At 51.4% G+C, this 57,911-nt stretch overlaps 5 protein-coding genes and 1 long non-coding RNA gene across 12 annotated transcripts; 2 read left to right on the forward strand and 4 right to left on the reverse strand.

Annotated features, from left to right (window-relative positions):
• Window positions 1-1,339: 1,339 nt before the first annotated feature.
• On the forward strand, window positions 1,340-3,853 carry LOC142477081 (uncharacterized). Its single transcript, XR_012792168.1, has 2 exons — window positions 1,340-1,411; window positions 2,314-3,853. It is a non-coding gene; the product is annotated as an uncharacterized LOC142477081 (long non-coding RNA).
• Window positions 3,854-5,820: 1,967 nt separating this feature from the next.
• SNPH (syntaphilin) lies at window positions 5,821-17,993 on the reverse strand. The gene is made up of 5 exons (XM_075582133.1): window positions 17,830-17,993; window positions 12,691-12,781; window positions 12,292-12,393; window positions 8,941-9,090; window positions 5,821-8,618 (listed from the first exon to the last, which is right to left on the reverse strand). Exons 1-5 carry the CDS (start codon window positions 17,930-17,932, stop codon window positions 7,655-7,657), a joined length of 1,410 nt encoding a protein of 469 aa, XP_075438248.1. The 5' UTR covers window positions 17,933-17,993; the 3' UTR covers window positions 5,821-7,654.
• Window positions 17,994-21,013: 3,020 nt separating this feature from the next.
• On the reverse strand, window positions 21,014-37,916 carry RAD21L1 (RAD21 cohesin complex component like 1). 5 transcript variants are annotated; one of them, XM_075582137.1, is made up of 14 exons: window positions 37,775-37,916; window positions 35,617-35,813; window positions 35,257-35,386; window positions 35,033-35,132; window positions 34,684-34,784; window positions 34,351-34,521; window positions 33,681-33,788; window positions 32,480-32,596; window positions 26,866-27,095; window positions 26,209-26,308; window positions 25,835-25,944; window positions 24,059-24,127; window positions 23,765-23,824; window positions 21,014-22,392 (listed from the first exon to the last, which is right to left on the reverse strand). In XM_075582137.1, exons 2-14 carry the CDS (start codon window positions 35,758-35,760, stop codon window positions 22,204-22,206), a joined length of 1,629 nt encoding a protein of 542 aa, XP_075438252.1. In that variant the 5' UTR covers window positions 35,761-35,813; window positions 37,775-37,916; the 3' UTR covers window positions 21,014-22,203. The 5 variants fall into 5 exon arrangements, with proteins under 5 accessions (XP_075438252.1, XP_075438249.1, XP_075438250.1 ...); XM_075582134.1 differs by having other exon boundaries at window positions 32,480-32,599; XM_075582135.1 differs by having other exon boundaries at window positions 32,480-32,599; window positions 35,617-35,793; window positions 37,775-37,889.
• A 2,484-nt stretch (window positions 37,917-40,400) lies between these two features.
• CUNH20orf202 (chromosome unknown C20orf202 homolog) lies at window positions 40,401-44,968 on the reverse strand. The gene is made up of 2 exons (XM_075582143.1): window positions 44,755-44,968; window positions 40,401-43,114 (listed from the first exon to the last, which is right to left on the reverse strand). The coding sequence occupies exons 1-2, from the start codon at window positions 44,794-44,796 to the stop codon at window positions 42,884-42,886; spliced, it is 273 nt and encodes a 90-aa protein (XP_075438258.1). The 5' UTR covers window positions 44,797-44,968; the 3' UTR covers window positions 40,401-42,883.
• Window positions 44,969-45,013: 45 nt separating this feature from the next.
• On the forward strand, window positions 45,014-52,578 carry TMEM74B (transmembrane protein 74B). Of its 3 annotated transcripts, none has more exons than XR_012792169.1 (3): window positions 45,014-45,625; window positions 49,035-49,828; window positions 51,116-52,578. XR_012792169.1 is itself a non-coding variant. In XM_075582140.1 (3 exons), the coding sequence occupies exon 3, from the start codon at window positions 49,091-49,093 to the stop codon at window positions 49,754-49,756; it is 666 nt and encodes a 221-aa protein (XP_075438255.1). In that variant the 5' UTR covers window positions 45,014-45,424; window positions 45,590-45,625; window positions 49,035-49,090; the 3' UTR covers window positions 49,757-51,017. The 3 variants fall into 3 exon arrangements, 2 of the variants coding, with proteins under 2 accessions (XP_075438255.1, XP_075438256.1); XM_075582140.1 differs by lacking the exon at window positions 51,116-52,578 and having other exon boundaries at window positions 45,014-45,424; window positions 45,590-45,625; window positions 49,035-51,017; XM_075582141.1 differs by lacking the exon at window positions 51,116-52,578 and having other exon boundaries at window positions 45,014-45,424; window positions 49,035-51,017.
• PSMF1 (proteasome inhibitor subunit 1) lies at window positions 51,810-56,995 on the reverse strand. Its single transcript, XM_075582142.1, is given in 11 exon segments — window positions 51,810-52,964; window positions 52,967-52,980; window positions 53,163-53,194; window positions 53,196-53,294; window positions 53,296-53,308; window positions 53,712-53,765; window positions 53,861-53,891; window positions 53,894-54,030; window positions 54,304-54,386; window positions 55,785-55,954; window positions 56,778-56,995. Coding segments are annotated over 11 exon segments (795 nt in total). The 5' UTR covers window positions 56,905-56,995; the 3' UTR covers window positions 51,810-52,929.
• Window positions 56,996-57,911: the final 916 nt, after the last annotated feature.

The following is a 57,911-nucleotide window of genomic DNA, read 5'->3' on the forward strand; positions in this document are numbered from 1 at the left end:
GGATGGGGGAGAGAGAGATGGATGGGGGAGGGAGAGAGATGGATGGGGGGAGGGGGAGAGAGATGGATGGGGGAGAGAGAGAGATGGGAAGTGGGGGAGAGGAGAGAGATGGATGGGAGAGAGAGAGAGAGATGGATGGGGAGAGAAAGAGAGAGAGAGGATGGGGGATGGGAGAGAGAGAGAGAGAGAGAGAGAGAGAGATGGATGGGAGAGAGAGAGAGAGAGAGATGGATGGGAGAGAGAGAGAGAGTGGATGGGAGAGAGAGATGGAAGGAGGGAGAGATGATGGAGAGAGAGAGATGGATGGGAGAGAGAGAGAGATGGGAGGGGAGAGAGATGGGAGAGAGAGAGATGGGGGGAGAGAGAGTGAGATGGGGGGAGAGAGAGAGATGGGGGGAGAGAGAGAGGATGGGGGGGAGAGAGAGAGATGGGGGGGAGAGAGAGAGAGATGGGGGGGAGAGGAGAGATGGGGGGGGAGAGAGAGGGAGAGGATGGGGGGAGAGAGAGATGGGGGGGAAGAGAGAGATGGGGGGGAGAGAGAGAGATGGGGGGGAGAGAGAGAGATGGAGTGGGGAGAGAGGAGATGGGGGGGAGAGTGAGAGATGGGGGGGAAGAGAGAGAGATGGGGGGGAAGAGAGAGAGAGAGATGGGGGGGAGAGAGAGAGAGAGATGGGGAGGAAGAGAGAGAGTGATGGGGGGGGAGAGAGAGAGAGAGAGATGGGGGGGAGAGAGGGAGAGAGAGAGATGGGGGGAAGAGAGAGAGATGGGGGGGAGAGAGAGAGATGGGGGGTGAGAGGAGAGATGGGGGGGAGGAGAGATGGGGAGAGAGGGATGGGGGGGGAGAGAGAGTGGGGGGGAGAAAGTGAGATGGGGGGGGAGAGAGAGAGATGGGGGGGGAGAGAGAGAGATGGGGAGAGAGAGAAATAGATGGGGAGAGAGGTTGTGTGTGCAAGGAGTAAGTGTGTAGAATGATTGTGTGTGCACAAGGGAGTGCACGTGTGCAAAAATGGTTGTGTTAGTGTTCAAGAATGTGTGTGTGTGTGTGTGCATGTGCGTGCGTAAGTGTACATGAGTATCCCTATGAGAGCACTGTGTGTGTAAATGTGAGAGATGCTGTATGTAGAGGGAGAAAAGAGTGTTAGGTGTGTGTGGACAGGGAATGTGCACTGTAGAGTATAATGCGTTTGCCTCACAATGTGTGTGTGGTGTGTGTGTGTGTGGTCACACACTGTGTATAGTGAGGGGCGGGCCTGTACAGTCCCCGGGTCTCTCCTCATTAGCTCTGCTTGTTAATCTCTGCTGCGTCTGTCACAGGATCGGCAGCTTGGGGACATTCTGGGCGGGCGGGGCGGGGACGCACGGTCACGGTGACGGTCATTCCCTGTATCATCTACGAGCACATCATGAAACGGTGACGACCCCCTCCCCCATAAACAGAACCATGCCCCCCCCCCCCCCCCCACCGCAAGTCACCAGGACAGCGCCGAGTCTGTGACCTGCGGGTCAAACGCTTAGAACTCAAATCTACAGTGATTCCATCTCCCCGGATCTAACCGCCAAGTATCAAGTATCTTCGTTACACTGTAGTGCGGACCCCCGGTGAGATCACTCACGGGGGGCCGTGCTACAATTTAACGAAGATTATCGCATGTGCTGGGCGCATATTGTAATTATTTGTCACTGTGCCTGTAATCCAATTTGTGAGAATTTCTTCATGAGTAACTTGATAGGTTTTATTATTGCGTGTTATTGTGTTTTATTACTGCGTGTTATTGTGTTTTATTACTGCGTGTTATTGTGTTTTATTACTGCGTGTTATTGTGTTTTATTACTGCGTGTTATTGTGTTTTATTACTGCGTGTTATTGTGTTTTATTACTGCGTGTTATTGTGTTTTATTATTGCGCGTTATTGTGTTTTATTACTGCGCGTTATTGTGTTTTATTATTGCGCGTTATTGTGTTTTATTATTGCGCGTTATTGTGTTTTATTACTGCGCGTTATTGTGTTTTATTATTGCGCGTTATTGTGTTTTATTATTGCGTGTTATTGTGTTTTATTACTGCGTGTTATTGTGTTTTATTACTGCGCGTTATTGTGTTTTATTATTGCGTTATTGTGTTTTATTATTGCGTTATTGTGTTTTATTATTGCGTGTTATTGTGTTTTATTGCGTTACGTCGATGTTATACGGCACTTTATTTGCTGGAGGTTACAACTTCAAATACAGGAATCAACGTGTAAGCGGCGCCCGCGCACAGCGTCACTCATAATGATGCGAACTTACTAATTGGCTTTATTTCCTCGTTCTCAGGATGTCCTCGGGGCTGCTGAAATCCTCCATGGACCACTCCATCCCCGGAGGTGTGACACCCCGTGGAGCTGCCGTCTGCAATGTGTTTGGGGGGAGCGAGTTCTCTACAATTAGGTCTGCCCAGAGCTCACCCACTGCCCTCACTCAGCACCTTACAGCTTTCTGTTCCTGTCCTGTTGGTTATACGGAGCGCCCTGAATCTCCTGCACTGAATAGAGACGTGAAGACAGACAGCCGATTTGGAGCAGTTTAAGAAATTGGTAGCACTGGTCACCTCCCCACAGAACAGTGTCCTTTACGAGCGAGCTCTGTCCTTCCAACCGTGTCCCCTACCAGCGAGCTCTGTCCTTCCAACCGTGTCCCCTACCAGCGAGCTCTGTCCTTCCAACCGTGTCCCCTACCAGCGAGCTCTGTCCTTCCAACCGTGTCCCCTACCAGCGAGCTCTGTCCTTCCAACTGTGTCCCCTACCAGCAAGCTCTGTCCCTTCTAACCGTGACCCCTACCAGCGAGCTCTGTCCTTCTAACCGTGTCCCCAATGAGCGAGCTCTGTCCTAACCGTGTCCCCAACGAGCGAGCTCTGTCCTAACCGTGTCCCCTACCAGCGAGCTCTGTCCTTCTAACCGTGTCCCCAATGAGCGAACTCTGTCCTAACCGTGTCCCCAATGAGCGAGCACTCTGTTCTAACCGTGTCCCCTACGAGCGAGCTGTCCTAACCGTGTCCCTACGAGCGAGCTCTATCCTAACCGTGTCCCCAACGAGCGAGCTCTGTCCTAACCGTGTCCCCTACGAGCGAGCTCTGTCCTAACCGTGTCCCCAATGAGCGAACTTTGTCCTAACCGTGTCCCCAATGAGCGAGCACTCTGTTCTAACCATGTCCCCTACGAGCGAGCTGTCCTAACCGTGTCCCCCTACGAGCGAGCTCTATCCTAACCGTGTCCCAACGAGCGAGCTCTGTCCTAACCGTGTCCCCTACGAGCGAGCTCTGTCCTAACCGTGTCCCCTACGAGCGAGCATTCTGTCCTAACCGTGTCCCCTATGTGCGAGCTCTGTCCTAACCGTGTCCCCTACGAGCGAGCTCTGTCCTAACCGTGTCCCCTACGAGCGAGCATTCTGTCCTAACCGTGTCCCCTACGAGCGAGCATTCTGTCCTAACCGTGTCCCCTACGAGCGAGCATTCTGTCCTAACCGTGTCCCCTACGTGCGAGCTCTGTCCTAACCGTGTCCCCTACGTGCGAGCTCTGTCCTAACCGTGTCCCCAACGAGCGAGCTCTGTCCTAACCGTGTCCCCTACGAGCGAGCATTCTGTCCTAACCGTGTCCCCTACGTGCGAGCTCTGTCCTAACCTTGTCCCCAACGTGCGAGCTCTGTCCTAACCGTGTCCCCTACGAGCGGGCTCTGTCCTAACCGTGTCCCCTACGAGCGAGCTCTGTCCTAACCGTGTCCCCAACGAGCGAGCTCTGTCCTAACCGGTGTCCCCTACGAGCGAGCTCTGTCCTAACCGTGTCCCCTACGAGCGGGCTCTGTCCTAACCGTGTCCCCTACGAGCGGGCTCTGTCCTTCTAACCGTGTCCCCAACGAGCGGGCTCTGTCCTTCTATCTGTGTGTCCCCAACGAGCGGGCTCTCCTAACCGTGGTCCCCAACGAGCGAGCTCTGTCCTAACCGTTGTCCCCCAACGAGCGGGCTCTCGTTCTCGCTACCCTCACCCCCCCAGTGAACCCTGCGCTGCCCCTCACCTCCTCCATTGAGGAATCGGGGAACCTCTTTCAGCCAGCACCTTACTAACCTACCTCCCCCGAGGCCCCGTGTGTTCTCTCTCTGCTCCCCCAGGCCCTGTGTGTTCTCTCTCTGCTCCCCCAGACCCTGCGGGGTGTGATGGTTTTGTTTTTGTTTTGTGTCTCTCTCTCCCCCCCCTCCCCTGTCTCTCTCTCTCCCCGCCTCCCCGGTCTCTCTCTCTCACCCCCCTCCCCGGTCTCTCTCTCCCCCCCCCTCCCCGGTCTCTCTCTCCCCCCCCCCTCCCCGGTTCTCTCTCTCTCCCCCCCTCCCCGGTCTCTCTCTCTCCCCCCCCCCTCCCGGTCTCTCTCTCCCCCCCCCCCCCTCCCCGGTCTCTCTCTCTCCCCCCCCCTCCCCGGTCTCTCTTTCTCCCCCCCCTCCCCTGGTCTCTCTCCCTCCCCCTCCCCCGGTCTCTCTCTCCCCCCCCCCTCCCCCGGGTCTCTCTCTCTCCCCCCCTCACCCGGTCTCTCTCTCTCCCCCCCCTCCCCGGGTCTCTCTCTCTCCCCCCCTCCCCGCTCACCGGTCTCTCTCTCTCCCCCCCTCCCCGGTCTCTCTCTCTCCCCCCCCCTCCCCCCGGTCTCTCTCTCTCCCCCCCCCTCCCCGGTCTCTCTCTCTCCCCCCCTCCCCCGGTCTCTCTCTCTCCCCCCCCCTCCCCGGTCTCTCTCTCTCCCCCCCCTCCCCGGTCTCTCTCTCTCTCCCCCCCCTCCCCGGTCTCTCTCTCTCTCTCCCCCCCCCTCCCCGGTCTCTCTCTCTGCTCCTCGCGTGTGAATATTTTTCTGTATACTGGAAACTCTGTATTTTTATTAAAGAAAAGTCTAAACCAGTCATTCTCTCATACTCTTGATGTTAACCCCTCGGTGTCAGACACCCTGCAAGGCGCTGAAGAGAGAGTCGGACAGCGGGACGTGGCTCAGGCCGGTTTAATACATTCAGCAGGACAGACAGCGGAAGCAGCAACATCAAAAATATATATTCTCTCTATACAGATTTTATTATAATTTATTTAATTCTATTATCGTATACATTTATCTGTAGTGCAGGGCTGCCAACTCCACTCCTCAAGGGCCACCAACAGGCTGGGTTTTCAGGATACCCCTGCTATAGCACAGGTGGCTTAATCATTCTGCCTGCACCACCTGTGCTGAAGCAGGGATATCCTGAAAACCTGGCCTGTTGGCAGCCCTTGAGGACTGGAGTTGGCCACTCCTGCTATAGGCGACACTGTCACTGCATCACATGTCCTTGTGACAGGGACAAGGAGTGACAGGCACTAAAGTGACCCCTCGAGCCGATGATTCATGTCACAAACTTGTATTATATTGAACACATGAGAAGTGCTAAGTAATGTCCCCTCCTCCCCCCTTACATAGAAGTGCTATGAATGTGACAACTTGGTGACATGAGCAGACCCGGCAGTTCGTCACTCCCCCTCCCCCCAAATAAATACACCCACAAATTGCATCACCACTCTTTTAACCCTTTCACTGCTGAGGCGGAACACTGCCCCCCCTGCGCCCACCTCCCCCCATATAGCATTGGGGTCTCCTCTGAGGCAGTCTGCATCAGTACAGTTTGGGTGGAAGCTCTGTCCCCGAGAACACGTGACAAACATGCCCCCCCCCCCTAAAATAAAAAGGCCATGAGGGCACCCCCCCCTCCCCCCCCCCCCCCCCCAGGCTGGAGGATTCCTGCAGCGAGTGACATTTTCCAGGAATATCCCCCCCCCATCCCCTCCCTGTACCAGAGCGGACTGCAGTGCATTGCAAAGCAAGGTATACCTGTACCATGCCACGCAATGCTCCACAGGCACCCAGGGGGTTAGACAACCCAGGATGTATCACTGCCATAAAAAATCACAATTCTGTTCCCCCGTGTCACAAACGAGTCTGCGCAGTGACATTAATCCGGGGGAGGGGGGGGGTCCCAGTGTGATACAGGCAGGGCCATGTCCCACCATTCAACTGTATACCGGGGCCCAACAGCAGCATGACCCCCAGAACCTGCCCCCTCAACAGTATTAGTGACCCGCGGACTGTGGAACAGGCAGGGAGCGGACGTGCGGGCTGCGCACAAACGTAGAACATACACCGCGTGCATAAGGCGGCCAACTCCTGTCCTCACGGGCCACCAACAGGACAGGTAATGGGGATATCCCTGCTTCAGCACAGGTGGCTCCAATCGGTCAGTGGCTCAGTTGACCTGTGCTGAAGCAGGGATATCCCCAAGACCTGGCGGCGGCCCTTGAGGACTGGAGTTGGCCGCTCTATGCACTAAGTGCAAACATACAGACACAGCGAGGCGGCATCCTGCCTGCGTATACAGTATACAGCTCACACTGTGTATAACACACACACACCCACACCCCTTACATACTGGTGTCATTAACTAGAACAAGGTCACGGGGAGCAGAGAACAAACAGCATCCTATGGATCAATGTCACCTTGTTCTGCAGCAAAACGTCACCTTTTTCCCGACGATCCGGGGGAATGTCCGACCCTCACTGCCTCAGCCTAACAGTAACCAGCACGAGATGTGTTCCGGCCGCCTGGGTACTGTCTTATACACACGGACACACCAGGAACATGGCATCAACATGTATGTATAGTGTTATGTTCCATATGTACATGGCGTGTTTCTGGCTATTCTTTTTCACACGCACACACGTATAGAGAGCAGATGTACCTACATGTAATATATGTGGCAGACACGCACAGCCTCCGTGCACATGTGTGGGTCATGCTGTTCACCCCACGGTAGAGACGCATTAAATGATGCATACGGTGCAGACACACACAGCTTCAAATACCACACAAGTACATGACTGGATCCTTCACGCGTGTGAGCAGACAGGTAACACATGATCTGTTGTACTGAGACACACAAAATACACATGGGACAGAATGATCTTGCCTGTGCACGTAGAGAGCAGCCGTGTATGTATACACACACACACACGTGTCCCATCATAAAATGACATGGCTGATTAAATACAACACGCACCCTACATCGATCTCTATATACACTATATTCTAGATGTGTTAACCTCTTCATGGCTGTACTTCCCAGCAGTGAGGGGGTTCATTCTTACAGGACACAGAGGCGGCTCTCTCCAATTGGTCTACAGGAGCCTCAAAACCAGTCCCGTGCTTACCACACGCCTAACATCCACACTCACATCCATGTGACTCCCAGCCTGTGGCCCGCGTCACTGCCAGAGTGAGGGAGGCTGGTAACAGAGTGCGTGGGGAGGCATGCAGTGCACACGGACACGCAGTGCACACGGACACGCAGTGCACACGGACACGCAGTGCACGCCGTGTTCTTACTGACCCGGCGCTCTCCAGTGTATGCCCCAGAGTTCTCACTCCATGATCTGAGTGACCATAACACCACCCCCCTCCGCACAGACAATTGCCCCCTGGGGGCAGATACTCAGCTGGACACTGGGTGCAGCACCCCACATAGTGCAGATCCGTGGGAAGAGGTAGTCTCAGAGACGGGCGTGGGAACGCCTGGCCCAGGAGGGAGCGTGCACAGTGCAGTGTGAAGAGCCCCCCTTCTGTAGGGGTCAGGGCTGGCCGGACGGGGCGCTGACCGGACGGCAGCTGATCCGGCGGATGGAGTGCAGAGCGACGGAGCAGCATCCTCGCATCAGGGAGCTAATGTTGTAGACGGGTTGCCCCGGCTGCCTCTGCGCGCGGCACAACCAGGCCACGGTGGGGACCACGGGGATCAAAACGGCCAGCAGGTCCACCACAAAGTACCGGCTCCAGTAGCTCAGGGGCGCGTCGGGCTCCTCCGTCCCGGCTTCCCCCCCCGGGCCGCCTTCTGCCACCAGCACCACGCAGCTGGGGTCAGGGGACGCGGGGAGGGGGCCCGGCTGCTCGGGATCCCACGGGGAACAGGAGGGGCTGCCACCCACGTGCGACTGAAGCACTTTCTCCAAGATGGCGTCAGGGTCGGGCGTCCCTGGGGCCGCGTCCGTCTGCACCCCGCAGTCGGTCACGCTGCTGGCCTGCACCGCCACCTCTGCGCACAGCGGAGGGGGGCGCGCTCCCAAGCATGGCGGCCCTTCCCCGAGGCAGCACTCTGTGCCGGAGGACACCGCGCTGCTGTGATCCAGGGGGTCGGAGCGGCTCAGGCTGTCGTCCGGAGCGGTGTATCCGCTGTCCCCAGTGTCCTCCGCGGGCCGCTCGCTCAGCTTGGTGTAGGTGGAGCTGCGGGTCAAGGAGCGGGCGGGCGAGCCCCCCGCGGAGCCTCCACCCTCCGCCCCGTCCTGCGCCAGCTCCACGCTCTGGAGCAGCGTCTCCAACTTGCGGTTCTGCTGGTTGATGTCGGCGAAGTACTTCTGGACCCCGGTGTCGGTGTCGCTCAGGCGGCTCTGCACGTTCTCCATGACCCCGCGCAGCTGCTGGATCTCGTGCTGGGCCGCCTTCAGCGCCAGCTGGGCCTCCACCCGGTGACACTCCTCCTCTATCCAGTCCTCCTGCATGCGGCTCAGGTGGGACCTCAGCTCGTCCACCTCAGAGTCTCTGCACGGGGGAGAGAGGAAGAAAGGGGGAGAGCTCGAGATGGAGAGGGGGCGGGGGGGACAGCGAGAGAAGGAAAGAAGAAGGAGAGCGAGAGAGATGGAAAGAGGAAGCCAGGGAGACGAGGAGGATGTGAGGTCACAGAAGGTCGGCGGACCTTCCCACAGAGAAAAGACGGTTGTCACCGGGCCCTCAGGTCTCCAGTTGACCAGTGTCACCAAGTTTTGCTCTGTCACACCAAACACCGCTCCATCACACGTCTCCTGCAGAGCATGCGGAACCTCCCATGTCTGCTGAACCTCTCCTCCCCTGCAGAGCGTCTCACCTCTCGTGCATAGCGTCGTGCATGTCCTTGAGCCGGGACCTCAGGTGCCGGATGCAGACCTCCTTCTGCTGCAGCGGGGTGAGGTACTGCTCCGGGGTGGGGGGTTTGATGCCGTGGTTGTCACTGCAGAGAGTATATTTGGCGGAGCGCCTGTGGAGGGGGGAGACCGCGCGAGAGATTATGCTGGTGCAAGGGAGCGGAGTTACCTGGAGGGTGGGGGGGGGGGGGGCTGCATTGGGAAGAGGTTACATAAGGGGGGTGGGGAGGGGAGGCTGCATTGGGAGGAGGTTACATAAGGGGGGTGGGGAGGGAAGGAGGCTGCATTGAGAGGAGGTTACATAAGGGGGGTGGTGGGAGGCAGCATTGGGAGGTTACATAAGGGGGGTGGGGGGGGAAGAGGCTGCATTGGGAGGAGGTTACATAAGGGGGGTGGGGGGGGCTGCATTGGGAGGAGGTTACATAAGGGGGGTGGGGGAAGAGGCTGCATTGGGGGGAGGTTACATAAGGGGGGTGGGGGGGGAAGAGGCTGCATTGGGGGGAGGTTACATAAGGGGGGTGGGGGGGAAGGAGGCAGCATTGGGGGGGGGTTATGTAGATAGATTTTTTGTGGTTCAAAGGTCAGCTTGAAGAGGCCATTTAAAAAGGTTAATTTTATTTTGCATTCTCTGTGAAAATGCAGAGACAAGGATTCACACAGTGCAAAATTAAACATAGCCAGGGCCCGGGACACAGACAGCAGATATACGACCGTAATACTGAATATAAGCCTTGTGCTTTGTCTCTTCATACTAACAAGCCTAAAATTAAAAAGGTTCATTTATAGTTAGAAAAGGCCAAGCTTGAGGAAAATGAGCTCAGAGCAGAAAGAAACAGCTACCCAAATACACTGCTCTCCGCCTATAACCCATAACGTCTTATTCCTGCACTAACTAAAGGTCGGTATTGTAAGATGTCCCGGGAATAAATATATTGGAACTGCAGGGAAACCGGTGCCAGGATCTGTGGTTTTCACACAACACGGATTCTATGCGAACCTGTTACTAAAATTTCACAAGTTCGCCGAACCGGTGCCTCCATTTTCTTACCTGTGGTGGCGGGCAGCGTCTACCAGCATCTTACCCCTGCATACCTTCTCAACATGGCGTTGCGTTACCATGCCAACGGGAATGCCACGTGATGTAACCACATTGCTCCTACTATAACCCCTACGCTCACACACATTTTTTTAACGCTTCCCTCTACTCTGGTACCTTTCCCTCCTCCTTCAAACATGCAACAGTTAAACCATTACTCAAAAACAGCAAGCTTGGCCCTACCTGTCTTTCTAACTATCGACCCGTCTCCCTCCTGCCTTTTGCCTCCAAACTCCTTGAACGTCTTGTATTCTCTCATTTGCTCCATTTTCTCAACATTTTCTCCATTTTCTCTCCTAGACCCTCTACAATCTGGCTTCCGCACTGCTCACTCCACTGAAACAGCCCTCACAAAAATAACTAATGACCTCCATGCTGCCAAAGACAGAGATCATTACACTCTGCTCATATTACTCGACCTCTCTGCAGCATTTTGCACCGTGGACCACCCTCTTCTCCTTCACATTCTCCATGCGCTTGGTATTCGTAACAAAACTCTATCCTGAATCTCCTCCTACCTCTCCCATCGTACTTTCAGTGTCTCTTTTGCTAACACCTCCTCCTCCTCTATCGACCTCTCTGTGGGGGTACCCCAGGGCTCTGTCCTGGGACCTCTTCTCTTTTCTCTGTACACATTTTCTCTTGGTGACCTAATCAAATCTCTTGGGCTTAAATATCACCTCTATGCTGACAACACACAAATTTACCTTTCAACCCCTGACCTTACACCTGCTGTACAGACCAAAGTTTCTGAATGTCTCTCTGCTATATCATCCTGGATGGCCCTCATCCGACTTAACTTAACATGGCAAAAACAGAGCTCCTCATACTTCCTCCAAAACCTGGCCCTATTTCCTCCTTCCACAGTGTTGGAAGTACTATCATTCACCCAGTAGCCCAAGCACACTGCCTAGGGGTCACACTAGACTGCTCTCACATTCTCCCCTCACATTCAAAGCGTATCGAAAACCTGTCGCTTTTTCCTCCGCAATATTACTAAGACACGTCCTTTCCTCTGTTACTCGACTTTGACTCAGGCCCTCATTCTCTCCCGTCTTGATAACTGTAACCTCCTGCTGTCTGGCCTTCCTGCCTGTCACCCGTCTCCCCTACAATCTATCCTAAACGTTGCTTCCAGAATCACTCTACTCTTTCTTAAATCTGTCTCGGCGTCTCCCCTTATGAAATGCCTCTCCTGGCTTCCTATCAAATCCTGTATCACACACTCAGTTCTCTTCCTCACTTTAAAGCTTTACACTCTTCTGCTCCTCCTTACATCTCAGCCCTAATTTCTCACTATTTACCATCCCGACTCTTGCGTTCTGCTCCAGGAGGTCTTCTCTCTACCCCCTTTGTATCTAAAGCCCTCTCCCGCCTTAAACCTTTCTCACTGACTGCCCCACACCTCTGGAATGCCCTTCCCCTCAATACCCGACTAGCACCCTCTCTATCCACCTTTACGACCCACCTTAAGATACACCTGCTTAAAGAAGCATATGAATAGCACTGTGGCGAATACTATACACACGATACATAAAGCTTGGCCCCCTGCCGATGCCCTTACCAGAACGCCCTCCTACTGTCTCTGTACGTTCCCCCCTACCAATTAGATTGTAAGCTCTTCGGAGCAGGGACTCCTATTCCACAATGTTCCTTTTATGGCTGAAGCACTTATTCCCATGACCTGTTATTTATATGATTGTCACGTGTATTACGGCTGTGAAGCGCTATGTACATTAATGGCGCTATGTAAATAACGACATACATACATAACGTGACTTTCGTTGCTATGGCAATCAGACGCTACATGACGTCACGAAGTTACATGGCGTCGCGTTGTCATGTGACACCGCGCGGCCATTTTGAGAAGATATGTAGGGAAAAGATGCTGGTAGACGCCGCCCACCGCTCCGAAGGTAAGAACCGGTCATTAAAATGGGGGGGGGGGGGTGGGGGGTTGGGGGTTGGGAGGTGGAGGGGGGGTTACTTGGGGGTGGGAGGTGGAGGGGGGGGGGTGGGAGGTGGTGGGGGGCTGGGAGGTGGAGGGGGGGTTACTTGGGGGTGGGAAGTGGAGGGGGTGGGAGGTGGAGGCGGGGGGGTGGGAAGTGGAGGGGGGGGTGGGAAGTGGAGCGGGGGGAGATGGAGGCAGGGGTGGGAGGTGGGAGGTGGAGGCGGGGGTGGGAGGTGGAGGGGGGGGGTGGGAGGTGGAGAGGGTTACCTGGGGGTGGGGCTTCCGTCGCTTCCTTTGCAAGATCCTGAACTGCTGCTGACAGATGATGTTCCGTACGTGTCCCTCATGGTGACCGGGGGGGAGGTGCGTCTGGGGGAAAGGGGGGGGGGGATATCAGAGTCAGGAGACCTGCACATCAGGCCCCACATTATCAGTAACATCCCATTAACCAGCAGGAGAGAGGAGGGAGCAGGAGATGGGGAGAGGAGGGAGCAGGAGATGGGGAAAGGGGGAGCAGGAGATGGGGAAAGGGGGGAGCAGGAGATGGGGAGAGGAGGGAGCAGGAGATGGGGAAAGGGGGAGCAGGAGATGGGAAAAGGGGGGAGCAGGAGATGGGGAAAGGGAGAGCAGGAGAGAGGTATATGGGATGGGGGGGGAAACAGTCACCTCCGGGAGCCGGACGAGGATCTCCTGACTCCGGTCATAGACATCGGTACACTGCAACACGGCGCCGACACGGGGCGGCACAGAGCGCCCCCTGCAGGGGGCAGAAAGAGGAAATGAACAATGGAAACTGTCATCAATTCCCATAACATTCTGCAATGTGAGCTTTGATGGTCAGCTCACTGGGTTAGTGATCCGCTGCAATAGTTTGTGTCCCTTCCACAAAGCCACATCCACTGCCTGTGAGACACACAGACACACAGACACACACACAGGCACACACACACGCAGACACGCAGACACACACACAGACACACACACACACACATAGACACACAGACACACAGACACACAGACACACAGACACACACAGACACACAGACACACACAGACACACAGACACGCAGACACACACAGACACGCAGACACACACACAGACACACACAGACACACACAGACACACAGACACGCAGACACACACAGACACGCAGACACACACACAGACACACACACAGACACACACACAGACACACACACAGACACGCAGACACGCAGACACACACAGACACGCAGACACGCAGACACGCAGACACGCAGACACGCAGACACGCACAGACTACCCTCCCCCAGCAGACCTGTTAGTCTCACTGATTTTTATTAGCCGCGTTTCTCGGGCTTTAGCGGAGTCTCACTGATTTTTATTAGCCGCGTTTCTCGGGCTTTAGCGGAGTCTCACTGATTTTTATTAGCCGCGTTTCTCGGGCTTTAGCGGAGTCTCACTGATTTTTATTATCCACGTGTCTCGGGCTTTAGCGGAGTCTCACTGATTTTTATTAGCCGCGTTTCTCGGGCTTTAGCGGAGTCTCACTGATTTTTATTAGCCGCGTTTCTCGGGCTTTAGCGGAGTCTCACTGATTTTTATTATCCACGTGTCTCGGGCTTTAGTGGAGTCTCACTGATTTTTATTATCCACGTGTCTCGGGCTTTAGTGGAGTCTCACTGATTTTTATTATCCACGTGTCTCGGGCTTTAGTGGAGTCTCACTGATTTTTATTATCCACGTGTCTCGGGCTTTAGCGGAGTCTCACTGATTTTTATTAGCCACGTGTCTCGGGCTTTAGCGGAGTCTCACTGATTTTTATTAGCCACGTGTCTCGGGCTTTAGTGGAGTCTCACTGATTTTTATTATCCACGTGTCTCGGGCTTTAGCGGAGTCTCACTGATTTTTATTAGCCGCATTTCTCGGGCTTTAGCGGAGTCTCACGGATTTTTATTATCCACGTGTCTCGGGCTTTAGCGGAGTCTCACTGATTTTTATTAGCCGCTTTTCTCGGGCTTTAGTGGAGTCTCACTGATTTTTATTATCCACGTGTCTCGGGCTTTAGCGGAGTCTCGCTGATTTTTATTATCCACGTGTCTCGGGCTTTAGCGGAGTCTCACGGATTTTTATTATCCACGTGTCTCGGGCTTTAGCGGAGTCTCACTGATTTTTATTATCCACGTGTCTCGGGCTTTAGTGGAGTCTCACTGATTTTTATTAGCCGCGTTTCTCGGGCTTTAGCGGAGTCTCACTGATTTTTATTATCCACGTGTCTCGGGCTTTAGTGGAGTCTCACTGATTTTTATTAGCCGCGTTTCTCGGGCTTTAGCGGAGTCTCACTGATTTTTATTAGCCGCGTTTCTCGGGCTTTAGCGGAGTCTCACTGATTTTTATTATCCACGTGTCTCGGGCTTTAGTGGAGTCTCACTGATTTTTATTAGCCGCGTTTCTCGGGCTTTAGTGGAGTCTCACTGATTTTTATTATCCACGTGTCTCGGGCTTTAGTGGAGTCTCACTGATTTTTATTAGCCGCGTTTCTCGGGCTTTAGTGGAGTCTCACTGATTTTTATTATCCACGTGTCTCGGGCTTTAGTGGAGTCTCACTGATTTTTATTATCCACGTGTCTCGGGCTTTAGTGGAGTCTCACTGATTTTTATTAGCCGCGTTTCTCGGGCTTTAGCGGAGTCTCACTGATTTTTATTATCCACGTGTCTCGGGCTTTAGTGGAGTCTCACTGATTTTTATTAGCCGCGTTTCTCGGGCTTTAGTGGAGTCTCACTGATTTTTATTATCCACGTGTCTCGGGCTTTAGTGGAGTCTCACTGATTTTTATTAGCCGCGTTTCTCGGGCTTTAGTGGAGTCTCACTGATTTTTATTATCCACGTGTCTCGGGCTTTAGTGGAGTCTCACTGATTTTTATTAGCCGCGTTTCTCGGGCTTTAGCGGAGTCTCACTGATTTTTATTAGCCGCGTGTCTCGGGCTTTAGTGGAGTCTCACTGATTTTTATTAGCCGCGTTTCTCTGGCTTTAGTGGAGTCTCCCTGATTTTTATTATCCACGTGTCTCGGGCTTTAGTGGAGTCTCACTGATTTCTATTAGCCGCGTTTCTCGGGCTTTAGTGGAGTCTCACTGATTTTTATTAGCCGCGTTTCTCGGGCTTTAGTGGAGTCTCACTGATTTTTATTATCCACGTGTCTCGGGCTTTAGTGGAGTCTCACTGATTTTTATTAGCCGCGTTTCTCGGGCTTTAGTGGAGTCTCACTGATTTTTATTAGCCGCGTGTCTCGGGCTTTAGTGGAGTCTCACTGATTTTTATTAGCCGCGTTTCTCGGGCTTTAGCGGAGTCTCACTGATTTTTATTAGCCGCGTGTCTCGGGCTTTAGCGGAGTCTCACTGATTTTTATTATCCACGTGTCTCGGGCTTTAGCGGAGTCTCACTGATTTTTATTAGCCGCGTTTCTCGGGCTTTAGCGGAGTCTCACGGATTTTTATTATCCACGTGTCTCGGGCTTTAGTGGAGTCTCACTGATTTTTATTAGCCGCGTTTCTCGGGCTTTAGCGGAGTCTCACTGATACAAATCAGAACTTTTCCATTTAAAAAAAAAAGACATTTTTTCATCTCGCCCGTTTCAATCCTCGGGGTGACATTTCTGCATTGCTACCCTGACAATGTCCACGGCCTCGTTCACACCCCGCAGGAAATGTCTGTGTGAGCGCAGCACACAAGGAGTTAATAAGGACCAGGCTCCTCCCCGTGCAAGGATAACCTTCCTCCCCACACGAGCCGCCGGGGCACAAGTGACGCAATCCCCCAGCCTGTGTGACTTAGAGAGGGACGGTGACAGGAGGCTTCACAACCAGACCCCAAAACCGGGAACTGGAAACCCACCAGGCGAGACCCCCCCAATTACTCCCCCGTCTCACCACACTGCGGGAGGGATCGGTGCTCCAGTGACACACACAGCACTGGGCGTCCTGCCCATCACTCATCCCCCAGGGGTTGTCATGGTAACGGGGATGATGCTGAATTAGGTGATGGAGCTACATACAGACACCTCCCCTCCTCCTCCTCCCAGAGGGGACCAGCGCAGATCCCCAGGAAATCAGCATGATACATTGTACAACTGGAATAATAATCTGCGCTCATTAGATTGCAAGCTCTGCAGAGCAGGGCTGCACCATGTTTGCACTTCATACTATCTACACACACACACACACACACACACACACACACACACGAGAAGTGTGCGTGATCATCCTCAAGATCACTATATTGTTTAATCATTTTACAGGGGACTTTGAACATGACGACTCACTGATCCCCAATCTATTAATGTCCCTCCGAAGCGACAGGACAGGGGGTGTCCATGCACGCTGGGGTGTATAATCCCAGCGCTAATGAACGCCACTGGAAACCAGGCCCCCGGTCTACAGACAGGAGCTGCTTGTGCTGAGGTGCGGAGACCTCCGACTCAGACACTTGTATTGTTTGGTGGACCCCAAAATTCACCCCCAAGGCGCCCACACCATCGTGCGCACCCCCGGCTGCGGAGACCCCCACATATTCACTAAACAGGATTCCCCATCCTTGTGACCCTCCTGCAAAGTTGACTGTATAAGAGGGGCCCCACACAGACCACCAACAATGGTGGCCCTTTGTGCCCCCCCCCCCGCTACATGTAACAGACATAACAGGACTGCAAAAAGAGGGATCCACAGATCACCACCCCCTCCCCCGAGAGGATCCCACAAATGGCATGGGGACGCTGGCAAATGTGACTGCAGCGCTGTGACCTTCAGAATAACAGCACACAGCAAACACCATAGCGGAGACCCAGAACCAATCACTTATTCATCAGGAACAGCTGATGAAAACCAGGGGGAGGTGGGTGCATATACCTGCATGGGGGGCGGGGTGCATATACCTGCAAGGGTGGGGGGAGATGGGGGTGGGGGTGTTACCCTGCGCTGGAAGACCCTGCAGAATGGTGTTGGGTGCAGGCTGCATGTTTGTAGGGTGGGGGTGTTACCCTGCGCTGGAAGACCCTGCAGAATGATGGTGTTGTGTGGGAGGTTGGGTGCAGGTTACATGTTTGTAGGGTGGGGGTGTTACCCTGCGCTGGGATACCCTGCAGAATGATGGTGTTGTGTGGGAGGTTGGGTGCAGGTTACATGTTTGTAGGGTGGGGGCGTTACCCTGCGCTGGGAGACCCTGCAGAATGATGGTGTTGTGTGGGAGGTTGGGTGCAGGTTACATGTTTGTAGGGTGGGGGTGTTACCCTGCGCTGGGAGACCCTGCAGAATGATGGTGTTGTGTGGGAGGTTGGGTGCAGGTTACATGTTTGTAGGGTGGGGGCGTTACCCTGCGCTGGGAGACCCTGCAGAATGATGGTGTTGTGTGGGAGGTTGGGTGCAGGTTACATGTTTGTAGGGTGGGGGTGTTACCCTGCGCTGGGAGACCCTGCAGAATGATGGTGTTGTGTGGGAGGTTGGGTGCAGGTTACATGTTTGTAGGGTGGGGGTGTTACCCTGCGCTGGGAGACCCTGCAGAATGATGGTGTTGGGTGCAGGTTGCATGTTTGTAGTGTGCGCAGTGGGAGGTGTGTGACACTTGTGGGTGTGTTTGTGTATCTGTTTTGGGGGGGGAGGGGGAGCAGTCTCTGTAAGCTGCGTGGGACAGCGGCCCCTTACCAGTGTATGTCCTCACACCCCACTGTACTGCAACGCAGATCTTCCACCCCCAACCCCCATACCCCACTCGGGGTAAAATGATCTACACACTATAACCCCCCCAGATGTGCAGCGCCCCCACCCTGTCACCTGCGGGGCTCTGCATGATGCTGCTGCAGCTCCTGCCGGCTCCGGAGTGCGGGGAGAGGAGGGGGGCAGGAGGGGGTTCCGGGAGGGGCGAGGGCTGCGTCATCCCACTTTCACTTAAAGGCACAGCTCAGAGCGGGGACTCCTCCCGCCCCCACTCACATCCAAGCGTGTATGCAGGGTGCCCACGTCACGTGCACTGTGTGCGCAGGATAGACACTGAACATGCATATATACAGTGAGTGCATATTCCTGGGGAAGGTGTAAATACACAAGAATAAAACGATTCCGATCGATCAGACCACAAAGCACATTGCGAGTATATACATATATATCCTATTAATGACTCAGAAAACGTCATACACTACATCAATGTTTTTTAACCTTTTTTGGTTAAGGAACCTTATAATTATGTTACTAAATTCTCTCTAATAGCGCGTCTGAGATCAGATGCATTGTAAGGAACCCCAACCCTCTCTAATAGCGCGTCTAAGATCAGATGTATTGTAAGGAACCCCAACCCTCTCTAATAGCGCGTCTGAGATCAGATGCATTGTAAGGAACCCCAACCCTCTCTAATAGCGCGTCTAAGATCAGATGCATTGTAAGGAACCCCGACCCTCTCTAATAGCGCGTCTGAGATCAGATGCATTGTAAGGAACCCCGACCCTCTCTAATAGCGCATCTGAGATCAGATGCATTGTAAGGAGCCCCGACCCTCTCTAATAGCGCGTCTGAGATCAGATGCATTGTAAGGAACCCCGACCCTCTCTAATAGCGCGTCTGAGATCAGATGCATTGTAAGGAACCCCAACCCTCTCTAATAGCACGTCTGAGATCAGATGCATTGTAAGGAACCCCAACCCTCTCTAATAGTGCGTCTGAGATCAGATGTAAGGAACCCCGACCCTCTCTAATAGCGCATCTGAGATCAGATGCATTGTAAGAAACCCCAACCCTCTCTAATAGCGCGTCTGAGATCAGATGCATTGTAAGGAACCCCAACCCTCTCTAATAGCGCATCTGAGATCAGATGCATTGTAAGGAGCCCCAACCCTCTCTAATAGCGCGTCTGAGATCACCCTCTCTAATAGCGCGTCTGAGATCAGATGCATTGTAAGGACCCCCGACCCTCTCTAATAGCGCGTCTGAGATCAGATGCATTGTAAGGAACCCCGACCCTCTCTAATAGCGCGTCTGAGATCAGATGCATTGTAAGGAACCCCGACCCTCTCTAATAGCGCGTCTGAGATCAGATGCATTGTAAGGAACCCCGACCCTCTCTAATAGCGCATCTGAGATCAGATGCATTGTAAGGAACCCCGACCGTCTCTAATAGCGCGTCTGAGATCAGATGCATTGTAAGGAACCCCAACCCTCTCTAATAGCGCGTCTGAGATCAGATGCATTGTAAGAAACCCCAACCCTCTCTAATAGCGCGTCTGAGATCAGATGCATTGTAAGGAACCCCAACCCTCTCTAATAGCGCATCTGAGATCAGATGCATTGTAAGGAGCCCCAACCCTCTCTAATAGCGCGTCTGAGATCACCCTCTCTAATAGCGCGTCTGAGATCAGATGCATTGTAAGGACCCCCGACCCTCTCTTATAGCGCGTCTGAGATCAGATGCATTGTAAGGAACCCCGACCCTCTCTAATACCGCGTCTGAGATCAGATGCATTGTAAGGAACCCCGACCCTCTCTAATAGTGCGTCTGAGATCAGATGCATTGTAAGGAACCCCGACCCTCTCTAATAGCGCGTCTGAGATCAGATGCATTGTAAGGAACCCCGACCCTCTCTAATAGCGCGTCTGAGATCAGATGCATTGTAAGGAACCCCAACCCTCTCTAATAGCGCGTCTGAGATCAGATGCATTGTAAGGAAACCCCAACCCTCTCTAATAGCGCGTCTGAGATCAGATGCATTGTAAGGACCCCCAACCCTCTCTAATAGCGCGTCTGAGATCAGATGCATTATAAAGAACCCCAACCCTCTCTAATAGCGCATCTGAGATCAGATGCATTGTAAGGAACCCCAACCCTCTCTAATAGCGCATCTGAGATCAGATGCATTGTAAGGAACCCCAACCCTCTCTAATAGCGCGTCTGAGATCAGATGCATTGTAAGGAACCCCAACCCTCTCCAATAGCGCGTCTGAGATCAGATGCATTGTAAGAAGCCCCAACTCTCTCCAATAGCGCGTCTGAGATCAGATGCATTGTAAGGAGCCCCAACCCTCTCCAATAGCGCGTCTGATATCAGATGCATTGTAAGGAACCCCAACCCTCTCTAATAGCGCGTCTGAGATCAGATGCATTGTAAGGAAACCCCAACCCTCTCTAATAGCGCGTCTGAGATCAGATGCATTGTAAGGAACCCCGACCCTCTCTAATAGCGCGTCTGAGATCAGATGCATTGTAAGGAACCCCGACCCTCTCTAATAGCGCGTCTGAGATCAGATGCATTGTAAGGAACCCCAACCCTCTCTAATAGCGCGTTTCCGAATAACCTGAAAATTGCAGGGAACCCTTTGCAACCCAACGGTTCCTAGGAACGCCGGTTGAAAAGCACTGCACTAGACAGAAAATGGAAACTGGTTTCAGGTCAGTGTAACCCTACACATTCATTTGCAGGGGAATGGGTGTTAGGTGGGGCTAGTTAAATATTTACCCCTGTTGCCCATGAATTAGTGGGGGTAGACCAGGGCAAAACTGAACCCTGCAGAGAGTATTCGCCCCTTGTGTTACACTGTATGTAGGGGCCTCAAAGGCCAGAATACTGACTGTCATGTTGGCAACATGTGGAAACAAAGCTATTGTTTGATATAGTTTTGTTTTTCATGTGAGGTGGGTGGAGATTTTGTTTATCGAAATGTCAAATAATGCTTTTAAAAAAAGAAACGTACAAATGTGATTAGGAAGAAATTATCCTGACTTGAGATATAAGCAGCCTTATCGCAGGGGTGCCCAACCCCAGTCCTCAAGGGTCACTAAGAGGTCAGCTTTTCAGTATATCCCTGCTTCAGCACAGGTGGCTCACAGGATGACTGCACCACCTGTGCGGAAGCAGGGATATCCTGAAAACCTGGCCCGTTGGTGGCCTCGGAGGACTGGGGTTTGCCACCACTGCCTAATAGACAATAACACATGCTAGTCTCAAAATCAAACAAAGCTCAAGCATAGATATACTGTTTATAAAGATTTATATATTTACACAAATAAATGTCATATACAAATATCACTACATATAACACTGTTGAATACATTAGACACCACTCAGCTGTGGCACAGGATTTAATTTCGCACAGCCCCCCCTAAGATACAATGCCTATGCTGGCAGCATTGTTCAGCTATTTCAATTCTGTGCCCCCCAAAAAATTCTGAAGCAAAATGGGGAAAAGCTCCCAAAACACACACACAAATAGGACATCTTATTCTATCCCAGAGAACGTATTAAAACTGATACAAACTCTCAAAAAAGATAAACTGATATTGTGCTTAACGTGCAGTGCTGGGGAAACTATTCCTACAATGTACATAACCTGCAGGCTTCTGCAGAAGTGAGGATGCTACAGGAGAATAGTTACATTGAACAGGTATTACAGTGAAAAGCCATTTCTTAGGTGTTTAAAGCACTGGATTGCAGTCATTTCACAGTAGCGATGGAACATGTGGTTGTGGTTTAGTTCGGATATCACACCTCTGTATCATACATAATAAATGTCCATAGGAAATAGAAGATGTACAGTACATAGAGGATATACAGTGAGGCTAGACTGCTTATGGATGCCACATGTTACCTAATCTTTAGTGTGTATAATACACAGATCCTTTGTTATTCTGCATAGTGTCGTCTTGTGTATATCAAGACATTAGATGTTGTAACCACTTCCAGCTTCAACTGCAGACCAGTAGGACCGACGTTCATGTCCTGTTTGGTTAATGTCGCGTTACCCTGGTATTAGGAGCAATATGGTGTAATGTCAATGACATTGTGTTTCCATGTGACTGCGGTCTTTTGAAGTGTGGTGTCACCAGAACCACTTCTTGTCATGACGAATTGTGGCATGTGTCTATAAGTTCCTTCTGTACACAATACAATGGTATTTTAGGCAGGACATGGGACAACCTGTGTTTACATACGAGTGGGACACGTGAATGCACATTGAGGACAAACACAGAGTATAGAGAACATAAATAAAACACGCATGAAATCCTGTAATTATTCGATGCCTGCGTGATTACAGGTCAGCCACTCCCAGGAAACGAGGCAGAGGTATCCTTCATGCTGCTTCTAAACTATGACAGGGACGTCATTGTACCTTTACCACAGTATTTGTCAACCACTGAGTACTGTATACAAATAGCCCGCCGGCTCAGAGGCTGTGGAATGTAGCCCCGGGGGTTGCAATGATGTCACTATAAGGGCGGATTTGCTTCAGCTCGATGGCCGACTGCTTCTTCAGCACCAGGAAGCTATAGAACTTGGCTGACGCTTGCTTACGGTAATTGTTCCTGCAGAGTTTGAGCAGACTGAAGGAGCTCAATCCAGACTGATTCAGCATCTGTGTGAGAAATCAGAGTACAGATTATCACTGCTGGTGTACAGGGAGAACACAGTACCTGCTGTTGGAAAAACATTGCAGAACCCGAGCACAAGTCTTGGGCCTGCAGCAGAACCCGAGCGCATGTCTTGTGCCTGCTGCAGAACCCGAGCGCATGTCTTGTGCCTGCTGCAGAACCCGAGCGCATGTCTTGGGCCTGCTGCAGAACCCGAGCGCATGTCTTGTGCCTGCTGCAGAACACGAGCACAAGTCTTGGGCCTGCAGCAGAACCCGAGCACAAGTCTTGGGCCTGCAGCAGAACCTGAGCGCATGTCTTGTGCCTGCTGCAGAACCCGAGCGCATGTCTTGTGCCTGCTGCAGAACCCGAGCGCATGTCTTGTGCCTGCTGCAGAACCCGAGCGCATGTCTTGTGCCTGCTGCAGAATCCGAGCGCATGTCTTGGGCCTGCAGCAGAATCCGAGCGCATGTCTTGGGCCTGCAGCAGAATCCGAGCGCATGTCTTGGGCATGCAGCAGAACCCGAGCGCATGTCTTGTGCCTGCTGCAGAACACGAGCGCATGTCTTGTGCCTGCTGCAGAACACGAGCGCATGTCTTGTGTCTGCTGCAGAACACGAGCGCATGTCTTGTGCCTGCTGCAGAACACGAGCGCATGTCTTGTGCCTGCTGCAGAACACGAGCGCATGTCTTGTGTCTGCTGCAGAACACGAGCGCATGTCTTGTGCCTGCTGCAGAACACGAGCGCATGTCTTGTGCCTGCTGCAGAACACGAGCGCATGTCTTGTGTCTGCTGCAGAACACGAGCGCATGTCTTGTGCCTGCTGCAGAACACGAGCACATGTCTTGTGCATGCGGCAGAACCCGAGCGCATGTCTTGTGCATGTGGCAGAACCCGAACGCATGTCTTGTGCATGCGGCAGAACCCGAGCGCGTGTCTTGTGCATGCGGCAGAACCCGAGCGCGTGTCTTGTGCATGCGGCAGAACCCGAACGCATGTCTTGTGCATGCGGCAGAACCCGAGCGCGTGTCTTGTGCATGCGGCAGAACCCGAGCGCGTGTCTTGTGCATGCTACAGAACTCGAACGCATGTCTTGTGCTGCAGAATAGGAAGCCCTGAGCACCAGGCCGTGGAATCCGAGCACAGGATCTGCATGAAATAACTGCCACGTCATGTTCTGTTTTTCCACTAGTAAAGAATCATTACAGAAGGTAAAGAAAGATTTACAGTTTGAGAAGAGAGATCTTTGCCACGGCCCGGGACAGAGCTCCTGGTGGCAGGCCTTGGACTTCTCATTTAACACATAACAAGAACCCCAAACCTGGTACAGAATTATAAAAAAAACTACTTGTTAAATGTGACCCATTGTATCTTACTCGCAGACTTCTCAGGAGTTCCATTGTCCTCTTGTCATCGTGATCGCTCTCCACTGTCTCCTGGATGGGGCAGGATGCGCAAAGCAATAAATTAAAGAGTGTTGTGCGGCACTATGCATCAAAACAGGTTAAAACAAGGCCTGCAGAAGCGCAGTGCATTCTTCAGTACAGCTGCGTGTACTGCAAGGAAAGCAAGACTGTAAATATTGGTAACACGTGGGTTAGCATGTAGAGCTGAAGTCAAACTAAACACGGAGTATTGGCTTCCTCTCCGCTTAAACACAGAGCACTTACAAGGTGTTCCTCTGCAGAGCGACTCGCCTTCTCCTGCACCGTGGCTTCTGACAGCAGATCAACGCCTCCCTGGGAATACACAAGAGGGAAGTTACCTCCTGCTATCCTGCACTCACCTTCTCGTCAAACCCAAGAGCTCAGAACAGTGTAGCGCATGGGTCTGCCACTCCAGTCCTCAAGGGCCACCAACAGGTCAGGTTTTCAGGATATCCCTGCTTCAGCACAGATGGCTCCTGTGCTGAAGCAGGGATATCCTGAACACCTGATCTGTTGGTGGCTCTTGAGGACTGAAGTTGCCCACCCCAGGTGTAGCGTGTGCACACACAGAGCCATAGGAGCAAGGATCTCCAGATCCTGCGCCATTGCAAAGGTGCAGTTTGGTCATTTTAGGACCAGATCCACCGAGCTCTGTTAAGTGACTTCACTCCGGTTTAGCGCCTTGTTATGTCTTAACGGGCATCTTCAAAGCCCAATAACGCAAGTCCTGTTTACGGTCGGAAAAAGCATTGCGTGAACTATTAGGACCACAAGTGATAATTATATGCAAAAGAGACATTCCCCCCAACAGGGCAAACCCACAAAGGGCCGTTACGGTTAACGCAGGAATTTAACGTGACATTTTGGTCGTTAACAAATACACAGTTAACAATTTCAGTTGGTCAAACAACATGGCGGTTAGTGACCCCTTCTCCGTTTTCAAGCTCGCCCATCCCACCTTTTTAATGGCAGTTCTTGCTAAGCTCCGGTGAAGGACCAGTCTCTCAAAGGCCTCTCCCTCCGTTGGAGAGGTTAGGAGAGCTTTGTTACAGGTGCAGCAGTGTTAGGACTTACACTTAACGTTTGGACTACGCTCGTGAGACATACGACGGTTGTTTTCCCACGATTAACTATGCGTTCACCTCAGGGAGACATAATGGACGGCTTTAGGTAATGTTCCCTTATGAGACCCGAGTTAAAGCTGCAGTTCAAGCTGTCGTTTTTCATTCAATGTGTGCCTCAATACAATCTGCACACTGACAAGTGATTGGCTAAGTTGCTGATCCATCCGTTCTCCTGTAAAATCGATTTCACTAAATTAAATCGGGTTCACTAAATGCATCTTGGGTAATCTTCTGCTGCACCGACAGCCAAAGTTCTGTGGAAAAGATCATGTGACCAGGCCGGCACTAAATTCAATTGGTTCACTGCTAGAGAGGGCAGGGCTCAAAAAGGTGATGCTGTTTCAGAAGGGGAAGGGGATGTGACTTTGTATATGGTTGCTATAGGAACAAAAATTCTTGTTCCATTAGATTACAATAACAATGTCTTTAAAATTGTAAAAAAAAAAATTAAATGCTACAAGTATTTTCTCACAGAACTGATTTATATAAAAAATAAACTCACATGTTGCTTGAACTGCAGCTTTAAGAGCTTTGTGGATCTGGTCCTTAGTCCCAACCCGAGAAAGAAGGGTCAATATAGATTGGGTCATAGCAGGTGTTGGCAACTCCACTCCTCAAGGGCCACCAACAGGCCAGGTTTTCAGGATATCCCTGCTTCAGCACAGATGGCTCAATCCCACACATGCTGAAGCAGGGATATCCTGAAAACCTGGTCTGTTGGTGGCTCTTGAGGACTTCTTTATTTGAATCAGAGTTTAGTGCAAGCGAAGGGGTTAAACTTCGCTTGACTTGCGGTCTTGTTAAAAGTCAGGGTCCCACGTGAATGCCAAGAACTGCCACACTCGCTGCGCCACCGAACACAAAGCAGAACTGCCGGTATCCGTCAGCGGCTCACGTTTTCTGGTGTGTGAGGCTCTATCCGTGACGGCTCGTCTGTGCATGAGGAGCCGGTGTCCGTCAGCCTGCTCTCCTGCGGGTAACCCGGTTCCTCCAACAGCGTCGTTTCTACATTAATCAGAAGCAAAAGTCCCGTCTCTCATAGAATACACAGAGGCACCAGCGCTGGAAGGTACAGGCTCTGTGATTCCCACTCACCAAATACATCCGTTCACTTCTTACACTGCACTAATCTCAGATTATTAATGCCAATCACACTGAAGCTACTGTGGGTGCAGCACTTGCCAGCTCTGCACACTGTCAGTACAATGTGAGATTGGTAAAGGCAGGAGCAGTGTTACCCTCTAGTCAATGTTAGGTGAAAACTCATACCCATCCCGTCTGGTTGCTGTCGCATTCTCTCCATCTCCGGTTCTGCTCGGCCTTTCCTGACATTCTTGGAGCCGTGTGGCAAGAGGCAACGTGTAAATACCTGAAACAAGGGGTCACGGGTCAGTGGGTAAAGGCGTGGCCGTTATGGGGATGGCAGTGGACCGCATCAGTGGAACGGAGTGAATAAATGGAGGTGTGCAAGAGAAATGCTCGCAGATTAGACTGATGCAACCTGGGAAATCTGTAGTTCATATTCTGTAATCGCTCTGCATTGCGCTGAAGTCTTCCTTTGGAAACCAATGATGCTTCTACCTATCGCTCCCAATGCACCAGGAGAGGATGCAGCTGCTCATGGAACCCGGGAGGAGGAATCTGGAGCCTGTCTAGATGTAGTTCTGCAGTTGGCTTTGAGCCAAGAGCTATTTTCTATACCCTTTTGTGGAGGCCATAAGACTTTCAGTAATGTCCTATCTCAGGCATGGCTTAAAAAAAAGCAGGTTAAACATGGAAATAAATCTGAACGTTAAAAATTACAGTTAGCAACAGCATAATTCACAATATTGTGAGCAAATACAACAACAAAGCAAAGATGAGAATAATGAACGTTTGTCACCTTCAGTCAGGAAGGTATTGAATGGGTGATCAGAGACAGCTCACCAAAAGCAGGTCGCTGTTGATCAGAGGCTGGGAGGGGTTGGACAGCAACCACTCTATCCCGCCCATCTCCTTCCATTGCATCAGTTTGCGGGTGGGAGGAGCGATATCCACAGAGGTCACGGTGTCTGTGAAATCCATCAGCTGCTGGCGCATGGTGCCACTGCTCAACTCCTTCTCACCATCCACAAGCAGGTTCCTCCTCCTCTTACTTCTTTTCCTCTCCACAGGCGCTAAACACAAGAAATCAGTCTTTAGGGCTCGCTCCCGAGCAAGGTTACCCGTCTTTCAAAGGAAGCATTTCATTCGAAGACAATGATTATCTTAACTCTCGCGCCAACCGATACCCCTAATATCCTTACATTTACTCCTCACGTCTCTGTATGCTTCCCAACCCCACAACCTTCTTTCTCACTCAATAACCGGCAGTACTGTTACCTCTCACGGGCACTACTGCTACGTCTCATTCACTAACCAGCAGTTCTGTTACCTCTCACGGGCACTACTGCTACGTCTCATTCACTAACCAGCAGTTCTGTTACCTCTCACGTACTAATTGGCAGGAATCTGGCGCTTCCGTCGGACAGCTTCACTTGGTTACCCGCACCATGTTAGGTCGACCCAGAGTTAAGGAGGCTTCGGTATGCATCAACCCGGTAGCCCTCCTGGTACTGATGGTCACCGGGCAGATGCTGCCGTCCGTAGTCGTTGAGTTCCATCTGGATCGTGGCGACTCGTTACACCCTGCCAGTGACAGCACCCATCGGGCAATCGGGACCCGGAGCTTGGGGAGGCTGATGGGTGATCTTGATGTGCTGCTCCGATCTCGGCGCCAGTCCCACACAGGCGATGGGATGTGGTGTGGGGATAAATGGCCCGGAGCTGGGGGAGCATCAGGGCAATCCAGCTAGAGGTGGTCCGTCTGATTGCACCACCTCTCGTGGGCAAACTGCCAGCCGGGATCTGGAGCTGGGGGAAGCGGGTCGGTTCTCCGGGAAGAAACAACGGTCTTTTCTGCGAGTAGAGGTGTTCGGTTGGTGGAGACCGAAATGGTTGGCTGGGGTCGCCGGTGGAGCCGTGGTCGGGCTGCCTTAAGTCAATCAAGGCCAACTCTCAGGTCGTGGCCAACTCGCGGTCCGTGGCCCAATCCCGCACATCAGGTATGTATTTCTGCAAAAATTGCTCTTTTATGAGCAGGTCAAGGAGGGACTTAAAAGTCCTCACTTTGCACCCGGATACCCACTGCTTCATGTTGTGCGATACAAATTCCATATGGGAGTCCTCTAATCCTTTGTCCAAGGCTCTGAACTGGATCTGGTAGGTCTTGGGGGGGGGTATCTCGTAAAGAGTGATGAGGGGTTCCTTTACCAGCAGGTAATCGCCGGCATCTCCCGGTACGCCTCTGCTGCTTTTCTGCTCAGTTGGATGGAGAGGTACTTTACCCAGTCTTCCTCGTGCAGTTAATGGAGGAAACACTGGTGTTCAAAGGTTTGCAGGTACCCACCGGTGTCCTCGTTGAATCTGGCAAAGCTGCTGTAGGTCAGACGGGGATGACATCTTACCTGGGAGCTGTGGGTCGATTATCGTCTTTCCCATCTGTGCCGCCAGGATCTGGAGCGCTAATCAGTTGCATCTCCACCATGGGCCCTTCTCCTAGGGCGGCCAAGGTTGCGTGAGTATGGGTCGGCACTCTCGTCCTCCGAGCTGGAGGACAAGATCTCCGACACGGGAGCTGGGAGGGGATTCTCCCCAGACTCCACTGGGGCTATTTGCTGCTGTGCTTCATACCGGACCAGGTCCGCGACCATGTCCTTCTTTCATCAGGCCCTCCGTCGGCAGCCCATACCCCTTGCAGCGAAGCGTAACCAGATCCTTGTTCCAGGACTTGTATTGCGATGCCATTGTCTTGCTCGAATCTTTCTTTCATCGGCTAAGATAACTACTGGGGGTTGAGGTGAACTATGACCGGGTATAGAGTCCCTGCAACACTGTTCTGCAATCTCGAAAATCAAGACCTTCGCACTCCGAAATACCACAGAGGACTTTGGCCCTGAGCATTGCAATCCCACCACAGCCACCACCGAAAGTCTGTCACGGGAGACCAGGACAACTCATCGGGTTCATAGCACAAGACAAGACGAAGGAATTAAAGCAGTGTTATTATGGCCGGAGCAAACAGGCACAATACAAATACAGAAAGGAGCTCAAACTCACCAAAACAGGGGTTAAGGGAGGGGGGAATCCTAGCTACCTAGGTGCTGGGCGCTGCTTCACAAGGCTTATCCAGAGCAGCTTCCACGTTCTGTAGGGGGTCCGGTCTCAAGACCTCGGGGACGCTATTTCAGCATTGAGCATTGAGCCTCGCTTAGTGATCTTGAACGCTAACTCCAGGATCAGCTGTGGAGCTCGCTTACCCTTTACATACTTTCCTGTCTCCATAGAAAAGCATGGAGGAGGAGGTGCCAACCAATCACAGCGTGGATGTTACACGATGGCCAATCACAGAACGAGGCCTCGGCTGTGATGGACCAATCCAGCCCAGGGCGATGACTGTGCGTCTGGGACAGCCCAGGGGTGGGTTTAAGGAGAGCAGGGATTTCAAACCGGTCAATTAGAACAGCGCCTACGGGGCTTATACCCAACAACGGTTCCCCCAGCCGGAAGGCTATCTCCTGCAGAGGCGCCTCAGTGTCTGTGATGAACAAAGGCTCCGCTCATCGAGCCAACGTCTCTCAGACAAGAGGGCCGCCCATCCCCACTCTCACATTGTCCCCAAGCACTGCACCTCTGCGCCCATCCCCACTCTCACATTGTTCCCAAGCACTGCACCTCTGCCGCCCATCCCCACTCTCACACTGTTCCCAAGCACTGCACCTCTGATCCCATCCCCACTCTCACATTGTCCCCAGGCACTGCACCTCCGCTGCCCATCCCCACTCTCACACTGTCCCCAAGCACTGCACCTCTGCACCCATCCCCACTCTCACACTGTCCCCAAGCACTGCACCTGTGCCACCCACACTCACTAACCCGCAGTGCTGTTACCTCTCTCTCACTAACTGGTAGCACTGATACCTCTCATGCACTGTGTGTGTGTGTGTGTGTGTGTGTGTGTGTATTGCCCACAGCTGTACTTAGCACTTTGCAAGAGAGACAATACAGTACAAGGAATTATAGTATAATAAGTGCAACAGATAAGATGAGACAATAGGAAAGGAAATCCCTGCCCCAGAGAGCTTACACTCTTAAGTGGTATGATAGGAGACTTACAGAGACAGCAGGTGAGGGAATAAGTGCTGTAGATGGCAGTCATTGGTAGGAGCGGCTGTGGGACAGCGGCCATGAAGCCAGGCTCTTGGGATGCTTCATTTAAGAGGTGAGTTTTAAGGTTTGTCTTAATGGTGGGGAGAGAAGGTGCTCGGCTCATGCTGAGTGTGAGGGAGTTCCAGAAGTAATGCCAGAGATCAAAGCCGATATGTAGGAAGGAGCAGATGAGTGGAGAGCCTTTAAATTAAGTAGGAGAACTTTGTGGGTGACCTGAAACTTGATGGGAAGCCAGAAGAGGGATTTAAGGAGGAGATTTGCAGACACTGTTTTGGGATAAAGTGACATTATTCTAGCAGCAGAATTTAGGATGGATGGCAAAGGGGAAAGTTGCGAGGCAGGGAGGCCTGTTAGCAGTATGTTACAGTAATCCAGACGGGAGAGGGTAAAGGCATGCAGTAGAGTTTTAGCAGTAGCGTGACAGAAGAAAGGACGGATCTTGGCAATATTATGGAGGAAGAAGCGACAAGTTTTAGCCACGCCGTGAATGGAGAAGGAAAAGGAGGAGTCAAATGTTCCTCCTAAGCGACAGGCTTTGGCACGAGGATAGATGGTAGTACCGTTTACAGTGATGGGGATATTGAACCAGGTTTAGGGGGGGATATGAAGAGCTCAGTTTTAGTCATTAAGTTTAAGGAGACGAGCGCCATCCACAAGGATATGGCCCGGAAGTAATCAGAGACTTGGGACTGTATTGCAGGTGTGAGGTTGAGATAGATAGATAGATAGATAGATAGATAGATAGATAGATAGATAGATAGATAGATAGATAGATAGATAGATAGATAGAATCTCTATGCAGATTCTATCTAAAGCCAAAAGAGTTCATCAAGTCAGCAAGTGATAGTATGTAGAGAGAGAAAAGGAGAGGTTCCAGAACAGAGCCCTGAGGTAAAACCAACAGACAGATCAACAGAAGACGAAGACATGTTGGCCTCAGAGATAGAAAATGTGCGATGAGAGGTAAGATGAGAACCAGGACAGAGCTTGGTTTTGCAGATACCCAAAGAGTTTAGAATATAAAGGGGAAGAGAGTGATCGACAATACCGAAGGCAGCAGAGAGGTAAATGGAGCAAATGTCTTGAGAATAGCCAGTAGAACCGGTAGGAGGGGGTGAGTGGTGAGTGGTGGTGGATGATAGGAGGGGGTGGTCACAGAGTGGAAAGGGGGAGACAGAAATCAGAAAGGAAACTGTTTTTAGCAAAGACCAGGTCTAAATGGTGACCATCCTTGGCGGTACTGGAATTGGTCCACTGGTGGAGACCAAAAGGAGGAGGTTAATGAGAGAAGGCGAGATGCCCAGGAGACTGAGTCCCCCAGCAAAAGCATAGGAGACTCGGAGAGAAAGAATAAAAGCCAGGATTCAAAGTGAGAGAGAAAGGTAGAGGATGTATAGGTCGGTGGTCTGTAGAAGAGAGAGAAGAGACAGAAGAAAGAGAGAAAAAGCTGGATAGCATGAACCTCAAAAGGAAGAGAAAGAAACACATGAATGTCTAGGGCGGAGCTGATATTGGCAGCGGGAGAAGAGGTGAAACCTACCCCTCCACCCCCCGGCCATTGAGGCATGGAGCGTGAGAGGGAGAGACCACCATAGGAGACAGCAGCCCCCACAGCAGTGATCTTGTGAGACCGAGAGCAGAATAGGCCATGTACAAGCAGAGCCTGTATTGTACGAGTCTCCCATTGTATACATTGTACTTGTACATTGACTTATCCTGTCACTGCTATATCTGAACGCAATGTCACACGCCAGGGTAAGGACACTTTAGGACATCCCCACTGTGCATTACAAACACATCATGTGGTTCCCAGTCTGACACAGGTCCTGCAACAGCATCTGAACCTCAAGTGTTTCATTATTTTATTACTAAAGTGGTTTACCCTATGCTAGGCGGTCTAGGACATTTGCTCACGGCCGTTTCGCCACCGGCACCTCGCCGCGACTCCTCCGCCGCTGGCCGCTAAAGTAAACCCCCTACCTTAACTGCTAAAATCCCTTAAATTAACCCCCTACCCTAACCGCTAAAACCCTTAAGTTAACCCCCTACCATAACCAGTAATAAAACTTACCTTAGAAGCATCTGGCAGCGGGGATTCCAGCGGTGAATCGGCTGCGGCGGAGGGTCAGCCTGCGGCGAAGCGTTGGTGACCATTTGGTCGTGGCGCAACGGCTGCGACCAAATGTCCCATCCCGACACCAGGAGCTCTCCTCCAGCCCACTCCCTTCTGCAGGCAGGTACTGCTTGGTTTGAATAACTGATTATATCCAACATAAAAGTGTGAAACATGCACCTGAAACATCCACAGGCTCCAGAACGAAGGCTTCCTCTTCATTAGACAGCAGCGTCGTGTGGTCAACCAGATCATCGTTTGCTCCCGGCTGGTCAGGAACCGCACCCTTCAAACCGACTGCTGATATCACAGAGAATACACGTATGTATTTAGTTACAAAACATCATGCATGGATGTAAACATTACATGTCTCACACTGTGAAGCGTGCTGTCAACCAGGAGTGGTCAACTCTAGTCCTGAAGGGCCACCAACAGGCCAGGTTTTAAGGATATCCCTGCTTCAGCACAGGTGGATGCTGCTGCAGGGACTGAGCCCCCTGTAGTGAAGCAGGGATAGCGTTAAAACCTAACCTGTTGGTGGCCCTTGAGGACTGGAGTTGGCCGCCCCCTGCTGCAAACATTTGGTAGCAAAATGGACAGACTAAGTGGACCAAGCAGTTCTTTCCTGCTGTCAGTCTCTATCTCGTTCATGCTATTATATTGGTTTGTAAAGTATTACGCAGTTTTTATGTGCACGAGTACAGATGCTCCAATACCACTAGGATTTCAACGAGGGCGAGCTCCATGCGGCAGGCTATGCCGATGAGAACAGCGTGGCGACTTATAGATTGAAATACTGACAATGACATGTCTGATTGGGCCGACACTGACAGATCTATGGGGAGTTCATGGTTTCGTTCCGTCTTTGTCCTGAAACACATGGCGCGGCCCTAAATTGGGGCAGTATCCTGTGTGGAGCGACTGCTGCTATTAATGTACAACACGGAGCATCTGAAGGCCGCCGCAAAGACTGTGTGTGACGTGGCTCTCTGTGATCAGCGGACCTCAGCAGATAAATAGATGGGTAATGGTGTGATACCAGCACAGGAGATCTCTTTCTCCTTTACATAACCACCGTAGCCGGCAGTTTTCTTCCGAGTCCCGTGAGAAAAGGACAATGAAAGCACCATAGAGCTGCGTGTGAAGTCACGGCAGGGCAACGAAGTCTTCCTTGAGGATTTGTAGCGCTAGGTCAAGGCGCTACACGGCATACCGGGATACAGTATATGGTAATATCATAACTTCTGCTTTGTGTTCCAGTCACAGTGATGTCCATATTTCATAAGCAAATTATAATGCCAGCAATAAACACAGTCACGCAGTCTCTTGTTACACGTGTGTATTTAAAAGGGAGCTGTACATTTGCAAATGTATCACCTACCTGCGGGATAGTTCTCCTCACTGGAGAGATCAGGCGGGAGAGTCACCTCCTTGCTCACATCTATACTCTCTGCGTTCAGGGCATTGGAATCAGCCACTAACAGTTTGTCTTTGAAATAAAACAAAAAAATAAAAAACATTTCTAACAATGAGCTAAGAACAAGAATGAGTAAAAAAAATATCACAATATTCCTCAGGTCGTTATGCAGACAAGTGTAACAGACAGACATCCAAGAATTGCAGGTCTGGGGGGCTGCTGGTCTAATGCAAAGTTAAATTACTAGAGATGTTACGCTAACACAACTCAGATACTACAGCAGCATGTCGGCAGTCGCCCTTCACATGCAAATCGTGTCTTGGTTAGCGAGAGATTATCTGCTTTCTCCCGCAGATAACCTTGCAACTCTGGTGAACGTTTGTTGTAGATGTGTGTCTTGTGATTTGGCACAAGCCATGACAGTAATGTTAACCCAGAGGTGGGCAACTCCAGTCATCTTCAGGATTTCCCTGCTTATCCCAGTCTTGGACTGCACCACCTGTGCTGAAGCAGAGATATGCTGCAAACCTGACCTGTTGGTGGCCCTTAAGGACTGGCGTTGCCCATCCCTGTGCTAACCCCATAGCCCTGCAATTCAGAGATACCATTGCAATATCTGTGTGTGAACTCTCACCAAACACATCTGCTGCCAGACCCTCATCTCCGAAGCCATCCTGGGTGAAGGCGTTTTTCTCCTCCTCGTGGAGGCTCGTGGAGCTCTGCTCAGGCAGAAAGCTGTCGTTGGTGCTCATTACGATGCTGCCATCAAACGAACTATCGTGTCTGAACACCTCCAGGTCCTCCCCTGTGGGATATTACTGCGTAAGACCACCACCAAGTGTGGGGAGCCTCAGCTAGAAGAGGGGGTGCTGCCTCCACCCTCTCACATCTGCTCAGTGTACCTGTTCTCCAACAACCTTATACGTCGCCCGGTGTGACATTTACACCGAGCTGATCAAGTTCTCACCAAAGCCTCCATGAAGAATATCGCGCCCGTAATCCTCTCTAAGTGTGATGTCCTCCGCTCTGCTCTGGTTCAGTGTGAAGTGCTCAGCAACATCAATTGCACTACGGGGAGACACAAAACATCGCTTGCATTGGATTGTGGCGCCCAGCAATGGGCAGGACAAGCGGAGGTTGTGATTGGCATTGTGTCATGTCACCTCAGAAGAGTAGGGCACAAATACTGAGCTCGTCCCCTCTTCCATTGTATCTTGAGCACTGCAGCGATATTGTGTTCCCTACACTACTCATCTGTGCCCTAATATTAAATCAGAAGATACACTAATGGGAGTCAATGCGGAAGAAAACATTACTTTAGATCCGGCAGTTGGATGTCAAAATCATAAAACTCCTCTGGCAGGGTGATGGCGTTGTAGGTGGCTTCCTGATTGTCTTCGGGGAGATCCATGGCCCCTGGGGAGACATACGAGAGTGGAAAGTGGGTTCAGATTGCAGTTCTGTGTACACAATGGGGAAATTGTGATCCCCTTGAAAGTGACGGTGAGTGCCGGATCTGGCCATGGAGGCCGCAGGTTACCTGGGCGGAAGGCCATCTTCATTTTGATGAAAGCTTCATTGCAGTCGGACAGAAGGTACTTTGCCTTCCTGTGGTAAATCCGTACAACTCCCAGCAGCAAGTGCCCTGATGTCCTCAGGGCGATGGTCACCTGTCAAGTTGGGAAGTCGGGACACAGGTCTCTTTACAGGGAAGTGCCACACAAGCTAAAATACAAATCACTGGTACCTTGTTAGGACATACACAGGAGGCGGGGGGGGGGGGGAGGGGGAGGGGACTCGCCTCCCTCTCCTATCCCTGGGACACCAGTCTCCACATCTTGTCCATCCCATTAGGATACCTTTGCTGCCACCCATAACCTGACACCGACACGTCCCATACCTTCGGGAACATGATGCTTTCAATGGTGGTTTCCAGATTGCACTCAAATATGTGCGCCTTGGTCAGCTTCTTCTCCCAGTGGGCTGCCAGCCATATCTTGGCCAGTGGCCCACGCTTGCTCAAAAGCAGATGGGCATAAAACATCTTGCAGGAGAGGCGCCCGCGGGTTCACAGAACCTGCAACGGAGAGAACCCAACTGGAAGCAAAAGCCGCCTGTGTTATCGTTACGTTAAATGTGTTCATCTGTTTACAAATACAAACCAAGGGATTTACCAACAGCAAGCAACCCGAATTCACCTTCATTTTTATTTGTTATACCTTCCAAAGCTACATTTTTACAGGGAGGGAGATCTATGCACTGTGGGGTTCCTATGGGACGGACAGGCTGAGGCTGGAGGTGAAGGTGCCATTTAAACAGGAGCGGTGCTGTGCACCAAACTTATCTGGAGCCGTGATATTTCGTAGGCTTGTGTAAGAGGAGCGGACAGGGACTTGTAAGTAAGAGCCCCCCCTGAGCTCTGCGGTCTGTGCCGCTGTGAGCAGTTACACAGATATATACAGAGTATTATGGGGGGGGGGGGGATATATACTGAGTATTATGGGGAGGGGGATATATACTGAGTATTATGGGGAGGGGGGGGATATATACTGAGTATTATGGGGAGGAGGGGGGGTATATACTGAGTATTATGGGGAGGGGGGGGATATATACTGAGTATTATGGAGAGGGGGGGTATATACAGAGTATTATGGGGAGGGGGGGATATATACTGAGTATTATGGGGAGGGGGGATATATACAGAGTATTATGGGGAGGGGGGGATATATACAGAGTATTATGGGGAGGGGGGATATATACTGAGTATTATGGGGAGGGGGGATATATACTGAGTATTATGGGGAGGGGGGATATATACTGAGTATTATGGGGAGGGGGGATATATACTGAGTATTATGGGGAGGGGGGATATATACTGAGTATTATGGGGAGGGGGGATATATACTGAGTATTATGGGGAGGGGGGGATATATACTGAGTATTATGGGGAGGAGGGGGGTATATACTGAGTATTATGGGGAGGGGGGATATATACTGAGTATTATGGGGAGGGGGGGATATATACTGAGTATTATGGGGAGGAGGGGGGTATATACTGAGTATTATGGGGAGGGGGGGATATATACTGAGTATTATGGGGAGGGGGGATATATACTGAGTATTATGGGGAGGAGGGGGGTATATACTGAGTATTATGGGGAGGGGGGATATATACAGAGTATTATGGAGAGGGGGGGTATATACAGAGTATTATGGAGAGGGGGGGTATATACAGAGTATTATGGGGAGGGGGGGATATATACAGAGTATTATGGGGAGGGGGGATATATACAGAGTATTATGGGGAGGGGGGATATACACAGTGTATATGGGGGATATCTATATAGTGTACTATAGGGGTGTGGACATATACAGTGTATTATGGGATATATATATATTATAGATTATTTATATATACACAGCACAGGTAATATGTGTGTGTAGATTTGGTATATATGATGTATATATATATATATATATATATATATATATATATTCTGTGTGTATATATATATATATATATATATATATATATATATATATATATATATATAATCAGTGTATATTTTGTTTATTGTCTGTGTGTGTGTGTGTGTGTGTGTGTGTGTGTGTGTGTGTGTGTGTGTGTGTATATATATATATATATATATATATATATATATATATATATACACACATACACTCTGTATATATTGTCAGTGTATATTTGGTGTATGTATATATATCTAAAAAAAAATCTGTGCTTATATTCTGTATATATTGTCAGTGCTTATATTCTGTATATATTGTCAGTGTTTATATTCTGTATATATTGTCAGTGTTTATATTCTGTATATATTGTCAGTGCTTATATTCTGTATATATTGTCAGTGTTTATATTCTGTATATATTGTCAGTGTTTATATTCTGTATATATTGTCAGTGCTTATATTCTGTATATATTGTCAGTGTTTATATTCTGTATATTTATATATATTCAGTGTAACCCGGGGCACTGGTTTCATTGCTGGTCCTGGCCCCGGTGTTTCCGGTCAGCGGGCCCGGTGTCCTCCTCTCACCCCCGGTTCCGGTGTCTCCGGGTCTCCTCAGCCGAGCCGGTCCTGCCCCGGAAACCGTTACACGGCGCGAGGCGGGAAACGGGCAGTGCGCGCCAAAACTCTGACCACGTGACCCGGGGTAGCACACAGCCCCCCGGTATTAATAGTCCCCTTTACTAATACAGAGAGCCCCCAATAACATAGAACCCCTCATAATAATACAGGGAGCCCCCCCCCCCCCAAACAACATAGAACCCCCATAAAAATACACAGCCCCAATAACATAGAAGCCCCATAATAATACAGAGGCCCCCAATAACATAGAACCCCCCAAAATAATCCAGAGAGCCCCCCCCAATAACACAGAACCCCCCATAATACAGAGAGGCCCAACCAATAATATAGAACCCCCCCCCCCATAATAATAAACAGAGCCCCCAATAACATAGAACCCCCATAATAGAGAGCCCCCCCCCAATAACATAGAACCCCATAATAATATGCGGAGACCCCCAATAAGATGGAACCCCCATAATAATAAAGAGGCCCCCAATAACATAGAACCCCCATAATAATACAGAGGCCCCCCAATAACATAGAACCCCCATAAAAATAATACACAGAGCCCCCCATAATAATCCAGAGAGGCCCCCAATAACATAGACTCCCCCATAATAATCCAGAGAGGCACCCCAATACCATAGAACCCCCCATAATAATACAGAGACCCCGATAACACATAAACCCCCATATTAATACAGAGCCCCCCATATTATGACAGAATCCTATAATACTAGAGAGACCCCAATAACACAACCCCTATATTAATGCACATACCCAATAATAATACAGAGTACCCATATTAATTAAAAAAAACAATATAATTGTGCCAATAACAGAACCCCATTAATAGTCCCCCAATAACACAGAACCCCACTAATACAGAGAGTCCCCCACCCACTACAGTCCCTCAAAAACAGACCCACAATAACAACCTCCAAATACAGAGTCCCCCAATAATACAGGGAGCCCCCCAAAAATACAGAACCCCCAATAACACAGATACCCCCAATAATACAGATACCTCTAATAGTACTGTGAGCTCCAATAATAGAGACCCCCACAAATACAGAGACCATTCAGTGCAAAGAGTCCCTAATAATACAACCCCCCAAAATAGAGTACCCTAAATACAACCCCACACATATAGCACTCCCCAGTTACAGAGATGTTCCATATATTAACCCGAAATAGTTATACCATGAATACAGATCACCCCAACAATAAACGCAGCTCCCCATCCTTATAAGGACAATCTAAGCCAAATGTATCTTACGTTTACTAATTGCCTGTAAGTGGCTATAGAACAAATTATACAACCGCTAGGAACGGAAGGTGTGACGACTTTAGTGACCCCTATGCGTGTGACAGAGGGACAAAAAAACAATGAATTCAGCTCGTTTGAGATTCAGTAATGAAATACAGCCACCTCATGGCCCCTTTGCACGCTAATATACAGTATGCCCTTACCCTCTCCCGCCTGGATTACTGTAACATACTGATAACAGGCCTCCCTGCCTCACAACCTTCTCCTTTGCAATCTATCCAAAATTCTGCTGCTAGAATAATGTCGCTTTCTCCCAAAACCGTCTCTGCTCACCTCCGCCTTAAATAGGGTGACCACATTTTTCCCAGGACAAACCCGGGACACATTTCGCACATGCTCGAACGCCGACCGCCGACCACGCATGCGCGAATGGTTGATGCGTGATCGGCCCTTTCCATCCGCGCATGCGCGGCCGGCGCAGTCCCAAAAAAACGGGAGATTTAAGATAAAAGTCGGGACGTTTGGTCACCCTTAAATCCCTCTCCTGGCTTCCCGTCAAATTGCAGATCACCCCAAAATTCTCCTCCTTACCTTCAAGGTTCTCCACTCATCTGCCCCTCCCTACCTATCAGCTCTGATCTCTCGTTATGCCCCTGAACGTCTCCTGCGCTCTACCCACAACTGCTTCCTTGCCACCTCTACTGCTCTCTCGCTTTAAACCTTTTCCCTCACTGCCGCTTACCTATGGAACTCCCTCACACTCAGCATGCGCCAAGCACCTTCTCTCAAATGAAGCATCCCAAGAGCCTGGCTTCATGGCTGCTGTCCCACACCCACAGCCGCTCCTGCCATCTACTGCGCTTATTCCCTCACCTGCTGTCTCTGTAGGTCTCCTATCATACCAATTAGAGTGTAAGCTCTCCGGGGCAGGGATTTCCTTTCCTATTACAGGCAGTCCTCGGTTATCCAACGGAATCCGTTCTGGAAGTAGCGTTGGATAGTGAAACCGTTGTAAAGCGAGTCCCATGTTAATCAGTGGCGGTGAACGTTGGATAACGCATTCAGGCGTCGGAAAACGCATTCAGGTGTCGAAAAACGTCCCATTTGGGTTGCATTGTAAAGCGTTGGATATGCCATTCGTTGTGAAGGGAAACGTTGGATTGCGAGGACTGCCTGTACCTGATCTTATTTGTTGCACTTCTTGTACTATAATTCCCTATACTGTATTATCTCTCTTGTAAAGCGCCAAGTACAGCTGTGGGCGCTGCACAAATAAAGATATACATACATTGTAATGTAAACTACGGATACTATGGCGGTCGTACATTTATTTATTTATAAAATATTTTACCAGGAAGTAATACATTGAGAGTTACCTCTCGTTTTCAAGTATGTCCTGGGCACAGAGTAAAACAAATAATACATGGTTACAAGTACAGTTACATAAGTGAACAGGGTATACATTATATACAAGACATTGCGTGCACAGTTAAAGAAAATATATATTATGAGCGTATGAAACAGTTACAGACCAGATTAAAGTGTGAGACAGCCTTAGATTTGAAAGAACTTAAGATGGTGGTGGATGTGAGAGTCTCTGGTAGGTTGTTCCAGTTTTGGGGTGCACGGAAGGAGAAGGAGGAACGTCCGGATACTTTGGTGAGCCTTGGGACCATGAATAGTCTTTTGGAGTCTGATCTCAGGTGATAAGTGCTGCAGGTGGTAGGGGTGAGGAGCTTGTTCAGGTAGCTGGGTAGCTTGCCCAGAAAGTATTTGAGGGTGAGACAGGAAAGGTGAACTTTGCGCCTAGACTCTAGTGATGACCAATCTAGTTCTTTGAGCATTTCGCAGTGATGTGTGTTGTAGTTGCATTGGAGAACAAAACAACAAATTGAATTGTAGAGGGTGTCAAGTTTGCTAAGGTGGGTTTGAGGAGCCGAGCCATATACTATGTCTCCATAGTCAATAATTGGCATTAGCATCTGCTGTGCAATACGCTTTCTGACCAGGAGACTTAGGGAGGATTTGTTCCTGTAAAGTACCCCTAGTTTGGCATAGGTCTTGGTTGTCAGGGTATCAATGTACATCTTTATAAACATGTTGGTGCTACATATTAAAACGGGGCGGCTGCAACACAGAATATATACCCGGCGGCCAAAGTGTCTTTAAAAAAAAGTAGTGATACTTTGCCCAATGAACAAAAAACAATTCTAAATGTATTACATATTGAGCTTGCACAGTTGTGCAAACGATATGTCCTCTGCAAAAATACATGGGAATTGTAGTTGTTTAAATAAAAGTGGTTCTCCCTGGATTGTAAATAAAGCAATGCTACTTCCTGACGGGGTTTACACGATATTGATCACGGTATATCCAACATACAGTGATGTCTCTGGCAGTGACGGGGTTACAGTGTTTAGCAGCAGTCATTCTATCATTTATATATATATATATATTGCTGTCTCTCTGGGTCCCGACCATGTGGTTTGTATTGATGTTCGTCCTTTGCCGTCTGTCATCGGATCCATTGATTTCTTCTGTATAAATAGATTTTCCACGTCCGTCCCTCTCACTCCCTGCGCAGGGAGATGCAGGGGGCTGCTATCCCACGGCTGGGGCGCGCGGGCGGTGATTACTACAAGTAACGGCACATCTCACACACCCCACACTGCAGACCAGGGGCGGCCAACTCCGGTCATCAAGGGCCACCAACAGGTCAACTTTTCAGGATATCCCTGCTTCAGCACAGGTGAAAAAGAACGCTGTGACGTTCGAAACGCGTTGGATGGGTCTTTTGTCACATTAAAGTGCCCTTTTAATTATTTTTCGTTTTGGGTCCTTCCTGCTCCGTTTGTGCTGGTGCGCTTTTGGTCTCTCTTTTCCCTATATCCTGAAAACCTGGCCTGTTGGTAGCCCTTGATGACCGGGGTTGGTCACCCCTGCTATAGACCCTAAAACCTCATGGTGCGGCCTCATTGCAGTAGGTGCAGGACCCTCTCCGGCAGGGAAGGGGTTAAACTGCAGGTATTCCCATTCCGGGCATAGACAAATGAGTGTTGCAGAGCAGTTTAACCATGGGCAGAGCAATGCGTTGCAGAGCACTTTAATCAGGTGCAGAGCGTTTGTGTTGCAAAGCAGTGGAAGAAGGTGTAGAGCAATGCTTTGCAGAGCACCTTAACCACGTGCAAAGCAATGCGCTGCACAACACTTTAACCATGTGCAGTGCAATGTGTTGCAGAGCAGTTGAAGCACGTGCAGTGCAATGTGTGGCAGAGGAGTGGAAGCACGTGAAGAGCAATGCGTTGTAGAGCAGTAGAAGCACATGCAGAGCAATGTGTTGCAGAGCAGTAGAAGCATGTGCAGAGCAATGCATTGCAGAGCAGCGGAAGCACGTGCAGAGCAATGCATTGCAGAGCGGCGGAAGCACGTGCAGAGCCATGCATTGCAGAGCGGCGGAAGCATGTGCAGAGCCATGCATTGCAGAGCGGCGGAAGCACGTGCAGAGCAATGCATTGCAGAGCATCGCAGAGCAATGCATTGCAGAGCAATGCATTGCAGAGCACGTGCAGAACAATGCATTGCAGAGCGGTGGAAGCACGTGCAGAGCAATGCACTGCAGAGCGGCGGAAGCACGTGCAAAGCCATGCATTGCAGAGCAGGGAAGCATGTGCAGAGCTATGCGTTGCAGATCAGTGAAAGCACGTGCAGAGCAATGTGTTACAGGGTCGTCCCCAGGGCAGTAATGGGGATTCAAGTTGGCAGTCACTGCACAGGGACGGGACAGGGAGCAGGGGCACACACAGTTATGGTGCAGAGTTCCTCCGGCTCAGATCTTGCAGAGCACAGGTTGCTGCCCCTTCCTTGGGTGCAGAGACCCCCAGGTCCTGCGAGGTGGAGCGACCTCTGACCTCGCACGGCTCCTGGCTGGGGCCTGGACATTCCCAGTATGCAGACTCCAGTTTAAACTCCTGGATCCTGGCGTGCAGATCCCGCAGCTGTGCCAGCAAACTCTGATCCTGGAGCCGCATCTGGGACTGAGAAACAGAGACGGGAGATCAGCATGGGGGCTTTATATGGGATCTTGTGGGGGTCAGAAGGGCCTGTAACACATTGCACTGCGCACTAATAAACAGGTTGCAATGAAATGCACTGCCCCTCCGGAAGGGAAAGGGTTAATCTGGTGCCAGCACAGTCACAGCATGTCAGGCTGCGCCATACAGGTCAGTTGGCGTAAAAAAGTGAATACATTATACAGATATATATACCTGGCACAGACACAAAGACAAAAATGCTGTTTTATATATAGTTACATAGTTACATAATACAGTAGATGAGGTTGAAAAAAGACATGCGTCCATCAAGTTCTTCCTATGCTAAATTTAGACGACAGATACTGTCCCCCTCTCCCTGCAGGCTCTGCTCCCCTATCCCTGCAGGCTCTGCTCCCCTCTCCCTGCAGACTCTGCCCACCTTCTCCCTGCAGGCTCTGCTCCCCTCTCCCTGCAGGCTCTGCCCCCCTCTCCCTGCAGGCTCTGCCCACCTTCTCCCTGCAGGCTCTGTACCTCCCTATCCCTGACGGCTCTGTACCTCCCTCTCCTTGCAGGCTCTGCACGCTCTGCACACCTCCCCCTGCATGAAATGTATCTTATTATCCCTGCAGGCTCTGCACACCTCACCCTGTATGCTCTGCACCTCCCTATCCCTGCAGGCTCTGCACACCTCCCTCTGCAGGCTCTGTACCTCCCTCTCCCTGCAGGCTCTGCACACCTCCCCCCTGCATGCTCGGTATCTCCTTATCCCTGCAGGCTCTGCACACCTCCCCCTGTATGCTCTGCACCTCCCTATCCCTGCAGGCTCTGCACACCTCCCTCTGCAGGCTCTGTACCTCCCTATCCCTGCAGGCTCTGCACACCTCCCCCCTGCATGCTCTGTATCTCCTTATCCCTGCAGGCTCTGCACACCTCCCCCTGTATGCTCTGCACCTCCCTATCCCTGCAGGCTCTGTACCTCCCTCTCCCTGCAGGCTCTGTACCTCCCTCTCCCTGCAGGCTCTGTACCTCCCTATCCCTGCAGGCTCTGTACCTCCCTCTCCCTGCAGGCTCTGTACCTCCCTATCCCTGCAGGCTCTGTACCTCCCTATCCCTGCAGGCTCTGTACCTCCCTATCCCTGCAGGCTCTGTACCTCCCTCTCCCTGCAGGCTCTGCACACCTCCCTCTGCAGGCTCTGTACCTCCCTCTCCCTGCAGGCTCTGTACCTCCCTCTCCCTGCAGGCTCTGTACCTCCCTATCCCTGCAGGCTCTGTACCTCCCTATCCCTGCAGGCTCTGTACCTCCCTCTCCCTGCAGGCTCTGTACCTCCCTCTCCCTGCAGGCTCTGTACCTCCCTCTCCCTGCAGGCTCTGTACCTCCCTCTCCCTGCAGGCTCGGCTCCTCTATCCTGTTACTGACTCATGGGATCTGTCAAAATATCCAGTTGCATTCTCCCCGTCTGTAACAGATCAACCCTCTCTCCCTCTCCCCCCCCCCCCCCTCTCTCCCCCCCTCTCTCTCCCCCTCTAGAGATAGTAGCAGCTGAAGATGACTTTACCACCCGTAGGGACACGGGGGGGTGGGACTATAAGGTCACACACAGTGGGGGGTGGAACCATATATGATATTATAGCTCTTATCTTACCAGCTCCCTCCTCAGCCAGGCCAGGGCAGGTCCGAGGGGCATTTTGTGCCCGGGTGGCGGCCTGTGGGCACAGGGTGTGGGGTATATGTCTTCCTCCGCCCCTGACAGCCACTGTGACAGAGGGATCAGCTGTGACTCAGTGCCACCCAATGTCACCAACTGCGGGCGCTGGGTGGGGGCACACGAGGGGTAGAAGTGGGCACACGGGTATAGGAGGAGGGGGCACACGGGGGGGGGGGGGGGGGGAGAGAATTAGCTGCAGGATGGGAGCTGATGTGAATTATTCTGGAGTCTGTTTTCGATGGTGGCCCCAATGTTTAAGGTGCGGGGGGAGGGGGGCACACGCCCAGGAGAGGGGTGCTGTCTGTATATAGTGACAGTGACTCACCCCCTCCTCCCCAGACATGGAAGTGTAGAGGGTACATGGTCGGGTTGAATTCATGGGACATTGAGCTTGGGTGATGCTATTACCCCCTAACATTTACAAGCTGTGGTTGCTCTAAAGGTGGCGCATCCCCTTCTCCGCTATAAAGACATTGTGACACTATTGATGGGGATGCTTGCTGTTCTGTCCTGGGGCCGGCAGGGGGCGCTGCGCCCCCAGTCTCCTCCCACATGGTCCATGATGGAGCATCAGTCCTGAGCTGTCTCCTGGGTCATCCTGTGCCAGGTATCAGCTGTCTCTTTGTTGTTAGCAGAGCGGAGGCCCTGCACACTGGGGACTGTCTGCTGAACAGCTCTTTAATGCACAGATGTGACTGTCTTTTATTGTACTCCCAGCACTGTCTCCTGCAGACGCCTGTCTCTCTCCCTCTCTCTCTCTCTGCTGCCCCAGTGTCAGGATGTGGGAGGGTGTCGGGGACCTGGACAGGTCAGTGCCTGCATACTCCTATGAGATGGGTGGAGTGTGGTGTGTGTATGGTGTGGATTGTGTTTGTGTGCGGATTGTCCTATGTACCATATTGCAGAGCTGGATGTAAATGTATCTACTGGATGTCATGTGTTTTTGTGATATTGTGTTTCAATGATTAAAGGCCAAATGCTTGTGTGATGTGTATCCTAATGGATGGGTATTGTAGGATTTGTATACCTCTTTTGTGCCTGGTGTTGTATTGTGTAGAGTGTTGGGCTGGGGTTGTGTGTGCACGCTGAATTGTGTAGGTCTGGGGGTTGTGTGTGCATGCGCATTGTATCGTGTAGGGCTGGGAGTTGTTTGTGTGGGTGTGTTTGCGCTATATCGTGTAGGGCTGGGGGTTGTCTGTGTAGTATTGTGTAGAGATGGGGATTGTGTAGCGCCTGAGGTTGTCTGTGTGTGTGTTGTATTGTGTAGCGGTGGGGGTTTTCTGTGTGTTATATTGTGCAGACCTGGAGTGGGGGTTTGTCTGTGTTGTATCGTGTAGGGCTGGGGGTTGTGTGTGTGTGCGAGTGCTATATCATGTAGGGATTGGGGTTCTACGCGTGCGCTGTATTTTGTGCGGCTGGGGTTGTGTGTGTGCTGTATTGTGTAGGGTTGAGGGTTGTACGTGTGCGCTGTATCGTGTAGGGGTTGTGTGTGCGCGTGCTGTATTGTGTAGGGCTGGGGGTTGTGTGTGTCTGCACGTGCTATATCATGTAGGGCTGGGGATTGTGTGTGTCTGCACGTGCTACATCATGTAGGGCTTGGGGTTGTACAAGTGCGCTGTATTGTGTAGGGCTGGGGGTTGTGTGTGTATGCTGTATTGTGTAGGGCTGGGGGTTGTGCGTGTGCACGCTGTATTGTGTAGGGCTGGGGGTTGTGCGTTAGTGCACTGTATTGTGTAGGGATGGGGGTTGTCTGTATGTCTATGTTGTACTCTGGATGTTGTCTGTGTGTTATATTGTGAATGTGTAGAGTTGGAGTGGGCGTTTGTCTGTTAATATTGTGTATGGTTGAAAGTTGCCTGTGCGCCTGCTGTATTGTGTAGGTCTGGGGGTTGTGTGCGCGCGCTGCATCTTGTAGGGCTCGGGGTTGACTGTATGTCTATGTTGTACTCTGGAGGTTGTCTGTGTAGTATTGTATAGATCTGGGGATTGTGGGTGGTATTATGTAGCGTCTGAGGTTGCCTGTGTGTTGTATTGTGTAACAGTGTGGGTTGTCCGTGTTATATTGTGTACGAACAAAAAGTTGCCTGTGTGTTGTATTGTGTAGGGCTGGGGGTTGTGTGTGTGTGTGTGGTAGTTGGTGCTGAAAGGACAGCTCCTCTGCCGATTAATATAACCCACTCACAGGTGCTACCCTTCAAACAAACCCTGGGCCCTGTCTGCGATTCTGCATCAGCACTGGGTTGTGATCTCTATACAGTGCCTGCATAATAAATAACTTTATTACATCTTTCAGGACCTCCCTGTGTATGTGCACGCGCTGTATTGTGTAGGGCTGGGGGTTGTCTGTGTTCGCTGTATCATATAGTGCTGAGGGTTATGTGTGTGCTATATAGTGTAGGGCTGGGGGATGTGCATGTGCGCTGTAATGTGTAGGGTTGGGAGTTGTCTGTGTTCGCTATATCCTATAGGGCTGAGGGTTGTGTGTGTGCTGTATTGTGTAGGGCTGGGGGATGTGCATGTGCGCTGTAATGTGTAGGGTTGGGGGTTGTGCGTGCGTGCGTGCTGTATCGTGTAGGGCTGGGGGTTGTGCGTGTGTCCGCTGTACTGTGTGGGGCTCGGGTTGTGTGTTCTCTGTATTGTGTAGTGCTGGGAGTTGTGTGTGGGCGCGCTGCATCATGTAGGACTGGGGGTTGAGTGTGCTCGCTCTGTATTGTGTGGGGGCTGGGTGTTGTGTGCACGTGCGCTGTATCGTGTAGGGTTGGGGGTTCTATGCGCGTGTTGTGTCTTGTAGGGCTGGGGGTTGTGTATGGGCGTGCTGTTTCTTGTAGGGCTGGGGGTTTGTGTGCACTGTATCATGTAGGGTTGTGGGTTGTGCGCATGCTGTATAGTATAGGGCCTGAGGTTGTCTGTGTGTGTTGTATTGTGTAGCGGTGGGGGTTGTCTGTGTATTATATTGTGTAGGACCAGGAGTGGGGGTTTGTCTGTGCTGTATCGTGTAGGGCTGGGAGTTGTGTGCGCGCTGTATCGTGTAGGGGTGGGGGTTGTGTGTGCATGCTGTATCGTGTAGGGGTGGGGGTTGTACACGTGCGCTGTATTGTGTAGGGGTGGGAGTTGTGCACGCGCTGTATCGTGTAGGGCTGGGGGCTGTGTGCGCGCTGTATCGTGTAGGGCTGGGGGTTGTGTGTGCATGCTGTATCGTGTAGGGGTGGGGGTTGTACATGTGCGCTGTATTGTGTAGGTCCGGGGGTTGCGTGTTCACACGCTGCATCGTGTACGGCTCAGGGTTGGCTGTATGTCTATGTTGTACTCTGGAGGTTGTCTGTGTAGTATTGTGTAGAGCTGGGGCTTGTGGGTGGTATTGTGTAGCATCTGAGTTTGCCTGTTTGTTGTATTGTGTAGCAGTGGGGGTTGTCTGTGTTATATTGTGTAGAGCTGGAGTGGGTGTTTGTCTGTGTTATATTGTGTACGAACAAAAGTTGCCTGTGTGTTGTATTGTGTAGGGCTGGGGGTTGTGTGTGTGTGTGTGGTAGTTGGTGCTGAAAGGACAGCTCCTCTGCCGATAATATAAACGTCTTCACTCACAGGTGCTACCCTTCAAACAAACCCTGGGCCCTGTCTGCGATTCTGCATCAGCACTGGGTTGTGATCTCTATACAGTGCCTGCATAATAAATAACTTTATTACATCTTTCAGGACCTCCCTGTTAGATCTTAATGCAAAACTGCAAGGGCCACAATCAGTGATAGTATTTATAAAATGTCTCAGTGCTTGGAATGAGTGTGACTGCCCTGAGTAATGTCACCTATCAGCCAGTGACACTTTACCCGAGAGAAGCGATAGTGACTTCCAGTAAGCCTGGTCACGATCCTGTATGTTTGTGACGTCCCTTTGGTGCTCACTTGGTTCTGTGTTTTAGTTCAATATACATCACTCCCCTGACCTGCGGTGTCTCTGTATGGCAGAAGGCAAACACCAGTCCTCAAGGGCCACCAACAGGTCAGGTTTTTAAAGAGATCCCTGCTTCAGCACAGGTGGCTCAGTCTTCAATGTAGCTACTGATTGAGCAGTGATATTATGAAAACATGACTTGTTGGTGGCCGTTGAGTACTGGAGTTGTCCACCCATGCTATATGGGGTCAGCTCTGTCGTAGGTTTCTTCCTGTGTATCTTAGGCCTGCGGTATAAACCCGTATCCTCTTGGTTTTGTATCCGCTCAGGTGCAGTTTATGATGTATTCTGTTGACCCCAGGATGAGCAGCACAGCGATCTCTCAATGGCTTCTTCTAACCATTTGGAGCTAAGGGACCTCAGGAGAGGAGATGGGACAACTGAACAGACACCCCCCGTGTGCTCTGCTGCCATTAGAGGGTTTGAGAACCCATCCTATGTAGACTTTGCGGAGACCCATTTCTGCGATGGCGACATCCAGCCGTCCAGCCCCGAAGTGAGAGAGCGGACGGGGAAAGCCGACGGATCTCCTCATTCTGAGGACAGCCCGGAGCCACAGGCGGCTCCTCACACTGTGGATTATGGCTTCATCTGCTCCCTCGTCCTCTTGGTCAGCGGGATCGTCCTTGTGGCCGTAGCTTACGCCATCCCCAGAGAAGTACGGGTCAGTCCGGACGCAGTGACTGCCCGTGAGATGGAGAGGCTCGAACTGTACTATGCCCGCCTGGGATCCCACCTGGACAAGTGCATCATCGCTGGGCTGGGTCTGCTAACGTTGGGTGGGATGCTCTTGTCCATGCTGCTAATGGTCTCTATATGTAAAGGGGAGCTGTACCGCAGGAAGAAGTTCAGTGCAGCCGGAGGAACCAGGAAAACTTACGGGTCCCTCAACCTGAGGATGAGGAACCTGACTACAGAGGGGGGGCAGACGCTTGTGGAACATGAGGTCCTGGAAATGACAGGGGTCACTCCCAGCCACCACGAGCCGTAAGGACACCAGCTTCATTTAACAACATTCACTGGCAGCCAAGGGGTTAATGTCTGAGATCAGCTTAATAATAGGGTATGTGATCAGCATATTAATAGGGTCGGTGATCAGCATATTAATAGGGTCTGTGAATCAGCGAAGATGTCATTTCAGTGCTGGGTTTCCTGCTGGTAATAATGGGATGATACGGGTGTGTTACCAATCCCTTCATTATACCCAGGGAGTAACACTATGCCCGTTCCTAAATATGTCTTAATAGCATCATCACTCACTTTCATCTACTATTAGGGCAGCAGCACTTTGCCCCGTTTAGCACAGGGGGGCCCAACTCCAGTCCTCCAAACCCCCGTCAACAGGTCAGGTTTTAAGGATATCCAGCTTCAAAGACTACACCACCAGTGCTGAAGCAGGGATAGCTTTAAAACCTGGCCTGGTGGGGGTCTTGCGGACTGGAGTTGAGCACCCGTTTCGGCATTTTACCATAATTTTTTTTTTTAAAGGTATTTCCACCACTGCTCACATCAGGCTTTATTCCTTCATTGTCATATACAAAAAGGTAGAGGGGGGAAAATCGCAGGTACCCAGTGAGCTCCGGGCCCCTCGGGGTGAGATTCACCCATCACACAAGAAACCGCGCACGTCCCCTCCCGCTCTGCAGCGTGCAGCACAGAAGGAGATAAGCGTGTGGTGTAATTGACAAGGTCCTGTGTAACTTAGAATAATTATTATTTGTTACACGAGAAAAAAACAAACCAGCTAACAAGTAATCAGAAAATAATAAATCCGGAGCCAACATGATCCGCCCCCAATAATAGAATATACGGGGAAGAGCGTGAAGATATAAATCAAATATGTAAGCAAAAAGAAAAACAAATAAAACACAGAATTTGAAGGCAAAATATCACCGGAATTACAAATATGTTGACCACTTATTAAATATTCTATTTAAAAAGGGACACCGTGTAAAAACAACATCAGAATCCTGGGCGAGGTTGAATTAATCCAAATACATGAATATACGCACACATGCAGTAAGCCTAGGAAACCAGTCGGATCTGGGGAGTGTGGACTACGTAAGGTTCCCCTTACTAAAACCCAAATAGTACCCAGGTAAGTCGTCAGCATCACAGAGATGCCGGGGAGAACGCCGCGTCCGCCTGCACATGACTCGCTACAAACCATGAATGTAGTGATGGTGAGAAATCCCCATGTGGGAGGGTAGAATAAGGATATAAAAATACATCTTTAAAAACACACACACACACACACAAAATAACTGTACTAAATACATCTTATAGAGGTATTCATATATAGAGAAGATCCGTCGATAATAAGCAGGCCGTTGCAGTGTCTCCTTTCTAGGCCTCCGTGTCCACCTGGGAGCATGCAAGAATCCTCGCCGGTGGAACCGGACGCGCGTTTCACCTCCGCTTTGTCAGCTGCCCCCGATGGATTCTCCTCGGCTTCTCTGTGATTCTGTATTCTAGGATTTCATTACGGACGACGTACCCCGGCAATATTTGGGTTTTAGTGAGGAACCGTACGGAGGCCAGACTACCCAGATCTGACCGATTTTATTAGGTTTACTGAATTTGTATCTACTTACCTTGCCCTGTATTGTGATTTGTTTTTACATGGTGTCTGTCCCCTTTTTGACAGAATATGTAATAAGTGGTCAATTTATTTTTGATTCAGATACCCACCTTTTGAAGATTTTGCTTTCCCATTCTTTATCCTTTATTGAACCTAGATGCATATTTACACGTGACAATGTCCTCTCCACATAGCACTGTGGTAAGGGATCCCAAGTTAAATCTTCTAAGCACACAACTTCATTGGTTGAACCTTTCACCAATCAGAAGTCCAAAGCAGTCACCCTTTAAAAATGTGCCACCCCCCACTGAAAAAAGTGCTTGAGAATCAATTTGGAAAGCACTTTAAACATTTCCTCTCCCCCCCCCCCCCCCCCCAACTTAAAACTGTGCTCATTGGATCAGAATCAGTGTGCTCTGTGCACGAACCGACACCTTAGCAAAGAACGTGAGGAATAACGGTGTGAAGCTTGAAAAGATTTATTCAAAAGTAACATTAATAAGCCAGAGTACTATACCCAGTTTTAACCTGCCCTACAGAGCCCAGCCACAGGGAGCTCACGCTCCCAGACACAGCGTCTCTCGGAAGTTTACCAAAACATATGCTTCCTAACAAACTATCTGGGATTGCACCTTTAGATGTGCAGAAGAGGTACAGAGGGAGCCGGGTGCAGGAGTCCCCCCCGTGTTGTAGAATACACACATTTTTACCCAGAAAACCGCCCACGCACAATGTGATCAGAGCTTTGTCTGAAAAGCAGAGTGCGCAAGTCGGACACAACAGGAGCTGTTCAAAGCCGCAGACGCAGCAAAGATACAGAGGTCTCCGCCTAGTCAAATCCAGCAGCCGGCTGGTGACAGAAAGCACATGCGCTGCCGCCAAAGCGCGAGAGACGCTCGGGGTTTTCCGTGGTACCGAGAGCTGGATTTTTTTTACTTTTATATAGTGTTAGGGAGAAGCGAGCGGGGCGTCACGGTCCCGCCGCGCCACACGTAATGTACGTATTTAGCACAGATAAGTGCAAGAGTGTTAGAACACTGAGTCCCATGGAACGTAGGAGGAAGTATGACCGACCTGGGGAAGCCGTTGGAAGGTAACAATGTTTGGAAACAGCAATATACAAGCACTGTGTATAACCCAGCGGATGGGTTATATTATCCATGGGGCACAAAAGATGTTTTAGCCAAGGAATCAAATGTGATTGTGTCTGGTCTTCAGTTTATAATAAAGACAGAAGAACAACAGACTTTGGGGTGTGTCGAGTTTTTGAAAGAGATGGAGGGCAGGGAGGGGAATGTAACATAAGCGGCCTTTACACGATTACCACATTGGGTTATACAAGAGTTTAATGTCAACCAGGAAATAACCAACCGGCAGAGAGAGGGATGGTACCCAGACACAACCTGTCTCCCGCACCCGAGCATCTGCTAAACTCACCCCCTGCAGCACAAAGGCAGGCGCTGGCAGGAAGTATCACAAGGCATCAGAACTTGAGAACAACTGGTGCGGGGAGCAGACGGAGCGACGGGTCCCGCAGAGTAGAGAAAGATGCCCAGAGGCCACACGGGGAGCGGCAGGGGACGTCACATGAACATGTCATCATATCCCGGGGGAGGAGGTGATCAGGGTCCGGCCTGCAGAGGAACAAACATTGTAAGCAAAAGGAGGTCAAAAAGGATGAAAGGGCAAAAGCAGAGAGGCCAGAGAGAGAATGGGCGCAGGCAGCTCACCCCACAATTAGGAGTGCGGTCCCACAATGCACAAACAGGTCGCTGCTTTTAGGTCTTTGGTAAATAGGTGTCTGTTAAAAACTCACCCACGACGACCAGAGCCCACAGGCCCGAAGGGGGTCAAACCGGGCACCGGGAGGCACTGCTCCAGGGGGGAGTCCCAAGGGGTCAATCCGGGGCCGTGAGCGCCCAGACTGGAAAGGGTCCATAATCATACCCTCCGGTGTGGCCCCTGCAAGGGGAGCAGCAAAGGAAGAAAAGGGGAGGTATGTACACTTACAGGTAAATACAGAGGCGGGTACAGTTGCACACAGTAGGTACAGGCGGGTACAGGCGCATGCACACAGTAGGTACAGGAGCACACAGTAGGTACAGGCAGGTACAGGCGCATGCACACAGTAGGTACAGGAGCACACAGTAGGTACAGGCAGGTACAGGCGCATGCACACAGTAGGTACAGGCAGGTACAGGCGCATGCACACAGTAAGTACAGGAGCACACAGTAGGTACAGGCAGGTACAGGCGCACGCACACAGTAGGTACAGGAGCACACAAGAGGTACAGACGGGCGCACACAGGATGTATAGACGGGCGCACACAGGATGTACAGACGGGCACACAGGCAACATACTCACCCCAAGGGATCTAGGTCTGCAGCACCATATGGAACGTGGGCGAGAGGGTCTGTCCTAAAAGGTGAAAGCAACAGACCGGGTCAGAGATGGGTGTCCGGAATAGGGTGTAAGGGAAAGTGCAGGTGAAAGATTATCTGTACTGTACACACCACACAGGTGGTTGCGAGATAGGAACCCTGGAGGGACCCTGAGCGGATCAGGTTCTGGGTGTCGCTCCCTCTCTCTCTCCGATGCCCGACTCTCTCTCTTGGGTCCGGTAAAGGGGGAGATGAGATCAGAAAGGAGTCTGCGCCTCAGCTCAGGGGTATTTTTATAGACCCTGTGTGACAAAATACAGAAAGAATAGTGAGGGAGAGACAGAAAGACAGCGGGCAAGGGAGGGGGGAGGCGTCGGGCAGGAGACAAGGGGGAGCGGCGGCGGGCAGGAGACAAAGGGGGGGCGGTGGCAGCGGGCAGGAGACAAAGGGGGGCGTCGCGCAGGAGAGAAAGGGCGTCGCGCAGTTGAGAAAGGGGAGGTGTCGCACAGGAGAAAAGAGGGGGGCGTGGCGCAGAGGGAGCGGCGTGACACAGGAGAGAAAGGGTGGCCCCTCACCTGTCATACTGCTGCAGATGATCACTGTCTATGTATTCCTCCACATTCAGGGTCAGATCACAAACCTTCTCAGTCTGGAGATCCTGTGAGGGGAGGGAAGGTGAGGGGGGTCATTTCAGGAGGGCAGGGGGAGAGCAGGGGTATGGGAGCACGGTCTAGTACATTTGGTCGCGGCCGTTTCCCCGTAACCAAAAGACCGCCGGCACTTGGCTGCAACTCACCTCGCCGCCGGGACCCGTCGCTGCCGGCCACTTCGCCGCTAAGGTAAGTCCCTAACCTAAAACACCCAAAACTAACACTACCTTAAAATCTTATCCCCCTTAAGGTAACCCCCGCTCTAACCGCTAGAGCCCCTAAGTTAACCCACTGAGCACTAAAAACCAAACTTACCCTATTGTAGAAGCGGCCGGCGGCAGCGGTTCCAGCGGCGGAGGGTCAGTTTGCTATTCCAATGGGAGCAATAGGGATACATACAATGATAGTGAGGGAGAGTGTTATGGTTACGTGGATATGAGGAGGGTGAGAGGGTTTAAGGGCCTCCTCTGTCACAGGAGGTGGTGGAGGGAAGCGAAAGCTGGTGCAGAGCGGTCAGTGAGTGTGGAGGGGAGAACTTGGGCCATGCAGTGCGATCTAGGTGGAAGGTTTGTGCGATGGGTTTTGAAGGTATTGGGCGACGGGCGGCTGGGTGGGTGGGCGTCATGGGTGGAAGGTTTGGGCGATGGGCGGTGGGTGAAAGGTTTGGGCGACGGGCGGGTGGGTGGAAGGTTTGGGCGACGGGCGGGTGGGTGGGAAGGTTTGGGCGACGGCGGGTGGGTGGATGGAAGGTTTTGGCGATAGGTGGGTGGAAGGAAGGTTTTGGCGCTGGGTGGGTGGAAGGAAGGTTTTGGCGATGGGTGGGTGGATGGAAGGTTTTGGCGATGGGTGGGTGGATGGAAGGTTTTGGCGATGGGTGGGTGAAAGGTTTTGATGATGGGTGGGCGGAAGGAAGGTTTTGATGATGGGTGGGCGGATGGTTTTGGTGATGGGTGGGTGAAAGGTTTTGTTGATGGGGTGGTGGAAGGAAGGTTTTGATGATGGGTGGGTGGAAGGAAGGTTTTGATGATGGGTGGGCGGATGGTTTTGGTGATGGGTGGGTGAAAGTTTTTGATGATGGGTGGGTGGAAGGAAGGTTTTGATGATGGGTGGGCGGATGGTTTTGGTGATGGGTGGGTGAAAGGTTTTGATGATGGGTGGGTGAAAGGAAGGTTTTGGCGATGGGTGGGTGGAAGGAAGGTTTTGATGATGGGTGGGTGGAAGGAAGGTTTTGATGGGTGGGTGGAAGGAAGGTTTTGATGATGGGTGGGTGGAAGGAAGGTTTTGATGATGGGCGGGTGGATGGAAGGTTTTGGTGATGGGGTGGGTGGGTGGAAGGAAGGTTTTGATGATGGGTGGGTGGAAGGTTTGGGTAATGCAGGGTTATATGGGTGGGTGTCTTTTCTCACCATGATGTTCAAGATCAGCGTGCCCTCCACAGTCAGCGCTTTGAGCAGAATCTGTGCCGCAGAGTCCCGAGTTCGATAGCGTAGAGTGTACAGCTCCTTATTCTCAGCCCATCCAACCGGGAGCTGCTCCGACCCTGTGTCTTGGGGCACCGGCCTGTGGGCAAGAGAAGCTGTGGACATTTGCCAGGTATAGTCAGTCACTGAGCATCATACAAAGCATATGGAGGAAGAGATTCAGTGCAGTTAGTTTTCATGCATCCAGAGGCGTAAAGGGAGTGAGAGGCTCTGCAGCAAAGATGCTTTGCACATAGTGCAGATCTGTGGGCACCGAGGAGGAGGAGGGAGGGGGGGTTCTGTGGGCACCGAGGAGGAGGGAAGGTTCTGCGGGCACCGAGGAGGAAGAGGAGGAGGGAAGGTTCTGCGGGCACCTAGGAGGAGGAGGGGGGGTTCTGCGGGCACCGAGGAGGAGGAGGAGGGGGGTGGGTTCTGCAGGCACCGAGAGGACTAGGGGGGGTGGGTTCGGCAGGCACCGAGGAGGAGGAGGGGGGGGGGGGGTTCTGCAGGCACCGAGGAGGAGGAGGAGGGGGGGGGGTTCTGCAGGCACTGAGGAGGAGGAGGGGGGGGGTTCTGCAGGCACCGAGGAGGAGGGGGGGTTCTGCAGGCACCGAGGGGGGGCGGGGGTTCTGCAGGCACCGAGGAGGAGGGGGGGGTTCTGCAGGCACTGAGGAGGAGGGGGGGGTTCTGCAGGCACCGAGGGGGGGGGGGGGGTTCTGCAGGCACCGAGGGGGGGGCGGGGTTCTGCAGGCACCGAGGGGCGGGGGAGGTCTGCAGGCAACGGGGGGAGGTCTGCAGGCAACGGGGGGAGGTCTGCAGGCAACGGGGGGAGGTTTGCAGGCAACGGGGGGAGGTCTGCAGGCAACGGGGGAAGGTCTGCAGGCAACGGGGGGGGGTCTGCAGGCAACGGGGGGAGGGGGTTCTGCGAGTTGGGCTCACCCCCCTCCCCCAGGCACCGATAGCCGCGGCTGATCAGCTCCCAGTGGATGAAGCAGATGAGCGGATCCTGCGGCCGGGACAGCTGGGACACCGCCGAGGCGAAGAGCAGCTCCATACCGGGGGCCATGTCCAATGAGACAACCTGTGTGCACTTCCGGAAACAAACAGGAAGGAACCGAGGCGGCAAGCGAGAGCACGCAACAAAAGGTTCCGGGTGCAGTACCTACAGCAAGCACACGAGGGCAGAGCAGAGCCAGAGGCGCAGTTACACTGGGGAGGTTACAGTTATTAGGAGGGTAATACATACACTGATGTCAGAGGGAGTGGGTAGTGTCTGGGGGCAGTAGATACATAGGGGGTAGTATCTGGGGGAAGTAGATACAGAGGGGGTAGTGTAGAGGGATGTAGATACAAAGGAGGTAGTGGCTAAGTGGCAGTAAGCTACAGAGGGGGTGATGTCAGGGGCAAAAGTTACACAGGGGTAGTGCCATGGGGCAGTAGTTACACAGGGTAGTGTCTAAGGGCAGAAGTTACATTGGGGAAGTAGATATAGAGGGGTAGTGCCACGGGGCAGTCGTTACATGGGGGTAGTGCCATGGGGCAGTAGTTACACAGGGTAGTGTCTAAGGCAGAAGTTACATTGTGGAAGTAGATATAGAGGGGTAGTGCCACGGGGCAGTCGTTACATGGGGTAGTGCCAGGGAGCAGTGAGTACATCGGCAGAAAGAGGGGGGTGGGTGGTAGTACTAACACCACCCTATTCCTGCATATGATTAATATGACCGTATTAGGAAAGTGCTGTGCTGAGCTCACACTGTGTATTACACCCGGCAGGGTCACCACCAGCTCCGGCCATCCCAGTTCACACACCAAGGTGCCATTATGATAATGTGAGACAGGTTAAATTAAATAGGTGCTGAGCAGGGAACCACCCCTTATTATTAGGGGAGTAGCCAGGACGTGCCCAGTACTTGGTAGATAGATGCTGCCAGTCACCGCAAAGCTGTGACCCAAAATGTATTTAACCACCGGAGGCCTCCCGGCAGCAGGACAGTGGCAGGGAGGGAGTAATGATGGCTTTTATCTGGCCTTGCCTATTTGACGCCACCCTGCCACGTCTCCGATTACTGCACG

Source organism: Ascaphus truei, unplaced genomic scaffold, assembly GCF_040206685.1.
Source record: "Ascaphus truei isolate aAscTru1 unplaced genomic scaffold, aAscTru1.hap1 HAP1_SCAFFOLD_1927, whole genome shotgun sequence".
Lineage (NCBI taxonomy): Eukaryota > Metazoa > Chordata > Amphibia > Anura > Ascaphidae > Ascaphus > Ascaphus truei.

Coding starts and splice junctions, on each gene's coding strand:
- TMEM74B (XM_075582140.1), top strand. CDS start 49,091: ATGGCTTCTTCTAACCATTTGGAGCTAAGGGACCTCAGGAGAGGAGAT.
- CUNH20orf202 (XM_075582143.1), bottom strand. CDS start 44,796: ATGCCCCTCGGACCTGCCCTGGCCTGGCTGAGGAGGGAGCTG. Junction 43,115..44,754: donor CCTGGCTGAGGAGGGAGCTG/GTAAGATAAGAG, acceptor TCTGTTTCTCAG/TCCCAGATGCGGCTCCAGGA.
- RAD21L1 (XM_075582134.1), bottom strand. CDS start 35,760: ATGTTTTATGCCCATCTGCTTTTGAGCAAGCGTGGGCCACTGGCCAAG. Junction 34,522..34,683: donor TATTCTTCATGGAGGCTTTG/GTGAGAACTTGA, acceptor AATATCCCACAG/GGGAGGACCTGGAGGTGTTC. Junction 23,825..24,058: donor GCTCTGCAGAGGAACACCTT/GTAAGTGCTCTG, acceptor TGCCCCATCCAG/GAGACAGTGGAGAGCGATCA.
- SNPH (XM_075582133.1), bottom strand. CDS start 17,932: ATGACGCAGCCCTCGCCCCTCCCGGAACCCCCTCCTGCCCCCCTCCTC. Junction 12,394..12,690: donor TCCTCGTCCGGCTCCCGGAG/GTGACTGTTTCC, acceptor CCTTTCCCCCAG/ACGCACCTCCCCCCCGGTCA. Junction 9,091..12,291: donor GACGGAAGCCCCACCCCCAG/GTAACCCTCTCC, acceptor CCCCCTCCACAG/GCGCTCCGCCAAATATACTC.